Raw genomic sequence first — 72,089 nt, 5'->3', positions numbered from 1 at the left:
GCATTGATTTGTGCAGCCAGGATCTCTTCCCCCAAGGGAGAAGTCAAATTAGTACGTATGGTAGCTAAAATATGGTCAGGAGGTATAACAGGAGTAGGTACAGACTCCTCCTTGGACAGAGGCGAAAATTGTCGAGAGAGGGCATCAGCCCTAACATTCTTACTACCAGGCAGGTAGGAGACCACATAATTAAACCCAGACAAAAATAGCGCCCATCTGGCCTGTCGGGGCGTCAAACGTTTTGCTTCAGATAGCTAAGTTAAATTATTGTGGTCAGTAAGAATGAGCACTGGCACTCTAGTACCCTCGAGAAGATGCCTCCATTCCTTGAGTGCCAAAATTATGGCCAGTAATTCCCTGTCGCCAATTTCATAATTGCACTCTGCTGGAGACAATTTCTTAGAGAAGATACCACACGGATGCAAGGAATCGTCAGACGTAGGACGTTGAGACAAGAGGGCACCTACTCCAGTCTCAGATGCATTAACCTCAAGAACGAAAGGCAGGACAGGGTTAGGATGAGCCAGAACTGGATCGGCAGCAAAGGCAGTCTTAAGACTATCAAAGGCCTTAATGGCAGTAGGTGACCAATGGAGTGGATCATTCTCTTTACGGGTCATGTCTGTGATAGGTTTGACCAAGGAAGAAAAGTTTTTAATAAACGTTCTATAGTAATTGGCGAACCCCAAAAACCGTTGAATAAACCAAAGACCAACTGGGCGAGGCCACTGCAGAACTGCAGATAACTTGTCAGGATCCATGGAGGACCCTGTAACAGAGATAACATAACCTAGGAAGGTTACTTGAGTCTGATGGAACTCACATTTCTCGAGTTTACAAAACAGGCCGTTCTCACGTAGTCTCTGAAGAACATCAGAACGATGAGCCTCAAGTGTGGGTGAGTGTATGAGGATGTCGTCTAAGTACACCACAACACACTGTTGCAACATATCTCGTAGGACATCATTAATTAATTCCTGAAAAACAGCAGGAGCATTACATAGGCCAAAGGGCATTACAAGATACTCATAATGCCAGCTCCTGGTGTTAAATGCTGTTTTCCATTCGTGGCCCTCCTTAATCCTAAAGAGATTGTACCCTCCTCTCAAATCAAGTTTAGTAAAGACCGTAGCTCCCTTGAGGTGGTCAAAGAGTTCCGTAATGAGTGGAATAGGGTAAACATTCTTAATGGTAAGACGATTAAGACCCCTATAATCGATGCATGGTCTTAACTCGTCACCCTTTTTCTTTACAAAGAAGAAGCCAGTTCCCTGCAGGAGAGCAGGATTTGCAGATGATCCCCCACAACAGAGCATCGGCAACATACTCCTCCATAGCACAATTCTCTGCAGCAGACAGAGGGTACACCCGGCCCGAGGAGGCATGGCTCCGGTTTGCAGGTCTATGGCACAATCATAAGACCGGTGAGGAGGCAACGTACCGGCACGCACCTTGTCAAAAATGTCTAGGAACTCTCGGTACTCCTCTGGCAATTGAGATACCGAAGAAGTGCACAAGACTTTAACTGGTTTCCAAAGACAAGTGGAAATACATTGCGGGGACCACAACAAAATTTCGGACCTGCGCCAGTCAAGACTGGGATTGTGCTTTTGGAGCCAGGGATAACCCAGAACAACCAGAAAATGCGGAGAGTTTATCACCTGGAACTGGAGGGTTTCAAAATGGAGAGCCCCAACAGCCATGGACAACGGAGCAGTTTCGTGAGTAACGAGTGCGGGCTGAAGGGGCCTGCCATCAATGGCCTCAATAGCAAGCTGAATGGACCGAGGCAAAACAGGAATGGAGTGCTTTGATACAAAAGCACTGTCAATGAAATAGCCTGCAGCACCGGAGTCAACAAGAGCCTGAGTGACTATGGAGGAGTCCACCCAGAAAAGGACAACTGTGACCAAAAGTTTCTCCTTAAGCGGTTCCGGGGATGAGGATAAACCACCCAAGGTCTGCCCCTGACAGGACCTTAGGTGTGAGCATTTCCCGGCCGTGTAGGACAAGACTTCAAAAGGTGACCCTGTAACCCACAATAGAAGCAGAGCCCCTCCCTCCTCCTAAAGGCCCTCTCCGCCGCGGAGAGATGTGTGAATCCCAACTGCATTGGCTCAGCAGTACCTGGTGACTCGCGACCAGGAAGCATGGGAGGAAAGGGAGGCAAGGGTGGGAACGAACACATAGGAGACAATTGAAGAGGAGGCTTCTCTGCATCAGCCAGCAGTGGTTCCGATCGTTGGTGGGTGGGAGCAAATGCACGGAGCCGGGTGGGCGGCCCATCACTGGCGAACTTCCGTCCAGCTGTGTGGAAACACTCACCAGTGCACGCAGGAGCGCTTGCGGTTGGTGGGGGGTGTGCGCATGCACATATGTGCATAAAAATGTAATGGGAGAGCGTTATGGGAGAGGGGGGTGGGAGAGAGAGATGAAAAATTGGTGGTGAGAGAGAGAGATGAAAAATTTGAATTTAAACATAACATTCGTATTCAGCATCATTTAAAATCTGAAAATTTTGATGCTTCCCAATATTTAGTACAAAATTCACAATAATGACAATGTTTAAAGGTATTAATTGATTTGAATCAAGTCTAATTTAGAATCTTTTTTTAATGATTCTTGAAACTCTGTTTGCTCACCGGTATTTGTTATGGAACGTTTGATAAATATATTTAAAAGCATGTTTCAAAGTCAACATTATGTGCTATTCTTTATGATTTTACAATATCCCATTTCTCTTTTTTATAATATATATCAGTACACATGGATGCATTTGATATTGAAAAGACATAGAGGTCCATCTTGAGTGCATTATTACATGTGAACAACATACAGTTCTTTTAGACACATGCCTGTGGATTGACTTTGGAGAGTCCACCAATTGGATAATATGGGAGTGTGTAATATGAATGAATATAAATGGCCACTCCACATAGGCTATAAAAAAGGTAATCACTGATATCAAAATAGATTAAGAGGATTGCCTTTGTAATCTTAAATATAATTTTTAAAATCTTAATGGTTCAATTAATTACTATTACATTATACTACCTTTCACATTAACTATTAATAATAGAATGGTATCGGACATTACTTTTTAAGAGTATGTTTTATGAATCTATCTTTTACATTAGGATTAAATGTATGTCATCACAATATTAATAGACACATTCATAATTGAACTGTTTAGGTTAGAGGAATATTAATGTTTGTCTGAGTGAAATGGACAGTCTACACATAAATCATGTTAAAATTCCTTGACAGATCATACATCATGAAATTAAATCATAGAATTTCAGCATGATTATGTTCTATGTATACTTAGAAATGGCTGATAAGCTCAGAACAATGATGACATAACAAGATGATCTGCATCTAGGCACTCAGATGATTATTGTGTGATTGGATGTAATATGCATGTGATATCATGATGTCATTCATGACAATTTATACATGAATTTGCAAATATATTCTTAATTTCTATGTTCATGCTGCATGATATAGAAAGGGGGGCAGTAGTGTATTGGCAACAAAATGGGATAACATTTTTGAACAGGACCAAGCTGTAGACTTTCTTTGGATTCCAAAATATGATTGTGAACAAATACACGTTATATACATGTTAGATATATTTGACTTACCATCAAACTCCAAAGGAACATCCTTCTCCTCCATCACACATATAACATCCATATCTGTAAAACATGTAATACTGGTGCTCAAGGAAACACATCAATGTTGCATTAAAGAGATACTGAACCAAATTAATGCATTTCATAATTTATATGGAGCATGCAATTGAAATCAAATATATATTTCTTGATTATTAAGATTTAAATGTAATTGTATGAATTTTGTATATCATGAAAAAAAAGCATAGTACACAGAACATTTAATGCTAATTATGCATGTATTGCTTGATGATTGTTGTTGTCTACATTTATACAAAATATCACCATGTGCTATCCATATTCCCGAAGCTTTGAGATTTTAATATCAAAATAATCAAAAAAATATTTATAATTAGAGGAATACATTATAAGGTTTATTTAAATGGAATGCTCCATCATAATCATGATCTGAAAAATGTTTAATACACCTTTCATGACGTATCAATGAATAAATGGACTTACCATCAACCTGCAAAGGCAGGTCTGGATTGGTGCTGGATCCCTCCGGGTTTGTCAGATTAACTTCAACTATTAATAATATAAATAAAAACTTATGTAACACAATTTGTACATCTGCTTTAAAAAAAACTTATTTGGCATGAATAAAAATGTATTCTAAACTATTTAAAATAATATATTTCCAAATGTGAAGAGTAGACCACTAATATGAAAATTCTTTTCATTAGTTCATCAAGGTGAGTGGAAAGAAAATTTTGTCTTTCACAGATGTACTATTTCTTAAAAGATTAGACATCCAACTCTTATCATATTCATCTATTGCAAATCTAAAAATATCTCTTGGTCCCTGTTTCAAACTAAATCCAGACAGACAATTAATACTTTGAATAGCAACTAAAGCATAATACATGTGGCAAATATAGATATATGCAATGAATCGGATAGAGCATGCAATTTCAATCTAATATATAGTTTTCTCCTATCATAATGAATATTTATTTCTCCTTCTATCTTAATTATAAAAATAAAATATCTAAGCATATGAAATGTTTCTTTTGATATTCAGCACCTGTGTAAATATTTGTTATTGTTGTCTAAATGTAGCCACCAACTGTTGAGCACTACCCAGGTGCTGAATCCAAAATATACCAGACCATAAGTTTACATTCAACTATAGATTGCAAGATTCTGAGGAATATCCTCAAATAAAATTAAATTCAGATTTTGATTACAATGGAAATCGATCTCTGAATCATGAAATTTCTTTTTAAATAAACTTTGATTTTAATTAGAGGATCCATGTTAATATAGATCAATGGGAATGTATTTGGCAATGTTATGTCCAAATGTGTAAGCCAAAAGTGAAGTATAATGAGGCATACCAGACTGGGACAAACCCAAGCTTGAGGGTCCAGCACCAACATTAATACAAATCATAACTTTGACAAGAAAAATCATACATTGTTTTTTAATTTGACAAAGTAAAACATATTTTAATTCTGCACGTGAGTTCATTGGTTTCTTAAATGTATTTATAAATAAAGAGATCAAGTATGTTTATTTTAAAGCTTTTATGTTGTTGATTGTCCCTGTGAGTCATATTATGTATTCTTGCATTGTCATCAATTGTTATACATTGATCTTTCATTTAAAAATGTATATTGATAGTATAGATCACTTTATTTATAATATTGAAACTCATGATACTATATTCTTAACATTTATACAAAATTATGTACATATTTGACTAACATGTCTAAAGTAATACCACTGTAACAGCAAACCCATGTTCACGTTTCTGCGCAATTATATTTTCAATGAGCATTGTGCAATAATTAAATGCGTAATTGCGCATCCGTGATTATGATTTTATTTTGATCTAGTAGTGTGATGAGTATATTTTAGAAATCTTTCACATATATTTACATTTGTGTGTATCATGGAATTCAAATATGATAATTGTAAATATTTAATGTTAAAAATTAATATTTCAAATTTTTCTATGAATCGATATTCAATGTATAAAATGGCGGAGGATAGGGATTTCACTTCCATTTTAGCTCTGTGACGCATATTCGTCATTGCGCAGAAAATAGAATTATTCCTATTTGATGTCTGACGAATCTAAAATCAGATGTATACCATCCTAGGTAACGTCTGTTGTAAAATCTATATACTGTAAGTTGAAAATATGACTGTATACACTTTGCTTAAATATATAATCAAATATTAAAATATTATATGAAGTCTGATCTTTACCTGGTTCAGCCTCTGTCCCACTTCCTCCCAGGATACAGATTGGAGCTGCACTGGCCTCCGGGTTGGGAGTTTCATGGCCAGCAGCTGGGGGCTGGGAGGGGGCCAAGGACTGGGGGTCTGCAAATCTCCGGGGGACACAGAGATTGAGGAGGGCACATAAAGCCTCCTCATGAGGTTTGAGGATAAGTTTCCATGGGGGTGGGCCCGGATCAGCACTGCTCCAAAGGGCACGAGTCCACTCCCTCATGAGACAGACTTTATTGCGCAGCCGCAACCTCATATCCCTGAATCTCCGGAGCATTTGCTTGGGGCTTCTCTGGACGTCTGCCACCCCATTAACAGAGAGGGTGACAGATGCCCAGATAGGCTTTTTGACCAGCCCAGTCATTGATCTCCTCTCAGCCCCATAAAGCTGTGGATAAAACTCTTCGACCATGTACACCAGTGCAGCAAAACTGACAAAAATGGCTACGTGTAATGAACTTTTATATGGGGAAGTAAACATGAGATACACCATGGAACATGGTATCTGCACATCTGATTGGATAAAATACTGTAATATTGTTACCATGTCTGTGAGGCCATACTGACTCAAATCATGTTTGTGTGATGAACTCTGGCTGTTACTTAATGGTTCATGGATTCATATTTTTGGAACTTCCATACACATACCTCCTGGGGGTGCTGTTACTACATTTAGCATGTAGACTTTTATTTGGAATTGCTGGAAATGTAATGCGTATGTGACGCATACTGTATATAATATACGTTATCCGTAAAATATTAATCTATTTTGTTGACATTTGAAATATTTTTTTTTATTTCATCACGATAGTAAATATAATCCAGACACATTATTAAATGTTTATGAAAAAAATCAAAGTTTAATATTGATCAATAGATGTGTAACATTGTTCAAGTTTTTTCAAAATATGTTTATAATATTTTCGAAATCCAGAATGTTAATATTGTATGTATTCCTTGTTTCTTAAATGAATATCGTGACTCATAGTATTGACAGTGCTTCTTTTTTATATGTATTTACAATCCCAACAATGTACATAGATTGTGTACTAAGCGACTGTTTGAAATTATATTTGACTTTTCATAAATGCGAATCTCGTGTTGAAAGATACGTTTACCACGCTATATTTCAATAATGGTGAAATGCGTTCTTCGTATTTATAATGGACGTTACTTTGAGAAAATAAAAGAACATGTTTTTTTCTAGGTAAAATCAAATTGGGTTCCTTATTTTCAAAGGATAAATTAGAGCATGTATTTGTCTGAAATATTCACATTATAATATTTTTTTTAATTTCATTCTCATGTATTTATTGTTAAGGAGCAGGTATGCAATACTGTGAAGTATCTAAAGACATCTGGCTAACCATTGCAACTATGCATTGTTGCCCACCCACAAATAACAGATATCTCCCAGTAGTGCTTTGCTGCTCATAAGCCTATGTATATCTTTTTTTTAACTTAGGATAACAAGAGAATGAACCATATGTGATTATGTAAGTAAAATGGTATTTTCGAATAAAATATGCTCTGTCAGAATCATGGAAGATTAATTTTGGGTTGCATTTCCCTTTTCACTACAAAGTAAATAGCCATCACAAGCTATTAACAACAACTAAATAGTTGACATATTTACTTTTACAATATTGCTCTTATCATTGATGAATGCATGTAATACACTGTAACAGGAACACTTTTAACCACAGTCTTCTAGGGCACAAATGCAGCACAGGACAGTCCACTGTAGTTTAAAAAGCTTTATTTTTCACAGCAATAACAAACAGGCAGTTAATTTTCAAAAGAGGGAAATCCTTCCTCTGCAGCAAAGTTAAGTACTTTTAAATGTGTCCCAGTACTTCACAGCATTCCACAAGTGCTTTGTAAAAATAATGTCCTTTTACAGTTCACAGGAACAAAAGTCTTTTACACAGTGTAACAAACACACACACCAGCTTCTGTAGCTGTGTAACTCTCTCTCAAGGCCTAAGTGAGGCTGCTATTTAAACCCTCACAACTTCTAATTAGCCACACCTGTGATTAGCTGCTGGACAGCTTCACAGCTGTCTGGGATAATGGCCCACCCTCTCTCCAATTATCCCAAACCCCAGGGACCCAGAACACAGTTTATCAACTGCATAATCAAATACACACTCTTTCTCCCTGGGGTTTTAACTGAAAGGAGAAATAGCATGTACAATGCTTGGTCTTAAATATCTTCCATTTATAACCAGGCCTTGCTTTCTGTCACAACACACTATTCTAATAGTAAATATGCAATGATAATGTTTTTTAAAAAAACATTTAGATCTCTAAATATATTAATACATTTAAATAGATGAGTGTATACCTCGTGAAAAGTTATATACATTTAAAGGGACAGTCAACAAAATATAGATATTTACTTTAATACCCATTCCACATTTTGGCATACTCGACCCTATTATATGAATATACATTTGACCTGTGTGAGGACCTTGTATGTAAGCCGATGTAAAATGGCCACTTATCTCCATCCTTTGATGGAGCTTTTTAATGAATCAGTGCAGACTCTTAAGAGGACAGTATACTATAATATTTTGTTCACTTAATGTGTTTACAATTCCTTATTATTTAATTAGCAGCAGAGTATCTAATGTATTAAATTCTATTTTGACGGTTTTTATATGAATACTTATTTAGTGATTTTAAGCCACAAAAAAATAAAATGTTTTTAGCTTGTCGATATAATCCTATCTACTAACTTTTTTTACATTGTGTACATATACATCATGCTTCTTTATCTTATATCTGTCTGTAAACCAATCAACAAACAATTCATTTAAACATTGTATTACCTTATCTCTTGTATGCCCCACTAGGAGGGAAATTTGTTATGATGGCTATTTTAAATAAATAATGGTAACAGCTAGACTTGTAAACTATTTTTAACACTTCAGCAGGTAAAGTGTATAATCGTGAACAAATTGAATTTGAAAAAAAAATATAAGTTAACTGTCCCTTCAAATGACTCCACTCAAGTGTAAACTCATCAATATGGCATACAATAACTAGCTCTGTCTAAAAATGACAATAAACTTAGCTATCATGTTTTATTTTAAAATCATTTAATCTACCTATGTGATCTTGTAACTAATGATACCATAATAACTAAGCTATATTTGTTTTAAGAATATATTAAATTTTACTAAAAATGTGCATGATAGATATTAGAATGGAAATAGAACATTAAGCTAGACTGTCACTTTAATCTAGCAAGTTCACCCTACACATTTATTAAAAGTGACACAAGTTATTATGTAGTCAACATATAATAAATAATATGTACATATATTATTTAAAATTCTAAATTATACTGCCTAGACTCGTCATTAACCCTTAATTAACATTTTATGATTTTTACATCTCTAAATCACACAAAGCAAATTTATTATATGGCTGTATCTAACTCCACCCTCACTTTGTTAAAATACAAGACTTTAACACTCATTATCTCCTGTAGCTGTGTTGATATTGCAAAGTAAATTATATAATAGCAGGCATGTGCTTGAAAAATAGATCATTTAACAACCAGTCATAGGACTATTATTTTCTTTCCATGTCCTAACATTAGAAGTATGTATATATATAAAGAGTGGAAAAAGGTGCACTATTCAGTTAGAAGAATGATAGTTCCAATCAGAGAGAAATAGTCTTAGCCCCCAAAAAATCCTATTGGGATATATCAGTGTTACTATATATAAAAAAAGGTTTCCAATTAGTGAAAGGCGTGGTAACCGTGAATTACATCTCAGAAGAAGGGAAACTTTCTGGATACATATCTTACACTCATAAATACCATATGGTCTAAACAAAGACATAGAGACCTACTTATCAAACCATCAACTTACTTGCATTCGACGGCACCAATACGCTCGCCTGACATTGCCTAACATCGCGGCCACGGACCTGAATACGCTCTCCATATTTATAAAGAAAGCTGTCAAAAAGCCGCGCACCAAGTACGGGGTGATGAGCAGTGGACTGTTGTTAACTGACAGTTATTGATCTCGCTGCTATTCTGCTTTTTCCCAGCTTTATTTATATACTGTCACTAAACACCGCCACTATAACTTTAATAAAGGTATTAACCCCTATCCCGCCGCTCCCGGAGACCACTGCAGCTCTAATAAATGTATTAACCCCTATCCCGCCGCTCCCGGACCCCGCCACAACTAACTAAATGTATTAACCCCTATCCCACCGTTCCCGGAGCCCACCGCCACCTACATTATGTTATTAACCCCTAATCTTCCACCCCCTACACCGCCGCCACCTACATTATGTTATTATGTTTTAGATTAGGGTTTGGGCTTTTGAAAAAGAGCTAAATGCCCTTTTAAGGGCAATGTCCATACAAATGCCCTTTTCAGGGCAATGGGGAGCTTAGATTAGGTTTTTATTTGGGGGGTTGGTTGTGTGGGTGGTGGGTTTTACTGTTGGGGGGTTGTTTGTATTTTTTATTTACAGGTAAAATAGCTGATTTCTTTGGGGCAATGCCCCGCAAATGGACCTTTTAAGGGCTATTGGTAGTTTATTGTACGCTAGGGTTTTTTTTTTTTTATTTTGGGGGGCTTTTCTATTTTGATAGGGCTCTTAGATTAAGTGTAATTAGTTTAAATATTTTATAATTTATTTTTTATTTTGTGTAACTTAGTGTTTATTTTTTTTCGTAACTTAGTGTTTGTTATTTTTTGTAACTTAGTTGTTAGGTTTTTGTAACTTTGTAATTTGTTATTGTAGATTTAAATTATTTGAGTAGGGTTAGGTTTTTAAATATATAAGATATTTAATTTAATTTGTAGTTTAATGTAATTTTAGTATAACAGTTAAGGTAGGTTAATTATTAGTTTAATATAGTTTAATGTAATTTTAGTAAAACAGTTAAGGTAGGTTAATTATTAGTTTAATATAGTTTAGTGTAATTTTAGAATAACAGTTAGGGTAGGTTAATTATTAGTTTAATACAGTTAAATGTAATTTTAGTATAACAGTTAGGGTAGATTTATTAATAGTTTAATATAGTTTAATTTAAATCTAAGGGTAAGTTTAAATTTATTATAAAATAGGGATGAGGTAATATTTAATGTACAGTTAGCAGGTTGTTAGGTTTAGGGGTTAATAGGTTAATTTAGTTTATGGCGATGTGGGGGGCTGGCGGTTTAAGGGTTAATAGGTTTAGTAAGTAGTACTGATGTGGGAGGTCAGGGGTTTAGGGGCTAAAAACTTTATTTAGCTGTGGTGGGCCCCCGGGAGCGGCGGCATAGGGGTTAATACTTTTATGTACGTGGAGGCGGTGTAGGGGGTGGCAGATTAGGGGTTAATAAGTATAATGTAGGTGGTGGCAATGTAGGGGGCGGCAGATTAGGGGTGTTTAGACTCAGGGTACATGTTAGGGTGTTAGGTGTAAACTTAACTTTTATTCTCCCATAGGAATCAATGGGATATTGGGCAGCAGCGAACATAAGCTTTCGCTGCTTTCAGACTCCCATTGATTCCTATGGCATCCACCGCCTCCAGGGCGGCAGATTGAAAAGCAGGTACGCTGTGCCGGAATAGTGGCGAGCGTACCTGACTTAGCAGCTTTTCTAGTAGCTGGGTGAAGTAGGAAATTATTCACCAGTGATGTGGTATGAAAGACTTCCTTTTCGAATATGTTCAGTTCTTTGCTCTTATCTTGTCCATAGCCTTTTCTCTACCTGCATTTAGGTAAATTATGTAGCTGATCATCAACTATTCATCATTATATTTGAATATATTTATACATACTTAGAGCTCTGCCCAGGTGGTTATTTACATATAGATTTTTTCTGGTAGACTCCAATGTGAAAATCAATTATGTATCTCTCTATAAGAGAGATGTATCTATAAGTTATGTTTTATGTTTTCCTTTTTATTTTGGGATTCTTAATTTCAGTACCATCGATAGACACTAAGGATTATTTTTAAAACAATTTTAAAACAATTTTAAAATCATTTTAATTACTTTTTGATGTCTGTATAAATTTTTATAAAGAAATGTGAATGTATGAGTGTGGAACTTGTAAATACTTACAATTGATTCTTTATGGTGTTCACTGCATTAAATTGTTTATCTTTGGGATGACATTAGAGTGATGAACAATACCAAATTTACCTATTGCTCCTTTAGGCATAGGAGTTAGGATGTATTTGATAATATCACTAAGACCCTGTTCTCCTCAATATACAAAAATCTTTGGTTTTAACTTTTAACTTTTATTCGCATGTTTGTACATATGCCTATTTATTTATTTGTATCTGCTGTTTCCACAATAGCATTTTTTACGGTAATCAATTATTTGTAATTATTTGTCCAGATCTAATGAATTTTTTATTGGCACCCTTTTATAAGAAACGTATGTCAGTAGCATAGAAACAAATAAAACTTAGATCACGGGTACAGCCAGGAACTACTACATTTGTTATATTGGAAAACAGTGCATATTTATAACAAAATTCCCCCTCCCACCACCCCCTCCCCCCAGTTGTTTATTGAATCTATGCCAATCTATTAGATCGCCGTGTTTTCATAGATAAGGACTAGTTTTATCCTTTGTTATTGTGATAAATGGTGCTTACTCTCCACCCACCCCTTCTCATGCACGTCATACTCAGTACACACACCACCCATATTTGGCTCTTAGGGCTCCATTGATAATCCCCATTGATAACAGACATAAGAACTCGCCTGATTGGTGAATCATACACACCCCTCTAGTCACATGGGATCATTTCAACCAATGATATGCCGCTAGGAGGCGGAGCGTAGGAGCCGGAATAGTTTAAAGTCCCGTATATCGAGCAGTTCAGTTAAAAATATCCTTTAATGAAGAAGGTAATATATTATATTTGAGACATTTTAAACGCGTTAGGAAATATTTTGAAAAGAGACCTGTTATTGTTTGCTTCTTTGCCATTTTGACCTGGATGGTAGTTTTTACTACTATATTACAACTGTATCACTTCGGTTTTTATTGGATCGTGTTTTGCTGTAACCAATTGTGGAATTGATCAAGCCCGACTGATACCTCATAATGTATTGAGGTTGCACAATGTAAGCAGCTTTTACCTAAGTGTATAATAAATATTTGGTGTATTTTATATACAGTATTGCACTATTGTCTGGTATTTGTGTCTCCTCTTATATCCGGCCCCCTGTGACGTGGAGAGAGAAGGGTTGAAGAGAGAGAAGGAGTTGGTTGTAGACACAAAGAGAGGGAAGAATATCTCACCATACCCAGGCTTCATAGAAGCAAATATTTGAACTGACAGATATGGGATCTGCTATTTAAAGACGCACAACACTTACCTCATTTGATTGAGGTAACTTCTAGTAAGTGGGCATTTTATTACACACGTGTGGATACCATTGTAGGAATTTTGCATCAGATCTACAGTGACAATTTTATACGCCTGATTCAGTTTTGTGTCCTTTGGTGTTGTCTTGTTTTAATTAACTGGACTTGGGAGGATATTAACCAGTAATAAACACTTTTTTGTCCATGAAATTGTTTCAACTTTACTCGCTTGGATTGATTTAGAGTGAGATTTATTTTTATTTATATCTAATTATTTATTTGCTATAATCTATTCACTTGTTTCAATGATTTTATATGAGCTAGTTATTTATATGAGATATTTATGAGAGAGTTATCTTTTTTTTATATATAGTAAAACTGATATATCCCAATAGGAATTTTTTTTGGGTTAAGACTATTTCTCTCTGATTGGAACTATCATTCTTCTAACTGAATAATGCGTCTTTTTCCACTCTTTCTATACACATTTTTGTTTACAAAATTTGGACATTAGACACTCTTGGGTGGGGACCTAAGTTTTATTCTATGTCCAGGTATTAGGCAGCCTATTTATAGTTACATTTCATCAACTCTACTGTCCCAGGGTTCTTAACTTAGTGCTGATTTCACTTTCTCTTAATATTTATATATATACGCCCCTAACACCAGTCCTACACGGTTTTTCCTCCAGTCCTGTAATATAATATCCGAACTCACCAGAGGCACCCTGATTTTGGGGGGCGACTTTAACATTCCACTTAATCCCAGTCTAGATTGTTCATCTGGCTCTTCCTCCATACCCCAGAGAACCTTAAAGCTAATTAGGTCATCCTTGTCAAAATTAAATGTACATGATACTTGGAGAATCTACCACCCACAAGAAAAAGACTTCTCATTTTACTCATACCCCCCACCAAAGCTACTCCCGCATCGACTACTTAATGATAGATTTTACTAGCTTGGCCCTAGTTCAATCCACTGAAATATTCCCCATAACCTGGTCCGACCACGCTATGATTAGTTTCACAATGAGCTGACCCACATCTCAGAGACAAGACCACACATGGAAGCTAGATGAGTCCCTACTGTCTGATCCCATGACTAAACTACAAATACATGACAAGTTCAAAACATATTTTAGATTAAACTCCACCCCTGAGGTTTCACCTCTCAATATATGGGAAGCGCACAAGTGCGTTATTAGAGGAGACCTAATCGCAATCAAAGTGGACAGAGACAGACAAAACTCACTAATCCTTAAAAACTTACTAGAGGAATTAGAAAAACTACAAGATTCCCATAAAAGACACCCAAAGTTCCACTCCCTACTCGAGCATATTCAACACAAGCAGAAACAATTAGACCTCCTCTTGGGTAGGGAGGCCAAACGTTGGGCTCTCTTTCTTAGGAGGAGATTTTATGAGGGGGGAAACAAACAGGGCAGGCTGCTGGTGAGGCTCTTGCGTAATAAATCTTTGAAAAGCTATATTATGTCCATAAAAGATGCCAAGGGGAAAACCTGGTACTCCTCTTCTGACATAGCTAACAACTTTAGAACATACTACGAAGATCTATATAATCTACATAGAAACACCGCCCCACCAACCCATTCGGCTATCACAGAATACCTAGCATCTCTTGAGCTCCCTTCCATTTCCGCAGACCAAAAATCCGACCTAGACTCCCCCTACACCTTAAAAGAATTACAGACCGCCATTCGCTCCTTTCCCCCGGGTAAGGCACCGGCCCAGATGGTTTTAACCATTCATACTACTCCAAATTCATTGATGTATTGGCCCCCCTTTTGGCCCATTTCTCAGACATCGATAACAACGCCTCTTTCCCCCCTGTCCCTTCAAGCTCATATCTCCGTGATCCCAAAACCCAATAAACCCCCTGACATCATTCCTAATTACAAACCGATTTCCCTACTGAACGCAGACATAAAAATCTATGCTAAAATGTTATCGACCAGACTTAACCGCTATCTCCCATATTTGATTCATCAAGATCAGGTCGGCTTCATCCCCTTCAGAGAGGCAAGGGATAATACGGTCCGTAATCTTCATCTCCTCTGGCACTCTAAGAAACGGGGTCTCCCCACGATATTCCTATCCACCGACGCAGAGAAAGCCTTCGACCGCGTCGGTTGGCCCTTTCTTAAAGCTACCCTCCAAACCTTTGGTATCGGAGATTCTATGCTTCATAGAATCTTTGCATTGTACAATGGCCCGAGTGCTCGAATATCAATCAATGGTATACTCTCCACCCCTTTCTAGATATCAAATGGCACCAGACAGGGGTGCCCCCTGTCCCCCTTATTGTTCGTCTGTCTCTTAGAAACTTTTGCCGCCAAAATCTGACAAAACTCAGAGATTCAGGGTATCTCGATTGGGGATGAATCTTATAAACTGTCTCTGTTCGCAGACGAAGTGTTATTCACAATTACTAATCCCATTAAGTCCATTCCCGCCCTCCTGGAAGAACTTACACTCTTTAATAGTTTGACCAATTTCCTCATTAACCGTTCCAAGTCGGAATACCTAGGGTTTTCCTTGTCACCTGCCCTTAGTCAGCAACTTAGGACCTCCTGCCATTTTCGTCAATGCACCACCTCCTTAAAATATCTAGGCACATATCTTACCGACGAGTTAGACCTGGTTTACAACTTAAATTTTGCCCCTTTAAAACTCTCTTTGGAGCGTGAGTTATCCTCCTGGCACTCCAGACACCTCTCCTGGATGGGTAGAATCAATGCAATAAAAATGACAGCCTTCCCCAGAATTTTGTACTTGTTGCAAGCTCTTCTCATTCCCCTCCCTCCCCAATTTCTTACCAATCTCCAGCAACTATTTAACTCCTTTATATGGGGGGGGGGGAAATACTCAAGAATTAATAAAAAAACTATGATGAACCCCCGCATTCATGGCAGTTTGGGCGTCCCTGACTTAAGTATGTATAGCCAAGCTATTGGCTATTATTCTTGAAGAGCTTCTGAACGCCGGTTTAAACCTACAGTCTAGTTGCTGGGCCCCAGGTGGCGAGGATTGGCTGGGAGGTATAGATAATCCAATTACTAAAGAGACCCTGACCCAGTGGGAAAAAGTCAATAGAATTAACCCCTATCTCTCGTCCAGACCCTCCCCATTGACCTCCCTGATTCACAACCATGAGTTTTCTTTGACTGACCGTGGGATGCTTCCTAAATCTCACGAGCCCTCCTCGGACATTTCCATACACCATATTTCAGAAAATGAACACCTCCGATCTCAAACACAACTTCATAAAACAGGCTTTACTTGGGCCCAAAACTGGTTCACCTACAGGAAGATCCGCCACTACATTACAACCCACAAACTTCACCTCAATATGTTGAGACCCCTGACCAAATTAGAACAATTATTCTCTTCCACATCCGCACTTAACCACACCCTCTCTAAGATATATTTAATTCTAACCCACCCCCCCCCCCCCCCCAGCAGCCTGCCCCCCTCTGTGGAATCCTGGGAGAGGAAACTAGGGTTTATTATCCTCCCTCAGATGGCATCCTCCATGTTTATTAACACTAAATCCTCCTCCTCATCCGCCGGGTATTAGAAATGAACTACAAAATCCTTCATAATTGGTACCTCACACCACGTCGTATGCATAAACTATACCCCACAACTAATATCCACTGCTGGCGCTGTGGTCATGTAGGTAGTGGTATGGGCCATATGTGGTGGTGGTGTAATGTTATCAACTCCTTTTGGAGATCTCTCATTGGGGAAATAGAGAAGATTTTTCAGAAAGCAATACCCTGTGACCCTTTACTGTTTCTTTTGAATAAGAGCATCAAGCTCCCTTCCAAAACCCATAATATATTGTTTCGCATTTTCACAAATAGTGCCAAATCTCTCATTGCTAAAAACTGGAAGTCCCCAGAACCCCCTGATCTAATACAGTGGAAGGCTAAGGTTTCAGACCTTTTAGAATTAGAAGAATACAGTGCATTCAGACTAGATAATAGAGACCATTTTAAAATTGCACAAGATATGTGGGAGCAGTATCTTAAATCTAACTAGCCGCCCTCATGGGGTGATAGGTTCCTAGTTCCTCTCATCAATGCACCAATGGAGACCTAATTTCTGCTGTTTACTTTGTATAAGCTTTATTTTAAATCGGATCTTTTAGCAACTTTATGTAATTATTGCTGGACAGTTTTTGGCCAATACGGCTATATTTCATTTACATTTCCCCCACTCATTTTCCTTTTATTTTTTATTTTTCCACCTTCTCTTTATGTTTCCCTGTCTACCCTTGATTTCTTCTCACCCAATGCGAAAGCAGCTATTTGAATTTGACATTGTTAATCAAATTGGAATGTGTTTGGCAAGTTTGTATTTGTTGATACTATTATGTATACTTTCTTAAAATCCTCAATAAAAAGAACTTGGAATAAAAAATCTGTAAGTATGGGGGGCGGAGCTAACTACAGAAGAGATAGGACGTTTACATCTTGAGCTCCTGCAAAATCTTAAAGTTTTCGGCATATAGAACATTTAACTTTTGCTCTTTAACTTCACACTGGTGTCCCTTCATAGTGAAAGTGGAAGCAACCTTTTCACAACTATATTTAGTGCGTTCTCAAGCATCTATTCTGACTCCTGTGTGGCGAAAATCTAAATGATAGCTCTATCTTGCACCTGATACACAGCAATACCGTATTTTACTCTACACCCTAGGCTGCATTACCAAACATGGCAGACTTTGCTGCACTAATGAAAGAATCGCTAAAGAAATTGATGCAGCAGCTGGACTCCAACTTCCAAGATCTGACACTTGTACTTAGAGAGCAGCGTGACGCAGTGGCTAACTCTCTATCTAAAATGGCGGCTCCTATTGACCCTGACAAGAGAGACAAGACCTCACAGATCAATAACAGAACTCCAAGTCCTGGGCTAGAATTGCCGCAGACCTACATGGACTCTTCTGCGCAGGAGCCAGACCATGGCGCAAAGGGGAGCCTTGCAGACGAGAGGAGACCTTTCTCGTTCAAGCCGGTTGAAGAGGAGCTTCACGGAACATCACAAATAGCAACTAACACACCGCAAGCAGGCGGCTTATTCCTCTTACGGGAGGACTGGATCCCTGACCGCAACAAAGCTTTAAACAGCATACAGGTCGCTGATGTCTGGAGACTACTCACTGTAACAGACTCGCTCACATTAGATGTTAGGAGCGTCCCTAATCTCTCTGTGGAAATGTCACTCTTTACTTCGAGAGCCTTGATGTGTTATGTCAGACCGGGTAACACTACCAGCCCTGCAGACATTACAATATATATTCTCAGCAGAGTGCTGATTCTCACACCTTGGAACAAAATAGTGAGACATGGCGTGGGTTAGCTGAAGCCCCACTTGCTATATTCTTGAGGACAGCTTAATTATTTTCAGTTTTTATGCAATTTGGACAGTATGTGTTTATGCTATATTATATATCCCTGGTCGAATCACATGGTTTACATGTTAAACATTGATGCCTGTTGAATGCTAGTTTTTTTTTTTTTTTTTTTTTTATATAGCAGCTTTAGTTTTGGTGTTCATTACTGTCTTTCATATGCACAATGCTAGATTAACCCAATAAGTTTAGTGTTCGATTGGCCTCAGATTAATCCTATATTGCCTCAACACATTTTTATTTTTTTATTTTTTATTATTTCTATCCCATTATCTCACCCCTGTATACACTGCTAGCAAAGTTTTGTACTGCATATAGGCTTTGGCCATACACTCTAATACGCTTGCTACCCTTTGCCTCTGTGTATGTTACTGACTGCAGGTGTCTAACAAGTTTTGTATTTTTCCCTGCCCTGAACAGGTATATTGTATTGTGTTCCCTGCATGATTATAGTACTGATACTTTAACGGACTCCATAAGATCTCCTCTAGAATGCTTATGCATGATTTATTAGTTTTAGCTCTGGGAACTTCCTGTGATCACGGAGACATGAAACTGTCGCTCTGGTCTTAGTGGTTTCTTTAGGCTATACACACTACGAATGCATACCGTATTGTTACATGTGTTTGTGGGAACTCTGAAATAACTTTAGGTGCATTACATTTTATTAATCTACCTTACCTTATAAAACCTACTGTACCATGGGGCAAGTGGATTAAGTATAGAACAATAGGTTTACTTGTATTTATAGCTAAAGCAGCTAATACATCTCAGGCCTAACTTAGAGAAAACTTTACATACTCCTTTTTATGCTTTAATTAGCACTATTGTATACTAACATTATAGATGTTTAATAAGCTACTGTGCCTTATTGTAAGATATGATGGGTATAGCATGTATAATCTGTTATTCTATGTATGACACCTCACATACTTTATACCTATCCCAATGTTTTAACTTACTATTTATTCATGTTTGCCTTCCAAATAGTCGTCCCTAGAGATTTTTACCTATAGGCTAACGGGATATTCTTAAAATATTTCATCACTAGCTTCCTCCTTCTATTGCCCCCATAAGAGCCCCCTACAGGGTCATTATTCCCTATCTAGATGCTCATATTTACTGAGCCTGATAATATACCAAGGGTTCATGATTAGTATTTGACATGCAAAAGACGTATAACCTAGACCTTATGGTAAACTTCACTATTTCCTTATGTGGCTATCTATAGTTGCCCCATGCTCATTGCGACAAAACTCCTGGCTTATCCTTAAGTTTTATATTACACTAAGACCTAATAGACATTAGGGATAGCCACTTATTATCAGAACCATCAAGCTGCCAGTATCTTCAAGCCATGACATATTCCTCATCTTGGATCCAGTACGACTTGTTAATAGATACAAGTCAGTATTATTCTAGCATATACCCTGAGATTACCCTATATGTTCAAACATATCCTCGATGTTAGGTTTGCTCGTCCTCAGGTGAAAAATGTGCCACTTCGATATCGCCAAACTCTACGTTTAATCTCAAGGGCATGTTCTCTTTTGTTTTTCTTTTAACTACTGCAGTTTCTCCATACATGTATTAATAATTGATGCTGGCCTGTGTCAACTGGGAAAACACGGGTCAGCACATAAAAATGTTTTCTTTTTTTTTATATATACATGTAGGCTTTAATTACAAAGTACTGGACATATGTTGTGTTTTATGCAATACGATAAATTGACTATCTTGGTTTTGGATTGTTAGTCCAGCTTTACCATACCCACAGTGTGAGGTTTTTCTCCCCTCCCATATACTAGTCTATCTCAAAATCATATACAATGGGACACCGTTTCCCAGATTATTGCATTGACTATGGTTATACCCACTCGTCTATTATCTCCATTTGACCCCTCTCCTCCCTTTCCCGCCGGCACTTATTACCCTCGGGTCATACCCCTGATCCTTTCACCCACATCGCCTATAGTTGGCATCTCCCAGGGATAGGGGTTCATATAGCAGTCCTCTGCTCTTTATATATATATATATATATGTAGACATATCCCCCTGTCCGTATCCTTCATAGGAAGCTACCCTTACTCTTACACTCCCTAGCCTAAATATATTCATGGCGCAAATAGAGGATAATCCCGCTAGAAGTATACTCAGCGCATTTGCAAACTAGACATGTTCACTGGCTCCGACCTCCAGTTCCCCACCCTACTTTATTATCTAGTCCTTAAGATCTCCATATTCTTCCTATACTCACTATGGCCCGCCCCCCCCTAAATTCCTCCCCCAAACTAAAAGTGGCTCTGGCCCGCTGATCTTCCCCCCCCCTTAAACCACACCACTACCTGTATATAATGTTGAGTATTTTAGTTGTATGAGCTTAACCCATAGGCTCCCTCTATTAAGGGATGTTTAACTCTTCATAATCCTCAAAACCCTCGCATAATCTCTGCCTTACCATCAAGATCCCTAAAGACGTATACTTATTTTATAATGTACATTGTTATATTTAGTAGTGGTTGGTCCGTGAAAAAAAAAAACAGAGGTCATTCCTACCCCTGCACAGGTTGGTTACTATTGTTCTCATTACCTTCTTGTCAACTTTTACCATAAGCACTTGAACTACACAATATTTGCCTTCTGTACTAAGCTTTAAAACTGCTTTATGTTTTGTATTTAACCTGTGTTGTTGGTTCACTGTATGTTACCTTCTCACTTTAACCTCAATAAAAAAAATATTAAAAAAAAATCAAAAAAAAAAATCTGTAAGTATGACAATTCTAAAGTCATCTTCTGTCTATGCTCTAAGCTTTACGGTTTGTTCTGATATTATATAGGCTGGTTAAGACTGGATATCTATATATGCATAGATTGAAACTAATCACATTAAATTGTGTAATCAAAGTTAACTTACATATTAACATTTATAATTAGACAAATACCTAATATCCTATTTTTTAAAAATATATTACTAAATATTCAATTGTATGAGGGACATAATTAAATGTACTATTGCATGTCCCTGCAAAAACTAAAATACCTAAATGTGTCCTATGAAATTATTTCATATGAAATGTAACCCTTTATCTGTGTGATCAGTCACAATCTGAGTCCTCTCTAGCACAAAGTAGTGTGAATGTATATGAAATACATTATATAAAAATAGGATATTGGGCAGACTAATTGTTAGACACATTCTATATATTAACCAATAATTGCACCAGTATTCCTCCTATGATTCTTAATAGCATGCATTGTGCAAACTAACCTGATGTATGATCTTTAAAAGTCGAGTCTATTCCAAATATAATTTTTTCTGCATTATGTGTCACATTCATCACTTTCAAAATAGAGGATTGTGAAATACAATATAAGAGAAATGAGAGGAAACATAAGTGTTTCCCATAGAATGTATCCTGTATCCCCCCAGTCTTGTTCCAGACATTGTGAACACTTACAATGTGAAGGTATCTTTATATGTTGTAGAAGTCAGCACAGTTGAAAGACAATGCCACAGACATGATCACATTGGTATTCTTCACTTTCAGTCTGGTATTCTTCACTTTTAGTCTGTAGATGAAGTCAATCTCCCTAATCGAAAATAAAGTGTAAATCAAATATCTAATAAAATGGTACATAATTCTGCATCCCTCCCCCTAAAACTAACTACTTCCTAAAATGTTTATAGCAATAACTTACTAAGCGTATGCAGCCTCTTTTGTGCTATGTTCTAACAATAAAGTGTGAAGCTGAGTCACATACATTGTGCATACTTAACCTCTGATGTATGACTGTCAATTCTATGTGCTTCAGAGTATCCCTTTATCTGCTATCTGTCACATTAATCCATTTCAGATTATCTAAAATCTAATAATGTCTAAACTGAGTAAGACGTGTAATCTAATTGTGTGCCATATGATGGATCAGGGACCAACCCCCCCCGGTCTGGTTCCATACAATGTGTATACTTAAAATGTGAAGGCGTCTTTATATGCTGTAGAGGTCAGAACAGTTGAAAGATAATGCCACAGACATGATCACATTGGTATTCTTCACTTTCAGTCTGGTATTCTTCACTTTCAGTCTGTAGATTGTCAATCTCCCTAATCGAAAATAAAGTGTAAATCAAATATCTAATAAAATGGTACATAGTTCTGCATCCCTCCCCCTAACACCAACTATTTCCTAAAATGTTTATAGCAATAGCTTACTAATGTATGTAGCCTCTTTTGTGTTATGTTCTAACAATCAAGTGTGAAGCTGAGTCACATACATTGTGCATACTTAACCTATCATGTATGACTTTGGCAATACTATGTGCTTCAGAGTATCCCTTTATCTGCTATCTGTGGCATTCATCCCTTTCAGAATATCAAAGATCTTATTATGTCTAAACTAAATACTACATGTAAAATAATTTCTTACCCCCCCCCCACATTCTTGGTCCATACATTGTGCATACTTACTATCTAATGTTGTCTTTAAAAATCAGGTGGCAAAGTTATCACAGGAGCCAATGCCAGAGTCATAAGATGTATAAATTATTTATCATAATAAAATATATTTTAGATTTTGATATAATAATTTCTTAAAAAATCCTAACATGTTCGCAAAATTCTACTTTAATTTCAATAAAAGTCTAACATGTTTGCAATGCTCCTATATAACATAGTATTTACCGTCTGAAGTGACGGTTGATGATGTTTGCTCTGACATTGACTCCCTCATCCTGGAATGGCCCCTCAAACACTTCATCGTCCTCCTCATCTTGTTGGAGGTCTCTGGGCACCTGGACGTCCTGCAGCATCCCAGCCTGCTGAGCTATGTTATGAAGGACGCTGCAGGCTATAATGATCTTCGCCACCTTACTAGGGCTGAATTGGAAGGCTCCTCCAGACCTGTCCAGGAATCTAAAGTGCATTTTGAGGAGCCCAAACATGCATTCCACTACAGCCCTAGTCCACTTGTGCGCCCAATTATAGCGCACCTGTGCCTCGTCAGCCGGATTACGCAATGGCATAATGAGCCACCTATAAATAATGAACATTACAAAATGTCAATATTACAAATATCTGATAAATGAGATAATACATTTAAAAAAAGAAGAATGAAACAATGCTTTTGTGAAAACGAAAATCAAATAAACTCCATGCAATTAAAATAAGGGTTAAACATTTACATAACCTAGATAAAATGTCTATGTAATAAACTTTAATTGCTCTGCTAGTGACTTTGAGAGACTCTAAAATCAGCTAACTGCTAAACAGTTGTCTACGTCAGTTATGTTTAAAGATCTACACCGCACCTTTAAAAGTATTGTCAAGGCTATGACCTGCTACATATCTGTTTGTTTCTAAACCTAGAGTTTGCTGAAATACAAAAAATGGTTAAAGCGCATCCTATATCTGGACATTTAAGCTATGACCTGTTACATATCTGTTTGGAGCTAAAACTAGACATTTGCTGAAAGACAAAAAATAGTTAAAGCGCATCATATATCTGCACATTTAAGCTATGACCTGCTACATATCTGTTTGTAGCCAAACCCAGACATTTGATGAAAAACACAAAATGGTTAAAGCACATCCTATGGCCTCTATTTATCAAGCCGTCAACTTTCTTGCATTCAACAGCACCAATACGCTCGCCTAAGTTCGCCTAACATCGCCGCCGCGGACCTGAATACCTTCTCCAAAATTATCAAAAAAACTGTCAAAAAGCCGCGCACCAAGTACGGAGCAATGAGTAGCGGACTGTTGTTAACTAACAGTCATCGATATCGCTGTTCTTCGGCTTTTTCACAGCTTTCTTGCTACCCTGTCATTAAGCACCCACACTATACTACACTATACCCACAACTAAATACAGTTATTAACCCCTAAACCGGACCCCGCCGCAACTCTAATAAATGTATTAACCCCTAAACCGCCACTTAGGGTTTATTTTATAGGTAAGTATTTAGTTTTAAATAGGAATAATTTATTTAATGATAGGAATATTTATTTAGATTTATTTAAATTATATTTAAGGGGTGTTAGGGTTAGAGTTAGACTTAGATTTAGGGGTTAATAAATTTAATATAGTGGCGGAGGTATAGGGGGGCAGATTAGGGGTTAATAAATATAATGTAGGTGGCGGTGGGCTCCAGGAGCGGCGGTTTAGGGGTTAAACAATTTATTTGGTTGCGGCGGGGTCCGGGAGCGGCGGTTTAGGGGTTAATAAGTATAATGTAGGTGGCGGCGGCGGTGGCGGGCGGCAGATTAGGGGTTAATAAGTATAATGTAGGTGGTGGCGGTGTAGGGGGGGCAGATTAGGGGTGTTTAGACTCGGGATACATGTTAGGGTGTTAGGTGTAGACATTTACCATAGGAATCAATGGGATATCGGGCAGCAGCGAACATGAGCTTTCGCTGCTGTTAGACTCCCATTGATTCCTATGGCACCCTCCGCCTCCAGGGTGGCGGACTGAAAACTAGGTACGCTGGGCCGGAATAGTGGCGAGCGTACCTGCTAGTTCTTTGATAACTAGCAAAAGTAGTCAGATTGTGCCGAACTTGCGTTCGGAACATCTGTAGTGATGTAACCATCAATCTGTGTCAGACTGAGTCCGGCGGATCGTATGTTACGTCACTAAATTCTACTTTTGCCGGTCTGTAGGGTTAGATAACTACGGCGAATCAGGCTCGCCACAAATACGCTGTGGAATTCCAGCGTATTTGCGGTTGACAGCTTGATAAATAGAGGCCTATATCTGCACATTTAAGCTATGGCCTGCTACATTTCTGTTTGGAGCTAAAACTAGACATTTGCTGAAAGAGACAAATAAATGGTTAAGGTGCATTCTATATCTGCACATTTAAGCTATGGCCTGCTACATATCTGTTTGGAGCTAAAACTAGACATTTGCTGAAAGAGACAAATAAATGGTTAAAGAGCATCCTATATCTGCACATTTTGCACATTACACAAACACAACTGTTAGCAAACATTACAGTGGCAATTGTCTAACTTCTGAACCATGCTGTGCATAAGTACTCACCAACGAGCCACCCATAGGGAAACTGTCTGTCCTCAAACTGCTGATACAGGATACAGGCATCATGACAGACCCCCCGAAATTCCCAAACACATTTATAATTCTCATACGTGCATTGCACACAAACTGCATGTTCAAACTATGAATGTGTTTGCGATTTCGGAAGAGCCGCTCATCTGCTGGAGCCCTCAGAGCAATATGGGTGCAACCTATTGCTCCCAAAACATTGGGAATTTCAGCTATTACATAGAATTCCCTCTTGAGTTGCCTCCAATCGTCCTCAATTTAAAGGAATCCTATGTAAAGCCTACTAATTCTTATCATGGCATTCAGAAAACCTTTAAAAAACCACAGAGAAAGACATGCAAGGGATTGCAGTGCGCATACATCTGCATGGCTCCAGATGAGGCTTCAGTACATCATACAGGCTCAAGAACTGCTGTCTATTGATCCTATATTTGTCAAAAACATTGAAGTCGCTCATGTTATCCAAGGTGAGCCTCACCCTGTGAACACTAGGACCCCTAATCAGACGTTCCCCACGCCTCTCTTGGAGACGTCAAGCCCGCCTGATTCTGTTGTAAAAACGTGTCCAACAGCACCTACACAATCTAACTGAGAGTTATCCATATTTGCAAAGCCAAGCAGCACAAAGCCAAACAGCAGAGCAAACACACAAGGAGTATCAAGGTATGCAAACACACAAAAGCAATTTGATACAATGTCTATCACAAGGGACGCTTTGGCCATGGTGTTTGGGTGATTTATAGTGCAAAATGTCCAATGGTAGCGTGTTCGTAATGATTGCTGATTGTATACACTTGATTGTATCTGAGCGGCGCAAATGCTTTCAAAGTGGGCTTTTTTTTTTTTGTGTTTGTTCAAATTTTGTTTTTCCCCAATAAATTGTAATGTGAAAGTTTTAAAGGGTAAAATATAGCATATACAGTGCATCTTCGTAATGTAACAAATACTTAGTAAACGCAATGTTATATTATAAAACACACGTCCCTGCTAACATGATTGAAAGTGCATACTTGTGTATAATGTGTGCATAGACATGGCATAGAATCTGATTGATCAATGTTGCTGCAATATTGTTGCAAAACGATAATGTAATGGCTGACATCTATAATATTATATATATAAGTGATTGGCGACAATTGCTATTATGTAACAGACTCCACAAGCTCTAGGTATTTCTCAGCTTCAAATATTACCTTAATATTAAAAAAGGATAAGAATGCAGAAGATCCGGCATCATATAGGCCTATATAGCTTCTCAATTTTGACTATAAATTACTCACCTCTATAATTGCTAAGAGATTAGTCCCATATTTATCTGATATAATTCATGTAATCCACTGCAATCCCCTGAACCCCCTTAGAATGTAAGCCTAAAAGTCCAGCTGTTTGTAGATCACCTTCTTAAGAGCTGACTACAACAGTGCAACTCTTGGCAGGGCCCTCTACCCTATAATTGTTTTGTTGTACTCCCCCTTTGTTTATAGCGCTGCGGAATCTGTTGGCGCTCTACAAATAACCGATAATAATAATGTAGATCAATCAGGCTTTATGCCTGGGCGGAATAAAGCTATGATTGTAATGGACTATTACTGGAATAGGTATAAAGCAGATCAACAAAAAATCACAAAGGCCGCAATATTAACATTAGATGCAGAAAAAGCTTGGGACCATCTTTTCAATACATTACATAAATTTGGATTATCAGGTAACATTAATCATTTTATTCAGTTAATTTACAATAACCCCCACTCGGCCATTATTGTTAATGGGGAGGTTTCTGAAACTTTGGTATTGCATAGAGGAACTAGGCAAGGATGCCCACTATCCCCACTCCTTTTCATTATGGTACTAGAACCACTGGCAATTATGTTGCAACATCACTTGGAGGGCATACGTATAGGTAATCAGCATATTACCCTTTCATTATATGCAGATGATCTGCTTCTGTTTCTCTTGTTAAGTGTATCCAGTCCACGGATCATCCATTACTTGTGGGATATTCTCCTTCCCAACAGGAAGATGCAAGAGGATCACCAACAGCAGAGCTGCTATATAGCTCCTCCCCTCACTGCCATATCCAGTCATTCTCTTGCAACTCTCAACTAAGATGGAGGTCGTAAGAGGACTGTGGTGTTTTATACTTAGTTTATTTCTTCAATCAAAAGTTTGTTATTTTTAAATGGTACCGGAGTGTACTGTTTATCTCAGGCAGTATTTAGAAGAAGAATCTGCCTGCGTTTTCTATGATCTTAGCAGAAGTAACTAAGATCCTTTGCTGTTCTCACATATTCTGAGGAGTGAGGTAACTTCAGTGGGGGAATAGCGTGCAGGTTTTCCTGTAATAAGGTATGTGCAGTTAAAATATTTTTCTAGGGATGGAATTTGCTAGAAAATGCTGCTGATACCGAAGTAATGTAAGTAAAGCCTTAAATGCAGTGATAGCGACTGGTATCAGGCTTATTAACAGAGATACATACTCTTATAAAAGTGTATTTTAAAACGTTTGCTGGCATGTTTAATCGTTTTTTATATATGTTTGGTGATAAAACTTATTGGGGCCTAGTTTTTTCCACATGGCTGGCTTGAATTTTGCCTAGAAACAGTTCCCTGAGGCTTCCCACTGTTGTAATATGAGTGGGAGGGGCCTATTTTGGCATTTTTTTGCACAGCAAAAATTACAGACACAGACATCCAGCTTCTTCCTGCATGTTCCAGGTCTTCTCTGAAGGGCTCAAAAGGCTTCAAAAGTCGTATTGAGGGAGGTCAAAAGCCACGTTTTTGTCATTTGTTATTCCGTTTTTGGTATTAAGGGGTTAATCATCCATTTGCAAGTGGGTGCAATGCTCTGCAGACTTATTACATACACTGTAAAAATTTTGTTAGTGTAACTGCATTTTTTCACTGTTAATTCAAAATTTGGGAAAATTTGTGTTTCTTAAAGGCGCAGTAACGTTTTTTATATTGCTTGTACACTTGTTTTAAAGTGTTTTACAAGCTTGCTAGTCTCATTGCTAGTCTGTTTAAACCTGTCTGACACAGAGGAACCTACTTGTTCATTATGTTTGAAAGCCATGGTGGGGCCCCATAGGAGAATGTGTACTAAATGTATTGATTTCACCTTAAACAGTAAAGATCAGTCTTTATCTATAAAAGAATTATCACCAGAGGGTTCTGTCGAGGGGGAAGTTATGCTGACTAACTCTCCCCACGTGTCAGACCCTTCGCCTCCCGCTCAGGGGACGCACGCTAATATGGCGCCAATTACATCAGGGACGCCCATAGCGATTACCTTGCAGGACATGGCTGCAATCATGAATAATACCCTGTCAGAGGTATTATCTAGATTGCCTGAATTAAGAGGCAAGCGCAATAGCTCTGGGGTTAGGAGAGATACAGAGCGCGCAAATGCTGTTAGAGCCATGTCTGATACTGCGTCACAGTATGCAGAACATGAGGACGGAGAGCTTCAGTCTGTGGGTGACATCTCTGACTCGGGGAAACCTGATTCAGAGACTTCTAATTTTAAATTTAAGCTTGAGAACCTCCGTGTATTGCTTGGGGAGGTATTAGCTGCTCTGAATGACTGTAACACAGTTGCAATTCCAGAGAAATTGTGTAGGCTGGATAGATACTATGCGGTGCCGGTGTGTACTGACGTTTTTCCTATACCTAAAAGGCTTACAGAAATTATTAGCAAGGAGTGGGATAGACCCGGTGTGCCCTTTTCCCTACCTCCTATATTTAGAAAAATGTTTCCAATAGACGCCACTACACAGGACTTATGGCAGACGGTCCCTAAGGTGGAGGGAGCAGTTTCTACTTTAGCAAAGCGTACCACTATCCCGGTTGAGGACAGTTGTGCTTTTTCAGATCCAATGGATAAAAAATTGGAGGGTTACCTTAAGAAAATGTTTATTCAACAAGGTTTTATTTTACAGCCCCTTGCATGCATTGCGCCTGTCACTGCTGCGGCGGCATTCTGGTTTGAGGCCCTGGAAGAGGCCATCCAGACAGCTCCATTGAATGAAATTATTGACAAGCTTAGAACGCTTAAGCTAGCTAACTCATTTGTTTCTGATGCCATTGTTCATTTGACTAAACTAACGGCTAAGAATTCCGGATTCGCCATCCAGGCGTGTAGGGCGCTTTGGCTTAAATCCTGGTCAGCTGACGTGACTTCAAAGTCTAAATTACTCAACATTCCTTTCAAGGGGCAGACCTTATTCGGGCCTGGCTTGAAGGAAATTATTGCTGACATTACTGGAGGCAAGGGTCATACCCTTCCTCAGGACAGGGCCAAATCAAAGGTCAAACAGTCTAATTTTCGTGCCTTTTGAAATTTCAAGGCAGGAGCAGCATCAACTTCCTCCGCTTCAAAACAAGAGGGAACTGTTGCTCATTCCAGGCAGGCCTGGAAACCTAACCAGTCCTGGAACAAGGGCAAGCAGGCCAGAAAGCCTGCTGCTGCCCCCAAGACAGCATGAAGGAACGGCCCCCTATCCGGAAATGGATCTAGTGGGGGGCAGACTTTCTCTCTTCGCCCAGGCGTGGGCAAGAGATATTCAGGATCCCTGGGCGTTGGAGATCATATCTCAGGGATATCTTCTGGACTTCAAAGCTTCTCCTCCACAAGGGAGATTTCATCTTTCAAGGTTATCAGCAAACCAGATAAAGAAAGAGGTATTCCTAAGCTGTGTGCAAGACCTCCTAGTAATGGGAGTGATCCATCCAGTTCCGCGGACGGAACAAGGACAGGGATTTTATTCAAATCTGTTTGTGGTTCCCAAGAAAGAGGGAACCTTCAGACCAATCTTGGATCTAAAGATCTTAAACAAATTCCTCAGAGTTCCATCATTCAAAATGGAAACTATTCGGACCATCCTACCCATGATCCAAGAGGGTCAGTACATGACCACAGTGGACTTAAAGGATGCCTACCTTCACATACCGATTCACAAAGATCATCATCGGTTCCTTAGGTTTGCCTTTCTAGACAGGCATTACCAATTTGTAGATCTTCCCTTCGGGTTGGCCACTGCCCCGAGAATTTTTACAAAGGTTCTGGGCTCACTTCTGGTGGTTCTAAGACCGCGAGGCATAGCGGTGGCTCCTTATCTAGACGACATCCTGATACAGGCGTCAAGCTTTCAAATTGGCAAGTCTCATACAGAGATAGTTCTGGCATTTCTGAGGTTGCATGGGTGGAAAGTGAACGTGGAAAAAAGTTCTCTATCACCACTCACAAGAGTCTCCTTCCTAGGGACTCTTATAGATTCTGTAGAGATGAAAATTTACCTGACGGAGTCCAGGTTATCACAACTTCTAAATGCTTGCTGTGTCCTTCATTCCATTCCACTCCCGTCAGTGGCTCAGTGCATGGAAGTAATCAGCTTAATGGTAGTGGCAATGGACATAGTGCCATTTGCGCGCCTGCATCTCAGACCGCTGCAATTATGCATGCTAAGTCAGTGGAATGGGGATTACTCAGATTTGTCCCCTCTACTAAATCTGGATCAAGAGACCAGAGATTCTCTTCTCTGGTGGCTTTCTCGGGTCCATCTGTGCAAGGGTATGACCTTTCGCAGGCCAGATTGGACGATTGTAACAACAGATGCCAGCCTTCTAGGTTGGGGCGCAGTCTGGAACTCCCTGAAGGCTCAGGGATCATGGACTCAGGAGGAGAAACTCCTCCCAATAAATATTCTGGAGTTAAGAGCAATATTCAATGCTCTTCTAGCTTGGCCTCAGTTAGCAACACTGAGGTTCATCAGATTTCAGTCGGACAACATCACGACTGTGGCTTACATCAACCATCAAGGGGGAACCAGGAGTTCCCTAGCGATGTTAGAAGTCTCAAAGATAATTCACTGGGCAGAGTCTCACTGTTGCCACCTGTCAGCGATCCACATCCCAGGCGTAGAGAACTGGGAGGCGGATTTTCTAAGTCGTCAGACTTTTCATCCGGGGGAGTGGGAACTCCATCCGGAGGTGTTTGCTCAACTGGTCCATCGTTGGGGCAAACCAGAACTGGATCTCATGGCTTCTCGCCAGAATGCCAAGCTTCCTTGTTACGGATCCAGGTCCAGGGACCCGGGAGCAACGCTGATAGATGCTCTAGCAGCTCCTTGGTTCTTCAACCTGGCCTATGTGTTTCCACCGTTTCCTCTGCTCCCTCGGCTGATTGCCAAAATCAAACAGGAGAGAGCATCGGTGATTCTGATAGCGCCTGCATGGCCACGCAGGACCTGGTATGCAGACCTAGTGGACATGTCATCTCTTCCACCATGGACTCTGCCTCTGAGGCAGGACCTTCTAATACAAGGTCCTTTCAATCATCCAAATCTAATTTCTCTGAGACTGACTGCATGGAGATTGAACGCTTGATTCTATCAAGGCGTGGCTTCTCCGAGTCAGTCATTGATACCTTAATACAGGCTCGGAAGCCTGTCACCAGGAAAATCTACCATAAGATATGGCGTAAATATCTTTATTGGTGTGAATCCAAGAGTTACTCATGGAGTAAGGTTAGGATTCCTAGGATATTGTCCTTTCTCCAAGAAGGTTTGGACAAAGGCTTATCAGCTAGTTCTTTAAAAGGACAGATCTCTGCTCTGTCTATTCTTTTGCACAAGCGTCTGGCAGAAGTTCCAGACGTCCAGGCATTTTGTCAGGCTTTGGTTAGGATTAAGCCTGTGTTTAAAACTGTTGCTCCCCCGTGGATCTTTAACTTGGTTCTTAAAGTTCTTCAGGGAGTTCCGTTTGAACCCCTTCATTCCATTGATATTAAACTTTTATCTTGGAAAATTCTGTTTTTGATGGCTATTTCCTCGGCTTGAAGAGTCTCTGAGTTATCTGCCTTACATTGTGATTCTCCTTATCTGATTTTTCATTCAGACAAGGTAGTTCTGCGTACCAAACCTGGGTTTTTACCTAAGGTGGTTTCTAACAGGAATATCAATCAAGAGATTGTTGTTCCATCATTGTGTCCTAATCCTTCTTCAAAGAAGGAACGTCTTTTGCATAATCTGGACGTAGTCCGTGCCTTGAAGTTTTTCTTACAGGCTACTAAAGATTTTCGTCAAACATCTGCCCTGTTTGTCGTTTACTCTGGACAGAGGAGAGGTCAAAAAGCTTCGACAACCTCTCTCTCCTTTTGGCTTCGGAGCATAATACGCTTAGCCTATGAGACTGCTGGACAGCAGCCCCCTGAAAGGATTACAGCTCATTCTACTAGAGCTGTGGCTTCCACCTGGGCCTTTAAGAATGAGGCCTCTGTTGAACAGATTTGCAAGGCTGCGACTTGGTCTTCGCTTCACACCTTTTCAAAATTTTACAAATTTGACACTTTTGCTTCTTCGGAGGCTGTTTTTGGTAGAAAGGTTCTACAGGCAGTGGTTCCTTCCGTTTAAGTTCCTGCCTTGTCCCTCCCATCATCCGTGTACTTTAGCTTTGGTATTGGTATCCCACAAGTAATGGATGATCCGTGGACTGGATACACTTAACAAGAGAAAACATAATTTATGCTTACCTGATACATTTATTTCTCTTGTAGTGTATCCAGTCCACGGCCCGCCCTGTCCTTTTAAGGTAGGTCTAAATTTTAATTAAACTACAGTCACCACTGCACCCTATGGTTTCTCCTTTCTCGTCTTGTTTTGGTCGAATGACTGGATATGGCAGTGAGGGGAGGAGCTATATAGCAGCTCTGCTGTGGGTGATCCTCTTGCAACTTCCTGTTGGGAAGGAGAATATCCCACAAGTAATGGATGATCCGTGGACTGGATACACTACAAGAGAAATAAATTTATCAGGTAAGCATAAATTATGTTTTTTAGGTAATGTAGAATTAGACCTAGATAAATTGCTCTGTGATATACGAGTGTTTGGATCATTTACTGGATGTAAAATTAATTTAGGAAAATCAGAACTCCTCCGGCTAGGTAAGTCACCTAGTTGCTCCACTAAGCATCCGTTTAAGGAAGTTAATTTAAATACTTAGATATAATACTGTCAAGGAATTCTAATGAATAGTATATGCTAAATTTCCCAAGCTTTTTTACACAATGTAAAAAGAAATTATCTGACTGGAGAAATTTACCAATTTCTCTATAGTAGCCCAAAGTAACCTAATTAAAACAATCTTATTTCCTAAATTACTTCATCTCCTTAAGAGTTTACAATTTTTTTACGGAGGGCAGACATAAAGGATTTCAATCGGATGTGCGCCAATTTTATATTGCAGGATAAAAGGCCACGTATTGCTTGGGACAAACTGACTCGTCGCAAAGAGGTCGCTGAGCTCGCATTCCCAAATATTAAGTATTATAACTTAGTGACAATTTTGAAGTTTGCAGTTGATTGGATAACAGAAAAGGAATGTGTGACGATACTAGCATGCGAAACAGAGTTAGTTGCACCATTTGACCTAAAAGCTATATTACACTGCCCTTTATCAAAAATACCCATAAATGTCTTGCTTATGATAACCCTGAATAATGTAATTAGCGCGTGGCAAAAATATTGTAATGAGATCAATGTGAATCCATACTGTACAGAATTTCTCCCAATTGTAGGCAATTCAGAATTTATTTCAGGTCTATATTACCCTATTTTCAAAGAATGGAAGAATAAAAGCCTAATACAGGTCAAACAACTTATTTCAGATGAAAATATCATTTGTACTTATCATAATATCCGGAATCGTTTTCAATTGCCACAAAGGGATTTTTTTGCCTTTTTACAATTGAGACATTACATAGTTGAACTGAGAAACAAATATGATCCTGACTGGTCGTTGGGCTTGTTACATAATGGAATCAAGTTATATCAAGATGGAATATATTCCATCTCCTATTTCTATAATATAGTAAATACTCATACAGACTTAATGCAATGGGCAGATATTCTAGCAAAATGGAGAAAGGTTTTACCTGAAATTGAGCTGCAAAATATCCAAAATAGCTTTAAACTAATATACAAATCTTGGGTCCCAACCTCATGGCAAGAATCGCACCTAAAATTAATTAATCAAACCTTTATCACTGCAGCTAAATTGACCAAATGGTATAAACAACAGGCTTATTGCCCTAAGTGTAACTATGGATATGCACATATTGTACACTATTTCTGTACATGCCCCAAGATTGTCCAGTTGTGAAAACAGATTAACTATTGGATAAACAATATACTGGATGTAGATTTGGTTATCTTGCCACGGCATGTTTTTTTTCTAGCCTCCTCCGAAATAGGTTACAACCCCGACCTGATTAATACAATGATTTTATTAATACGGAATCTCTTGTTAAAAAATTGGAAGGCGTGTCAGGTGCCAAATTCAGTTATTTCAAAAAAGAATAAATTAGGCAAATTATATTAGAACAATATTATATCCAGAAACCAGAAAATAAGAGTTTGAAGTACTTTTTCTCTAAATGGCTTAAAGTGATCTAATCCCTCCCAAGGGACTCCCAAATACAATTAGTTCGGCCTTTTAATAAGACAGAATATGTTATTTTGAATATCTATGCAGGTTATTTCCCTATAGCATGGGCCTAAAAACAACTATAATAATAGAGCCTCCGTAAGGAAAATAAGAAAATATGAAATTTTATAGATAGGGACTTAATTTCAGGAGGATGGGGGTGGCACGGGGAGTGTTTGAGCTGGTTTTTTTTTATTTCTCCTTGATTGCTTGGAAGTTGGTCTGTTTCTGTTTTTGTGTCATCATTAGTTGTTTTCATGCCATTATTAGTATGGCTCCTGCAGAGCAAATTAAAATAATTATGTTTATTTCTCTCTTTTGGACAGAGCATATCTGCTAGAAATACTATAGGGTATGTTTAGTAAATTGTCATGTGTATCATTACACCAACCCAAGTAGGTAATTTATTTTTCTTTTTTTACTGTTTCTTTTTATTTTGTATGTTTATATGTTGTTACGTATTTAGGTTTAAGATTATCTAAAAGTCAAAATGGAAAATCCCAACAAAATGAATGTAAGGGACAAAGATTTACGTTCATAATTAAGATGATGTATTTACATAATGTATTTAAATGTCTTTTTTTTGCCCTGTGTGACAATCAATTTTTGTTGATATTGTAATCATTTTGCTGGGGATAAATAAATAATTAAAAAAAAAACATTGTTGCAAAACATCTATAATATTATATATATAAGTGATTGGCGAGATTTCCATATTTTACGTGTCCCATTGAAATCGCAATAATAATGAAGATCTTCCAAACTTCTCGTCTACGTATATGTAATATTGAGTGAGAAACTGATAAAAGGGGCAGTAAAGTCCTAATGCTCGAATCTGTATGGTTAAAGCTTAGAATTATGTCATCATATTAGCAACATGCCTGTCTAGTTTCCAAATCTTCGTTCTCTTGTTCTAGTTTGCAACATTCTTATTGTGTGATGATTAAAAAGATAAATGTGTGTTATGTTGTTGTGTGATGTGTGTTATGTACATATATGTATGTATTGTGATTCTCTCCCACATATGTTCATTTATATAAAGCAGTATAGCATTGTTGTTCCAAAATAGCGACAACTATAATATTTTCTAAGGATATATTATAATGATACGGAATTTCTAATGGTATTATTTTTAAATCCTGATATTAAAGGGACTCTAAAGCCATAATTTATCTTTCATGATTCAGACAGAGAATCCAATTTTAAACAACCTTCCAATGTACTTCTATGATGTAAATCTGTTCATTGTTTATATATGGTTTGTTGAATAAATAGCAATGCCAGGCCAGGCACGTGCACAAGCACGTATTCCCCATTGAAGTCAATGTAGGCTAGAAATTGAAAGAAAAAAACTTCCAACACTCCTGTTGAGCGCAAAGTGAGTGACATCATGTCATTCTGTGAAAAAGTACCTGAAATCGTGATAATTTCAAAAAATGTTTTCTGTACGTAATGTGCTGTAAATATTGTTTGTATGTATCCAATTCTGTATGTATGTGATGATATTTGTACGTAGATGTAGCTAAATGAGAGTATGTTCATATATGTCTATGTAAGTCAATGTAAAATGGGTTTGTGTGCATTTGTTTTCTAACACCCGAGATTTCGTATCTTTGATCCATTATATTTTTGTGTTAAAAAACAAAACAAAAAAAAATGATTTATTGTACAGTGTTTGTATGAGGGTAAGTGTACTTTGTATAATATTTTTGAAGTGATTTTTGAATGTTTTTGATTGTGATATATCAATAACTACTGGTCTTGGATAGCGTTATGGATTTGTGCGTACATGGCAATTTTTGTTGCGCTACGGAGATTTTTTTAAAACTTGTAATGGCTGCGTTAGGGAAAATGATGCGTTATGGGCCATAACGCTACAATTTGAGTCATAACGCACAACTCGTAATCTAGCTGTGTGTTAATAAGTCCAAAATAAATTGCTTGTAGATTCCAGGGATTGTGCCTCCAAAAGAAAAGAAACTGCAAATGGTGAAGTCCTGTGATGGCATGAAATAGGAACATATAATGTACTCACTTGCTCCAGAGCTTAACATCAAGCTCTAGATTTAAAGGCTCTTTGAGACTCCTAACTGAGACACCGAAGTGGAACTTGGGCTGTGTGGTATCAAAACATTTATTAAAACAAATATGAAATCGCCAGGCTTTTACAAGAGCTCAAACCACAGCAAGAACCCCCGCTAACATGGACCGTTATTGAAACAATGTCTCTAAGTTGCAGTGTTTGCGGCTCAGAAGGTAATTCTCCACCCTTACAGTGACATCACAAAGTTTACTCTAACGTATGTTTCATCAATAAACGCTTGGCTTTGACAAGCTATGTCTGAGGAAGGGGAGTTGTATACCCAAAACGTCACAAAGATAAAAGCACTTGTAAAATCCAGTGAGTGCAAGCCGGGTGTGTGGGTATGTGGGTGTGGGGGTGTGGGTGTGGAGGTGTGGGTGTGTGTGGGTGTGGGTGTGGTAAGTATATATATATATATATATATATATATATATATATATATATAAATTCATTAAAATTATGGTGGAGATAAAAATCTGAGATTAAAATCCATGTCTCAAAAGTAAATCAATACAAATTTTTGCATAGGAAATAAGCACATCTAGGCAAGTTCCCCACTTGCATTTTCCCCAGTAAAACTCCACATACATTGTTACCAATGCACAATAAGAAACTGGGTAAGATATGCCAATTAGATATGCAAAATCTCAGTTTTTTTGCTTCAAATACTGTTTTAACACATCGATCCCTTAACAGGATTATTGCAGCAATACAGAAACCACTCACTAGACAGCCTGTTTCATTCTTTTTAGTTCTTTTTATTCTTTTATATTCCTGTTAAGGGATCGCTGTGTTAAAACAGTATTTGAAGCAAAAAAACTAAATTGTTGCATATCTAATTTGCCTATCTTACCCAGAATCCTCTTGTGCATTGGTAACAATGTATGTGGAGTTTTACTGGGGAAACGCAAGTGGGGAACTTGCCTTGATGTGCTAATTTCCTATGCAAAAATTTGTATTGATATATATATATATATATATATATATATATATATATATATAAATGTGTGTGCATATGTATAGTATATATATATATATATATATATATATATATATATATATATATATATATAATAAATGTGTGTATATATATGTGTGTGTGTGTATGTACAGTATATATATATATATATATATATATATGAATAATACTTATGTGTACAGTATATTTATATATATATACAGTATATATATATATGTATATATATATATGTGTGTGTGTGAGAGAGATTTGTCTGTATATATATGTGTGTGTGTGATATATATATTCACTTAAACACAATTAAAATAAAATAACATTTTGCATGATTTTACACAGCAGGAACTTCCAGGCACTACAGGAAAGAGGATTGTTTTGTTTTTTTTTAAAAAAAAAGAAGTTATTTTTACAATTTTATCTTTTGTTGTTTTTACACCAAAACAAAACACAAAACTTCTGCATCATAATTGAGTGATCTGTCTCTCTGTTCCCTTTACCAAGCGACGATAAGTTATTTAGAGACAGCTGGGGAACTAACCTGGAACTTGTCTGTGATTTAAAGAGACATCAGCACAAATCAGATACTTCCCTAGTTACCTGAATGACAGTGTGAGCTCTGATTGGCTGAGACCCCCTATATTAGAGCAGCTGACTAGAGTGGGGCTATCACCTGTTAGATACATCCTGCAGGTGGTCCCTAGCTGGTTTGGTGTGGAGAGGTTTGTGTTGTCGCAGGAGTTTTATAAATAAATGTAGGTTTGGTGCTTAGTGTGTAATGATGTGTTTGAGAACTGGTTAAATGAGGCCCTGGGCTGATGCTGGTTATTCACTGTATGTTGACCTGTTATCCCTTTGCTAATATGTAATCTGCCAGATTTCCTGTGATTTCTGGGGAGATGCACTTTAGTTTTATGCCAACAAATGTAACCTCATCTAACAAACTGTGCAAAGCTGATTGTCTGACTGGTATTACACAGTGACTGTCCAACTTCTTATTGCAGTCTGCGCTAGTTAGACTGTATCTGTTGGTGCAAACAGTAACTGTGTCTGCGCTAGTTAGACTGTATCTGTTGGTGCAAACCGTAACTGTGTCTGCGCTAGTTAGACTGTATCTGTTGGTGCAAACAGTAACTGTGTCTGCGCTAGTTAGACTGTATCTGTTGGTGCAAACCGTAACTGTGTCTGCGCTAGTTAGACTGTATCTGTTGGTGCAAACCGTAACTGTGTCTGCGCTAGTTAGACTGTATCTGTTGGTGCAAACAGTAACTGTGTCTGCGCTAGTTAGACTGTATCTGTTGGTGCAAACCGTAACTGTGTCTGTGCTAGTTTGACTGTATCTGTTGGTGCAAACCGTAACTGTGTCTGCGCTAGTTAGACTGTATCTGTTGGTGCAAACAGTAACTGTGTCTGCGCTAGTTAGACTGTATCTGTTGGTGCAAACCGTAACTGTGTCTGTGCTAGTTTGACTGTATCTGTTGGTGCAAACCGTAACTGTGTCTGTGCTAGTTAGACTGTATCTGTTGGTGCAAACCGTAACTGTGTCTGCGCTAGTTAGACTGTATCTGTTGGTGCAAACCGTAACTGTGTCTGCGCTAGACTGTGTATAAGGGAAGCCGTCTGTAATATAAATGAATTGGTAGTATAATGGGTGCTGGCTCTCAAGCTGTAAATTTACCCTTAAAGGGACATAAAACCACTTTTTTTTTTTTTTTTTTCATGATTCAGAGCACACAACATTCCAATGTACTTCTGTTATCAATTTTTCTTGCTTATACTTTATTGAAAAGCAAGGATGTAAGCTCAGAAGCGTGCACGTGTTTGCAGCAGTTTTGCAACAATGATGCACATTAGCAGGAGCACTAGATGGCAGCATTATTTCCTGTCATGTAGTGCTTCAGGCATGTGCACACTACCTACCTACCTAGGTATCTCTTCAATAAAGAATGGTGAGAAGGAAGCAATTTTTTTTTTTTTTTAGAGAAATATTTGGGTTTTATGTCTGTTTTAATGTTCCTTGCTCTTGTAACAAAGGGGGGGGGGGGGGGGGGGGGATTGTCTTTCTCCATAGAGGCCAAAAAGCACATTCTGTATCCTGAGAAATGTTGCAGCTCCAATGTCTCATTTTAGACCTTTTGCAGCAATATAAAAACCCAAGTTGCTGACATAACCTTTTACTTCTAGTAAAGGACGTGAAACTCAGATGTATTTATATTTTTCCCTTCTTTGGATGGAGCATGCAATTTTAGACCACTTTCCAATTTGTTTCTAATTTGTTTTAATTCTCCTTGTATCCTTTGTTGAAAAGTATACCTAGGTAGGCTCAGAAGCTGCTGATTGGTGGTAGCACTTAAATGCTTCCTGTTGGCTTTTAGTGAGCTCCCAGTAATGCATTACTGCCCCTTTTGACAATGGATACCAAGAATGAAGCAAATTGGAAATTAGAAACTCATTTAAAATATGTACTCTTTATATGAATCAAAAAAAATATATTTTAGAGTTTCATGTCTGTTTAACCCTTTATATAGGGACGCTGTTCAGCTTTGCTGTCACACTTGTGAGATTATGCTGTTCCTAAGGGTACAAGTTCCACACAGATTTGTGTTATTTCCTACTTATTGCTCAGCCCGTGACATACCTGTGCTCAGTACAGGCTTTACATCTCTAATGGGATTCTACGATCCAGCCCCTGACTTCATCAGCTGCTGAAATGAAATAAAATACCAAGCTGCAGGTTCACTAAATAGGCAGAGAGCTGCTTATTTGTAGTGGACACAAACATAAAATGCGCGTTGGTTTTTTTAGGGAAGATCTGTTTTGGGCTTAACTTTCTTTTTGTTTGTCTCCCTAGAACAATGGGCAGCTTCACCCTTATCAAAGTGATGATGATTATAATCAGCACCCTCATATTTGTAAGTATCATGGTATTCAATGGTCTCCCCCCCCCCCCATACACAATCTATAATAATCATCTGCTTCTTTAGCAGTGGGGCATATAACTGAGCACACAGCTGCCTTGCATATGAAGCCGCACCATGCAGAGGTTAAATTGCATGAAAATTGGACAGGAACAATCAAGTCAAAATTAAACTTTCATGATTCAAATAGGGCATACAATGTTTAACAACTTTTCAATTTACTTTTATCATCAAATTTGCTTTGTTCTGTTTGTATTCTTAGTTGAAAGCTAAAACTAGGTAGGCAAATTTCTAAGCCCTTGAAGGCCGCCTTAGAGCTTTTTTTTACAGCTAGACAGGGATAGCTCATGTATGCCAATGCCATATAGATAAGTGTGATAACTCCTTTGAAGTTATTTATGAGTCAGCACCGATTGGCTAAAATGCAAGTCTGTAAAAATAACTCAAATAAGTTATGCAAAATTTTGGAATGGGTAATAAATGTGACAAACAAGCTGGTATGGAGAGTCCCCAGGATTGGTGGATAATGACACACCCTGAGAGCAATTTTTCTGTACTGTGTACATTAAAGGATTGTTAAATGCAGTAGCATTGCATAATAAAGTCAAAAGAATCACTGCCTGAACTTCAAGTAGAAGACTTTTTTTTTTTTTTTTTTTTTTTTTGTGTGGATACATTTCAGTTACTTCCATTGTCCCTACACCAGCCAATCAAAAGGCATAAAAGTAATGTGAACCTTTTAACATGCTCAGTGGGAGCTGATGCCAAAGTGCATGGAAGAAAAATAGTGTTTGTTTTTTTTTGTTTTTTTTTTATGTTGTGTAAATAGTTTCTTAGTTGGCTGTCTCCTGAGCATAACATGTCCCCAGTATGTCACATGACACCGTGACACTAATGCTATTTACTACTTGCCTGCTCCCATAAATAGCGCTGCAGAACCTGTAGGCGCTCTACAAATAACTGGATAATTTGTCTAAATGTGCGTCTATTGGCTGTTCTATAAAATGCTATTTATTTTTCATAATCCACTGGTGAAATGGTGTTTTGGAAGCCATTAATTCTTAAAGGTACAGGCTACACCTTAGTCATAAAGTCTTAATTTAGATTAAGCTGCAAATAGCCTCCTGCACCCGTAACAGTAAAAATGTTATTTTAACACGAACATTGTTTCTGGTCACTTTGAAATGGCTGCCAAGCTCTGCCCACTGATTACATCACAATCTGGGCTGAATTAAAGGCTTCACTAGTTAGGACTCACTAATTGGATTTAACAGACTGTCAATGGTATTCGGCACAGTGCATAGATGCAGACCAGATTGTGATGTCATTAGTGGGCGGAGCTTGGCAGCCATTTCAAATTGACCAGAAGCAATAGTCATTTTAAAATAACTTTTTACTGTTTCTCCTGCATGATATAGAAATGGGTGCAGGAGACTATTTGCAGCTTAATCTAAAGTAAGACTTTAAGATGACTAAGGTGTAGAGTGTCCCTTTAACTAAGTCCACACAAGGGATAGTAATAAATCCATTTTGCCATTTGTATGGTTAGCTAGAGTTCTTATAGCATTTAAACTTCATGATTTAGAGAGAACTGTTTTAAACATAGCAATTCACTTTTGTTTTAATTTATTTTTAAAAGTTTGTTCTCTTGGTATTGTGAAGCGTAAACCTAGGTAGGCTAATGGGTGCTTAGGAGGGTGCTTGTAACTATGTATAACGTGCATGCTCCTGAGCTCACCTATAGTTAATCTATCAAGATACCAAGAGAACTAAGCAGAATTTATAAAACCTAAATTAAATCGGGAAAGTCTAAATGTCCTGCTCTAGTGTTGATAATATTGTCCCTTTAAAGTCTAGTCAAAATTAAACTTTCATGATTCAGGTAGAGCAGAAATTTTAAGCAACTTTCTAACTTACACTTTTTTTTTTTTGTTCTCTTGGAATCTATTTGAAAAAGCAAGAATGTAAGCTTTTGGTTCAGCACCTGGGTAGCGCTTTCTGATTGGTGTCTAAATGTAGCCACCAATCAAGCGCTACCCAGGTGCTGAACCAAAAATGGGCCGGCTCCAAAGCTTACATTTAAATAAAGATTTATTTATTTATTTATTTATAAAATATTTTACCAGGAAGGATACATTGAGATTTCTCTCGTTTTCAAGTATGTCCTGGGATCACAAAACATTGCATTGATACAATAGGGTACAATAAAATACAAAAACAATAATAAAAATACACATTATATGCAAACATTTAACATAGAGCAGGTATGAAATATTTAACCATGACAGGAGCATTCTGTTTTGAGATATGTATAGAGGGATCTCTTAAAGGATTTTAGGCCTGGGGAAGTTTTTAAAGTGTGAGGGAGGTCATTCCATAATTGTGGCGCTCTGTAGGAAAAGGAGGATCGAGCTGCTTTTTTTTTGTATTGAGGCAAGCTAAATAATGTGCTGTTATTGGATCGGAGGTTATAGGAGGTGGGAATAGCAGGGGAGAGCATTCTGCTCAGGTAGGGTGGGAGCTTCCCAGAAAGGCTCTTAAAGACAAGGCAGGAAAGATGGAGGGTGCGTCTGGATTCTAGCGACAGCCAGTTTAGTTCTTTTAGCATGTCACAATGGTGGGTCCTGTAGTTACATTGTAGCACAAAGCGGCAGAGCGAGTTATATAACGTATTTAGTTTATTAAGGTGAGTTTGCGGAGCAGGTGCATATACTATGTCCCCATAATCCAAGATAGGCATCAGCATTTGCTGTACAATCTTTTCCTTTACTGTAGGGCTGAGGCAAGATTTGTTTCTGTACAGGGCACCTAGTTTTGGATAAAGTTTAGAGGCAATTTTTTCTATGTGGAGTCCAAAAGATAGATTGGGGTCTAACAACATACCTAAGTATTTAAAAGAGTGGACTGCGGTCAGCGTGCAATTGGATTTTGTTTTGATGCGAAGATGGGAATTTTGTAATTTATGTATTTTAGGTCCCATTCCAAAGATCATTGTGACCGTTTTGTCAGTGTTTAGGAAGAGTTTGTTTTTCGAGATCCACTTTTCTACCTCTGTGAACTGGTCTTGGAGCACTGTTTCAAGCTGCAGCAGATCAGATTTGTTTGCATAGATTACTGTGTCGTCTGCGTACATGTGTACAGTTGAGGATTTGCAGACATTAGGCAAATCATTTATAAATAATGTGAATAGTAGGGGGCCGAGAATGGAACCTTGGGGAACACCACACGTGACTGGGAGAGGGAGGGAGTCAATGTTAGAGACAGAGACATATTGTGATCGATCCGATACATATGATTTAAACCAGGTTAACGGGTGATCAGCAATACCAGAGTTTTTTAGTTTGAGAAGTAGTAGGTCATGGTCCACTGTGTCAAAAGCCTTTGCAAAATCAAGGAAAATAGCTCCAGTTAGGTCTCCTTGTTCCATGGCAGTTTGGATGTCGTTGCAAACTTTTAGGAGGGCAGTTGTAGTGGAGTGATTTGGTCTGAAACCTGATTGATCAGGGGTCAGATAGTTAGAAAGTTGGTAATACTCGCATAATTGCGTATGGACGCATTTTTCTAGGATTTTTGACAATACAGGGAGCAGTGATATAGGACGATAGTTAGAAACCAAGGTTAACTCCCCACTTTTATGAATAGGCACTACTCTTGCAGTTTTCCAGAGTTTGGGTATGTATCCAGACACCAAGGATTCGTTAATTAGGGTTGCAACAGGCTTAGCAATTGCCGGCGCACTGAGCTTCAACAGCATTGCTGGGATTTGATCAGGTCCTGACTGGTTTTTCATTTTTAGATTATCAAGGTGTTTCTTAATGACATTGAAGGGTACAGGTCTAAAATTGAACTTTTCTATATTGGGTCTTTGCTGTTTTAGTGGGGCCTGATCCACATTTGTAGCTTCAGGATGCGTGCCATTTATTAGTTTGTCAATCAGGGTGGTGGAGCATCCTACAAAATAATTGTTAAAGGCATTTGCTACTTCTAAGGGGAGTTGCAGGTTTTGGTTATCCACATTGACAGTAGAGGGTTGGGAGTGGATTGGTGGATTTTGTAAGTTATTTATGAGTTTCCAAAACTTTCTAGGGTTACATATATTATTGTTCAGATTTTCACAGAAATATTGCGCCTTAGCCAATTTTGTTTGTTTAGTACATATATTTCGCCATTTTCTATATACACAGTGATCATTCATAGAGCCAGTATGCTTGAACTTTGACCACAATGAATCCCGAAATTGGTACATTTGAATGAGGTCAGCAGTGATCCAATTCAAGTGTGCTCCTTTTACTCTCACCTTACGCAGCGGTGCATGTAAATTCCAAACTTGTAGGAGTTCAGACTGAAAGAATTCAACTGCAGAGTCTAGATCTGGGATTAGGTTTAATCTGTGCCAGGGGAGGTTCTTGATGTCATTTAGAAATGATTGAAGATTAAATTTTTTGAAGGACCTGGTGATTGTAACCTTGGGAGAGGATTTAGTTGCCTTTATTTTGCGCACGCAGCACACTAAGCAGTGGTCACTGAAATTGTTAGGGAGAACACCTGCCTCCTGGATTCGGTCGGGAGAAGTGGAGAGAATCCAGTCGAGCAGGGTATGATTATGGCTTTTGATGTTTATGCGAGTTGGGGAGGAGATTAATTGCGTTAGATGCAAAGATTTAAACAGCGAGCGACAACTGTTATTTTTTGGATTCAGCCAATCGATGTTAAAATCTCCAAAAACCAAAATTTCACTTTTTGGGTTTTGAGTTATGGATTCACTAAGGAGCTGTGCTATGTCCGAAATGGAATGCACAGGGGAGCTTGGTGGGCGGTAGATTCCTGCAACAATGATTGATTTACTGCACGGGATCTCAATTTTGCCAGAAAGGAAATCAAAGGTGGCAGGAGAGCTAGATTTTTGTAAGGGGGTGAACTTTGTGGAATTGTCAACATAAATTACAATGCCACCTCCTCTCTTTGCTCTATCATTTCTATGGCATGAATATCCATGTATTGCAATGGCAGAGTCAGGTATTTTGCGGGTTAGCCACGATTCAGAGATCACAATGATTTTGGGTTTGTATTGTAAACACCAAGCTTGCAGTGCATCAATTTTCGGTAGTAAGCTGCGGATATTACAGTGCACAAAGGAGAGGCCTTTCTTAGCTGGAAGGCTAGGAATGGAATTTGTTAGGGGACCAGGGTTAGACTCTACGTCATTTGCAAGGGCAAGTAACATAAGGAATAGGAATTTGGAAATCATTTTTGATTGGCCATATAGTGAATGTGATACTTTATAATATTGTGAGGTGGGGGTAGGAGGGTTATTTTTTATAACCCTCCACCAGCACTCAGCAGATAAGTTACAGCAACAGAGCAGGCCATGATGTATGATAATTTGTTTTCCAGTTTGAGGTGTGTGCTTATGGCGGTTATTATGTGAACCAAATTGGAGTGAGAAAAGGGTTATCATGAATAACAGTAAGGATATATTTGGATTCATGTTAGTGGTATGAGGTGTGTAGATAAAAAATAAAAATGAAAAGTATATACACTATTGATGTGTGATATATAGCTATATGTAGGAAGAGAGGGTATTTATTCTATAGGGTTAAGTAGAAGGAAGGATGTGCTGATCAGTGGTTGCAGCTGTCATTTAAGTAGAATGAAATAAGTAAAGATACCAAGAAAAAAAAAGAGAAATTGATGATGGGAGTGAATTCGAAAGTAGCTTAAAATTGCTGCTCTATCTGAATCATGAAAGTTTCATTTTGGCTAGACCATATTCTTTTAAGGTATTTGTTGGGGACAACTTACAGCAGCTATTCAGCCCCTGTATGCCAGACCTCCTGCCCTTTGTACCCTGTAATTGTCTTTCAGTCATCTTATAGAGAACCTACCAGTTTTAGTGGCAATGTAAACTGACCTTAATGCGTGGGTTTTTGTGTTTTGTGTTTATTTTGCACATATTTCTGTTACCATAAGCACCACTCCCTGCTACATGAGATGGTGTAAGACTCCTAGACTAGATCATGTGATTATGGTCTCTGACCCAGTGTGTGTGTTACATCTAACTATTGTATATTCACAGATCTGTTTTTTTTGTATGCTCAGTAACATTCCCTCCCCTACAAACGTTCTTGCTAAACTAAATATGAGAATTTGATACTGAGTTTAGACAGATGAAAGATATAACTAATATGCAGAACTATTTCCAGAAGTGTATATTAGGGGCACTTTATCTTCTCCTTTCTATTGGAGGGGGGGGGGGGGGGCTAAATCCCAATGCCAAACACCTAATGCAATATAATCTGTATGATAAAATAAGCTAGCTGGGCATTATGTGGGGGTCTAGTGAGTTTATAAAGAACTACTGATGTGCGCCTACAAAGGCCTTGTATCTAAATTGTTAACAGTACTCTTTGGATTAAACTGAGGGAGGGAGAATCTGAATGTTTTAGGTTTGATCTTCATTCACTAAATTACACTAGAGACCTAACAATCTTCTTTAATTTTCTTTTCTCTCCATAGCTGGGAGGCGCTAAATTGCTGGGCATTGGTGTTTGGGTGACTGTGGATGGCAAATCCTTTTTAAATATCTTTGGTGCAGTTTCAGCTGGTGCTGTCTTTCATATTGTAAATGTCGGGTATCTAATGATTGCCCTTGGGGCTCTCCTGGTCATCTTGGGCTACCTTGGCTGGTGCGCAGCTCAGAAGGAGAGCAAGTGTCTCCTGCTTATAGTAAGTGCTCTGTACTGTTCTTTCTATCAAACACAGAACAAAAATGTCCCGTATCCACTGGAGGAGATTGTGATGGGACTGGATGGGGTAAAGGTGATGTCTTCTGAAGGAATAATTTTATAAACCTTTAGTCTTAGCTCCCCAGGTCTACATCTAACAAGGGATTTGTATAAATAGTTTTGTTTTTCCCTCTAGTTCTTCTTGGCCATCATGACTATCTTCATTGTACAAATACCTGGGGCTGTTGTTGCTTTGGTTTACAGTTGCACTGATCTGGTAAGTATTTCTGTAAATGTCTTATTCTAGAGGATATATTTGCACCTATATAAACTGCTTTGCACCTAATGTGCTTAGTAGCACTATGATCTGTTGAGTTGTGCAAATTGCCTTTTCCTACTCATACTCTTGTCTTGTGGTCTTAAGGCGGAAAACATCCTGCAGCCTCTCCTTGCTCCAGTCTTGAGAGAGAAATATGGAAATAATCAAGATGTGACAAAAACGTGGAATGTGACCATGAAGGATGTAAGTATTTCCCAGTCTTGTGTAATTTGTCTCTTGTACATGCCACTGTAGTCCTCCACTCTCCTTTTCTCTTCCAGCACCAATGCTGTGGCATCTCAGGGTACAGTGACTTTGACAACTCCTTTTACAAGATCAGCACCCATGGGTACCCACCATTCTGCTGCAAATCAAACTCTACAACACCTTGTACTCAAGCAGCCGCACAACATGCTGGGGTTCAGGTAGTGTTCATACATTTCTAACAAACATGAGCTCTGCGTTAGAATCTGATGTTCTAAACGTTAAGCATACCTAAGGCTTTGTGTGCACCAGATGGTGGTCTGACATGGCTCCTGTGTAAAGAAATAAGCTGTTAGTCAACTAGATGGTTTATATTTTGCACTAACTTTCTTCACTTGTTACTACAACTACCTGGGAGACATTGTACAAGTGACACTATCTTGAGTGTTACTGCCACTAGCAATGACCAACATTCTTCTGTTTCAGGGCTGTTTCTGGGAGCTGGTGTTCTGCATCAAGCAGTATGCAGCTGCCTTAGGTGGCTTAGCAGCTGGAGTGTGCACACTGGAGGTAAGTAGCTAACTCTGCCATTCTCCTGAACCCCTAACACTTATGAAATGTGCAAAAAGTAAATCCAGCAAGTCCAGCCATTCTCTAGCTTCAGGGTGATCCGCATAATACTATATTTAGCCCATAATCAGGTCATTTTTATGTCAGATTTGCCAGTATGTAGCCCTTGTCATGGCACAATGTTAATCTCTGTACTCTGAAATGGCCAGTCTTGGTCCCACCACAATTTAAAGCTAAACACTAATTATAATTTGTTACTAAATTACAATTTATTTAGTAAGGCTATCTTCATCTAAAACAGTGCTTTCCAAACTGTGTGTCGGGACACACTAGTGTGTCGGCAGCAGTGTGTAGGTGTGTCCCTGCTTCAGCACAAATTTTTTTAAATTTAATATTTTTATTTTTTTTTATTGTTTTTTTGGTTTCTGACTTTCCACCTGCCTGCTACGCATATCACGTGGTTGACACGTGATTGATACTAGTGGGTCACAGATCATCTTAACCAATTGACACAGCTCAGTGGGAACTGAAACTATTACCATTGGCGGATTTGGCGGGACATTGGCTCCTGACTGCACGTGTAGTCTCCTTAATTGGCTCGTGACTGCAAGTGTAGCCAGTGAGTGGGACAGCAGTGTGTTTGCAGTGCGGGCAGTAGTCAGTCGGACTCGCAGAGCTCTGAGGGTGGCAGCTTAAACGCTGAGCTGAAGTCAGAAGTCAGTGGGATTTTTTTGCAGCTAGATCCCAGTAGTGCATTGCTGCTCCTGCTCTTGATATATGGATAGGAAGTGGAAGCTTAAAAATGCTTGATGATGAAATGTGAGTTTCTTTATCTAATATAATACACTAAATATTCCGAAACTGTGTTCATCCCATCAACCTCATACATCCTTTTTGCTAGTACAACTGAATTACTGTGTCGCGAAATGATGTAGGTCTACAAAGTGTCACCAACATGAAAAGTTTGGAAAGCTCTGATCTAAAAGGACAGTAAAGTGAAAATTAAAATTAACAATTCAGAGCATAACGCTTTACAATTTGTGTAGTTATGTTGGTAACCTTTTGTTGAAGGGTAGGATCGGTTTCAGCAACTCTACAGGGAAGAAACTGATTGGAGGCTGCACTTGTATGTGTCTTGTCAATGACTTACTAGATATATCCAACGACAAGAGGCATATGTGCAGATAGCTCCCAGTAGAGCTTTGCTGATACTAGGCTTACATACGTATGCTTTTCAACAAAAGATAAGAGAACAACAAATTAGGTAAAAGTACATTAAAAAGTTTGTTTGAAATACAAATTTTAATCTTGACTCTGCTGTTCAAGTCAGTGTGCCATGGGCAGCTAAGACTCCTTTTCTTAAAGGGGAAACTGAACCCAAATTTTCTTTCATGATTCAGATAGAGCATGCCTTTTTTTTTAGCAACTTTCTAATTTACTCCTATTAATTTTTCTTCGTTCTCTTGCTATCTTTATTTGTAAAAGAAGGCATCTAAGCAATTTGTTTGGTTCAGTATGGAAAGCACTTGTTCATTGGTGGATACATTTATTCACCAAAAATGGGCCAGCATCTAAACATACATTTTTGCATTTCAAATAAAGATACCAAAAGATTGAAGAAAATTTGATAATAGGAGTAAATTAGAAAGTTGCTTAAAATTGCATGCTCTATCTGAATCATGAAAGAAAAAAAAAATGGGTTCAGTGTCCCTTTAATGGAGATGTGTGCAAGCTTTTGTTAGGCGGTTGTATCTAATCAGTAAATCGCCTAATTCTGTGAGATACCTACATGTCAGTTGTGACATTACTGGCGTCCCAGAGTGAGAATTTCTCTAGGATGTGTAGCCACCTGATGTGTCCCCTGCAGACTGTATTTTTCTTGTCTAATTCAGTTTTGTTTTATTTCCCTTCTAGCTGTCTGCCATGATTGTGTCTCTGTACCTCTACTGCCTACTAGAGAGGGGAAAAGCAAGTCCCTAAGACAGAAGCCCTCATCCAGTAGTTTGCTAAATGTACCTTGACCGAGCATTTAGATCTGTTGGGTTTTTATTCTGATTGGACATGTGCCGGCCACTTGTCCTTCATTTTTAACTTTTTTGCATCTCAATATTTGTTAAACTGACTTTACTCTACTAAATATTATCTGACAATCTGTCTTCATTGCTGTGCATAAGCCATTTTAGAGCTAGAGATTTTTATGTGGTATTAGACTGTTCTTTTGGGGTGTTGGGTTTTTACTTTTACTTTAAACCTGGGCTCTCTTTGCTCATGGACAGATTTCCCTGAAAATTCTCTGACCTTTTATGTCGCTAATTTACGGCTCCTAACACAAATATTACAATGACATACTCTTAAATAAAATTACCCATAAATAAGACCACAGACTTAGCATTGGTATAAATTGGCCGCAGCTCCTTTATTAATAAATAACCATATAAAACTTTAATAACTCAATAAATAACAGTGCAAATAAATTGTAAACACATTACACATAACAGCGGTGCTAGACCTAAATATATATTTATCTGGCCGTCACTCCATCCACTGGACCCAACCGTGCAACTTGATTGAGCCCGTTATCAATAATCAACATAAGTCTCTAAAGAACCCCTTGCCCTTAGAGACCCCATCTTGAATAACCCCCAAAGGGATGCAAATACCACATGAACAATTTGGCCATAAATTACTGTAAATGTAAGGGCTAGCACCCCCGCCTACCAACTGCGACAATCACACAAGAAAAAACAATCCCAGCAAACATAAAAAACAGGGACGGGCGGGAGGGAGATGCTTCACCAACGTTTACTAACAACAACTGCTGGCTTTCCCGCTCAACCGCAAGGCTTTATCACCTTGCAGCTCCTCCCCCACTTCCTCTCAACCTCAGCCTACATTGTGCTCCGCGGTCAAAGCTCCCTCCAGCTAAGCTTTGCACCGCTTACAGGAGCCACTTGACCTTTTATGTCGCTAATTTACGGCTCCTAACACAAATATTACAATGACATACTCTTAAATAAAATTACCCATAAATAAGACCACAGACTTAGCATTGGTATAAATTGGCCGCAGCTCCTTTATTAATAAATAACCATATAAAACTTTAATAACTCAATAAATAACAGTGCAAATAAATTGTAAACACATTACACATAACAGCGGTGCTAGACCTAAATATATATTTATCTGGCCGTCACTCCATCCACTGGACCCAACCGTGCAACTTGATTGAGCCCGTTATCAATAATCAACATAAGTCTCTAAAGAACCCCTTGCCCTTAGAGACCCCATCTTGAATAACCCCCAAAGGGATGCAAATACCACATGAACAATTTGGCCATAAATTACTGTAAATGTAAGGGCTAGCACCCCCGCCACCGACTGGCCTGACACCTTCAGTCCAGTCCCGCCAACCCCACCAAAGAACCAACCGCCTCTTTAAAATCGAGCAAGAACAACTGCAGCCCAAAATCATTAAGATGCACTCCATCAGGTAAATAAAATTCGCCCTGACCAACCTCAGCTAAGTCTGGATGATGAACCACCGAGCCCCCAAGTCTCCTGACAAATGACCCCATCAACTTATTAACTTTGCGCCTGCTTTTATCAAGGCGCACTGGGTCCCAAGCCGCCCTCCAAACCATCCTAGGTAAAATGTCCGACCATACAATTCTCATCTTAGGGAATAACTCCACAAGCCTTCCAATGTCCCTCTTCATGCTTCTCACCAATTCCCTCTGAGGCAGAAAACCAAGATCATTGCCCCCCGCGTGGATCAACAACACCGTTGGATGCTGGTAGCGTCTGCAATAATCCACCACTAGCGGCAACAACCTGTCCCAACGTAGCCCCCTGACACCAAACCATTTGACCTCACATCTCGACTTAGGGATACCCAACTGCAATCCATCCACTTTGGCTGCAGCCGCTCTTCGAGCCCAATAAATGAAAGAATGGCCAACAAGCCACAAACGATCGACACCTAAAACACAAAGAAGAGAATAACAACACCACCAGCCTAAACTCCTAAATCAGGGCGAACATACCGGCGATAGCGGGCGGAACACCACCGGCCAATGCCTTTAACCACTGAATCAGATAAACCCCTCACCGAAGCCTCAGTTGCCGCCCCTATGCGGAAGGAATGTGACCCAAAATCCCTGCTATTAAAACCCAACCTGCACAATGATTTGTTAAGAACCGCCCGAAATTGGAATTGCGACAACGGCCTACCATCAACATGAACCAACAACGAACCCCCCATAACCGGACGTACCTGAAAATACTCAAACAAACATCGCCAAGGACACACTTCCAGACCACTCGGAAAAAGGACCACCGTTCTGCCCTTACCCAGCTGGTCAGTCTTACTCCTCCTCAAAAATATCTCCACCTTGTAATCAAACAACGCCACATCCGAAAAAGCCAAACCCCCCATAGAAACCAAATTCTTACTAACCAACTCCGAAATACGAAAGGCTCCAAAGAAAGCCAGAACAAACGCCACCCTAAACAAACACACCTCAAAATCAGACAAACACACCAAAGGTAACACCATATACACCTGCTGCAACAGCGAAAAAGTAATAGGTCGCCTATGGTCAGGGAAGGGACCACCCAACCCTTTCTTCAAGCCCTTCAGCACCTGACGAACACAAAAACCTTTGGTAATATCTCCCAGACCCAAGAGTTTGAAGCGGAAAGCCAATGCCGCCAAACGCCTGTCCATAGCGGAATGTGACAACTGAGAAACACCCCATTCCCACATCCAGTCAAGCAACGCACCAGTACCATCAACCTCCCCTTCACGTAAACCCTGGGACAACAACCTATTCTCCCACTCCAACCACACTCTTGAATAAGCTGCCCAAGTACCTGGTGCCAATGAGTTCTTCACCAGTCCAGCCAGTCCTCCACCCCAAGTCGCCACAAGAAACTCGGACACGGGCATCCCTCCTCGTCTGCATGTGGTACCAATTCCCGGAAACGCTGCCACTGAAACCGAGAGAGGGAGTCTGCTATTGAATTACAGACACCAGGAATATGTTTGGCCTTCAGGCAAACATTCATTCGCAAACATTTCAGGACAAGCAAACGCAACAATCTCAACACAGGCAGAGACGTAGCCGTCAGTGTATTCAATGCATACACAACTCCCATATTGTCGGAAGAAAAAACAACGGCCCGATTCCTCAACTCTCCCTCCCAGACAAACAGGGCAACCACAATAGGGAACAACTCCAGAAACACCAAATTCTTCACCAGACCCAAGGAAAACCATTCCTCGGGCCACCGAGCTGCACACCATCTGCCCAGGAAATAAGCACCGAAACCACAACCACCGGCCGAATCTGTCACCAAACCCAGCTCCTCATTAGAGACCCTCACTGCCTGAATTAACGCTGAGCCATTAAAACCTAACAGAAATTGTCTCCAAACCCTCAAATCATCCTTAAGCTCCCTGGAAAGCCGAACAAAATGATGCGGCTTATTCACACCAGCCGTAGCTAAAGATAATCTCCTACAGAAAACCCTCCCCATAGGAATAATTCGACACGCGAAATTCAGCTTTCCCACCAGGGATTGCACCTCTCGAAGCGTAACCTTCTTCAATAACAACGAACGGTCAATGACCTCCACCAAATCAGAAACCTTATCCCTAGGCAATCTACATTCCTTGGCCACAGAGTCAATGGTAATGCCCAAAAACTCAAGGGATGTCACCGGCCCCTCAGACTTTTCAAACGCAATGGGCACACCGAAATCGGCCGCAACCTGATAACAGACATCCCGTAAGAGTATACAATCCTCTGAACCCGCCGGACCCACAAACAAAAAATCGTCAAGATAATGCACCAATGACGAAAGGCCCGCCCGTTCAGAAACAACCCACTCCAGAAAAGTGCTAAACTGCTCAAACAGCGAGCAGGATATGGAACACCCCATGGGCAAACACAAATCCACATAGTAGGCACCATCCACGCAACAACCCAACAGATGCTGCGAAGTCGGGTGCACAGGTAGCAGTCTGAAAGCTGCCTCAATGTCTACTTTAGCCAGTAAAGCAGCGGCACCAGCTTCCCTGACTAGGTTAACCGCTTGGTCAAACGACGCGTACTTAACAGACGACAACTCCTGAGGAATGCCATCATTAACAGATCCCCCTTTTGGAAATGATAAATGATGAATGAGCCTGAATTTACCAGGCTCCTTCTTAGGAACCACCCCAAGAGGTGATATCCGCAAATCAACCAAAGGAGGGCGATCAAACGGGCCCGCCATTCTACCTAACTCAACCTCCTTCATTAGTTTTTTAACGACTACCCCAGGCCACAAACGAGCCGACTTTAAGTTACCCCTAAAAACCCCACAACCCCCTTGTGATGGAATCACAAAGCCAAATTGAAAACCGTGAAAAAGCAACGCCGCCTTATCAAAACAACCCTTCCGCCTAGCGTACAGGGCGAGCCAAGGCTCCATCGCGGCGAGTCTCACCGGGGTCGCCCCCTTTGTCAGACGCGTCCCCAACCCCGCTTGGTTTACCCTTACGGAAACACTTCGCATAGGAATGTGCACCCCCACACCCTGAACACTCGTGTTTAAACTTGCACGCAGCTCCCCACTTGCAAAACTTTTCATTATAGGCAAAGCAACAACCTTTTCTGACCGTGGCAGGGGATCCCCCGATGGAGGCGCCACCGGCTCCTGATCGAAAGGACTGGGAAGATCTTAGAGGCGTCATGATTTTTAGCCACAACCCCATGTCACGGTCGTCCCACCGCATTTCCGGCTTAACTGACAAGCGCTGCCTGAACTGCTCGTCGTATGACCACCAAGCCATACCCCCATACGTCCGCTGAGCAGAAGACACCTCATCAAGATAACAAAAAAGCGCTGCACCCTGGTCAGGAAATTTACTCGCAAACACATTAGCATATATCAAAAATGCCTGAGACCAGTTAGAAAATGTTTTCGGCAACTTCCGATATCTCTTTTTCCTCTCCTCCTCCTCTTTCTTGGCCACGTCTTTCTTAGAGTCCTCCGGGATCTCGAAAGACTGCTCAAGCGGGAGAAGAGAGAAAAATTCAATAAATTCCCTCTTATATATCTTTTCCTTCACCTCAGAGGTCAAGTGCATCCCCAACGGCCCGATTGAGCAGAGACACGACCGAGACATTGCTGTATCAGCCACCCTCAACTCAGCTCCCTCACCCTGCCTCGAGACCAGCCCGGAAGACCCCACTATAGGCCCGGAAGTCTGCGCCACCACCGCGCCACCACCCCCTGAGACACCAGGGACCGCCACACTGCAGTCCTCCACCCTCTCCACAACTGATACACCCGCCGACCTGTCAACAGGGACCCACGCCCTCTCTACTCCAGCCCTTTGCGCAGGGCCAACTCCTTCCAATTTAGCTAACAACACTTTCAATCCCTCCACTACACTCCCTGTCACTGAGTCACAATCCACACTCCTAACACCACACAATGTAACATCACTCCCCCCCACATTCAACAACCCTTTCTCACCTGCTGAAGTGCTCTCCGTAGTCCTGATGCCTGAAGGACCGCTGAAAGTTGCCTGGAGCCCGCTGCTGCGTTGCCCCGTAATCTCTCGACCACCTCCAGTAGAAGTGACAGCTGGCCGTCCCTGTTGTGCCAACTGCCGTGGTTGATCCTGAAAAACAGTAGAACGTGAATACATATCCAGGGGAGGAAAAGGTCTGCTACCCCTTCCCCCTCTTTGCCAGCTGTTACTCCGAGCCGTACCAACTCCCCTACCCCTCTTGGGAGCTCCCCCACCCTCACTACCAGGCCAATCAACGTCCACCACAGGCCGTCTTCTTGACCCCTCCCTATGTACAACTCCCCGTCCTCCTGGCCTATGTGGCCGACCCCTGGCACCTATACCCCCTTGAGTGGCCGCCGTATACACCCGGGCCCCACTCTGTTCCCTTGCCAGCTCTGAAACCCCGCCCGAGACACCACACCTCACCTCCTTATGCCCAACAGGCCGCACATCCTGCTGTGGACCGTCATCAGGCTCCAAACGAATAGAATCCGTCCAGGAGCCGTGCAAGCCAGAGAAATCCTCCTCAAGGCCGTCGAAGACATCCTCCCTCAAAGATGGGCCAGGTTGAGGCCCTGGCCGTCGTTCAGATGGGCTATGCTCTGGAAGAGAAAAGCTAACATGTGAGCCACACACCCCAACCTCCTCCCTGAACCTGGCCGTACCCCCTCCCCCCACAGCATGGTGAACAGACACAGGCCTAGGACCCACAGAAACCCTCTCAGCTGACCCCCCAAAACGGCTAACATTCCTACTGGAGGACCCAGGGGAGGTAGGAACACACTCCTCATCAGAGGAGTTTAAAAATAAGTCCATCTCCCCAGGGCCCAGCTCCAACTCCTCACATTCCTCCCCAGACCCATACTCCAGATCAACAAGCCCCCCCCCTTGTGGCCTCACTGCCCAACTCACATCACCCCCACTAAACTGGCTAGGACACCTAGGACTAAGCTGGAGAGAACCCAGGCCTAACTCACTCTGCCTGACCTTGGGACCACCAACCACCAATGCTGTCGTGGCCTGTCCCTCCTCTCCCTCACTACCACTGCTCACTGCTACCCCACTACCAGGAACCAGGGAGCCACCCTGTCCGTCACGGCACCTCCCAGAAGGCCCCTCTCCCCCCAGATCAGGCCCTGCCAGGCCGTGAGCCACCTTACCCCTACCTCCAGATTTAGTGGCCAGGCCAGCAACGGACCTCCGCTCCGGATCACTGCCGCTCACACCGGGTGATGACGTCATCGGCACTGGACCCACACCCGCCGGACCCGCCAATACCGCTGCCTCCGCACTCCTCCTAACCGGAACCGGACCGGATCTCCTTGTCGACGACGCCCTCCTGCTGACCTCAGGGCTGAGACGCGATGGAGGCCTGGATTGCCTGGTGGACCTCTTCCTGGGAACCGACCGCTCCTGCACCGCCACAGCCTCTACCGGAGCCCCCAGCAATGCTTGGACCTGCTCAGATAGCCAGGTAGGTCCCTTCGATTCTGCAGCCTCCTTCAGCCGCCGGAACAAGTCTTCCATATCAGCCATAACGCAGGCTGAGCGAGAAAGCCAACAGCTGCAGATGCTTCACCAACGTTTACTAACAACAACTGCTGGCTTTCCCGCTCAACCGCAAGGCTTTATCACCTTGCAGCTCCTCCCCCACTTCCTCTCAACCTCAGCCTACATTGTGCTCCGCGGTCAAAGCTCCCTCCAGCTAAGCTTTGCACCGCTTACAGGAGCCACTTTCTGATTTGTACTGTACTTATTTGAGTTTCTGTATAAGAATGTTAATTTTTTTTTTTTTTTTTTTTTTGGTGAGGTTTTCAATTGCAGAGATAAATCTGGAAACATTAATAAAACCTTCACTTGTTATGCTGCTGTTTGACTGTACTGTGAGTGTCTGGCTTTATGTAACAATTTAATTTCTCACTCTTCTATTTAAACAGAATTGTCTCCCCTGTAGTGAGTCTAGCACAGCATATGTGACTGCTCACATGGTCAGGGGGTGGTGGGACCCTCATCTGCTGCCACCCAAATTTTTCCTCTAATGATTAGAGCATGCAATTTTACACTTCAATTTATTTATGTTTAATTTTGTTTCTTTCTTTTGGTATGCTTTGTTGAATAGCATACATAGGTAGGCTCAGGAGCTGCTGATTGGTGGCTGCACATATATGCCTCATGATGTTGGTTTGGTTTATCCCTGTGCATTGTTTGCTCAACAGAGGATACCAAGAGAATGAATTAAAATTAGGTTGGTTCTCTGAATCATGAGAGAAATTTTATGTTTAATGTCCCTTTAAGATAGCCTTAAAGGGACAGTATACTGTAAAATAGTTTTTCCCTTAATGTGTTTACAATTGCTTTTTTTTTCTCCAACTGCAATGTAAAGAATGTATGCATATTAGCTTTTTAAGGCTTATTTATGTATATTAAAGCTCTGATTTTGTGTTTTGAAGCCACAACCTAATAAAATGGGTTGAGCTTGTAAGTATAATCTGATCTTATTACTGTATCACATTGTGTACATATATCTGCTTCTTTATCTTATATCTGTCCATAAAACAATCACCAGTACTTGGAGAGAACAATAGAAAATCAACATTTTATTACCTTATCTCTGCTATATCCTACTGGGATTGTAAATTTCTTCTGCTGGCTGTGTTTCCACAGTTTATCTATAGCTTGGACCTGCGGCCACAAACTTTCACAATAGGTGGGGATACCACATGCTAAAGCATCTATTTCAAATGCCAATATAAGGGTAAAGGAAATACTTGTAAACAATTTAATACACTCCAGCAGGTAAAGTGGGTCATTGGGAACAAATTAAAGGGGAGAAATTTTTTGAGTAAACTGTCCCTTTAACACTTGAGAGTTCTTAGTGGCTGACAAGCCAATCTCCCACTGATTGGACAAAGGCATATCACATGACTAAGTGCACTACAGGTGTAAGAAGAAAAAAATATATATCCCCATACTGACACCATTTTGTCTCTACTCTCCATTTTAAGATTAGTTCATAATATTTAATTAGAATGTGGTTTATTATGCTGTGAGAAATATGCTGAGATTAGAATTTTGGCTTTCGTAAGCAAACATTGTATCAAGTGGCCTTGCTGCTATGTCTTTGACAATGCGCCTGGATACAGTTTTATCTAAAACAATTTCTTAGTAAACTCCTTATTACTATATTTTTACTATAGTTCTAAATTATCCTGTGAAAAATGGTCTGCCTATGATAGGTCATTGTTTAACCCCCATATACTGTAACCAATCAGACCTTTTTTCACAGGATAATTTAGAACAAAGAACTATAGAAAAAATATAGGAATAGGGAGTTTACTAAGAAACAGTGTTAGCTAACAGTGTATCCAGGTACAAAATTCTAATCTCAGCATAATAAACCACATTATAATGAACATATTTTAAAATGGAGTAGAGACAAGATGTGTTTTTTTTTTTTTTTTTTTTAACTACCTAACTTGCCTCCTTCTCTTGGTATCTTTTGAAGGAGCAGCAATGTAATAGTGAGTTATCTGAGCATATTGACTGGGTGAGCTAATGACAAGAGGCATGTGTGGCACCAGTCTACTACTATCTTCCGGTAGTACATTGCTGAGCCTTAATATACAGATATGCACTCACAGGGATGAACTAACTGCTCAATAACATTGTTTGCCTGGGTGCCACTTCTTTTGGGCATTTCTCTATGCCTATTATGTCTCCTAAGGGGAAAAAAGTAATCGGACATGGACTCAGTGCTCTTATAAGAATATGGCTACACCTCACTGATGAGGCCCAATGAAGGCTGAAGTGATCATCCGGGGTTTCTGTGCTCCTTGTTCAGAGAGAAATTGCCTATTTCAGCGCTGGGCTAACCATATACTACAGGAAAGTTCTCCTCTGTTAAAAGCATTACTGGGCAAAGTGACTGCACCGAGGTGGTAAATTGCTATGGAACAGGTTATTAATGTTACTGAGCTGGTTGTTCGTTCCTGAGAGTGCGCTTCTCTTTATGCATATCATTGCTGAGCCTACCTTATTTAACAAATGATATCTAAAGAATTAAGCAAATTAGTGTATATGAAATTGAAGTGTCCCTTTTTAATGTAATGCTTTATGCATCTGGATATCCTGATTACTGTAGTAGTGTGCACAGTGCTAACACTTGCACAATAAACTGCTGACTTGTCAGCACTACAACAATGCATTATTACCGGTGAGAAATCTAATGCTTGAGATTTTCTGATCCTTTCCTGATACTACAAAGGGTCAATAAGGAACTATATGTACATGGGATACAGCAGCAGTTAAGTGCAGCATTGTATAAGCCATGTACAAAACACATGCATTAAATCAGTAATGGCAGATCAGGGAACTCAAGACATTGTTTGGTTCCTTATCTTTCTGCAGTCTAAAAACAGTCAGTTGTCTCTGAGCTTAAACTTCAGAAGAAGAAAAGCATCAGCATATTCTCATGTTAATTTCTCTAATAATACTTATCCAGCATATGCTCTCCCTATATGCTGCCTGGGTCCTGTGGTCCAACCTGATCTAATTATAGAGCCTGCCTGTGATACATACGTGTGTGTGTATATATATATATATGTGTGTGTATATATATCTCTATATCCCCTCTGCACTAAACAAGCAGTTGGAGTAGAATGTTGCAGGGTCACAGCTCTGACATACAGGCTGCTTTCCTGCTGGGTATGTTATTTTTTTTAGAGTGAAAATAAGTAAATGCAGGTGAAATAATCTTTCTTATGGAAAGAAGCACTCAATAGTACATTTACAAAGTGTAAGGTGTGCATTCTCGGCACTGATACTGGGCCCATGATAACATTACTGAATATGTTTGACTAAGATATGATTCATGTGCTGCAGTTATAAGCAAGTAGATGGTAAACAGAGGTTAGGACGGGGTATTTAAGTAAGTCACGTGTAAATAATGACTATAAAACAATAGTGGCCTTACAAGTAGCTTTTGTGTGATGTTGCCATAAAGCACAACCATTTTAGGGTGGGGACAGATGATGTTCGAGTGCCGCAGATTACAGACTGAACGCGGTTTTATGGAAGCTAAATGCCGTTTGTCCTGAGAGCAGCGATATCTGCACACTGCATACAGAGGTCACAAACTAGTGCATGTGCTAAATAAAATAAGGGAGAGCTCAAAGTATGGATGGCTAAAGTGTTGACACCAACATAAAATTAAAATCTTAAATTTATTAGTATAACATAAAGAAATAGATAAATTATAAGATATATCTCACATAAAATATGGACTAGTAACATAGAAATTCATGTGCATAAAAATTATACCATTACTTTTTTACCACATTTGGGATATAGACTTTTTTTTTGGGGGGACTAACGGTCCTAAGAACTTTTTTTTTTTTTAAAAATAATGATCCAAAGGATGATAGTGATTCCAAAAATATGAATGTGTGGATCCTTGTTTGTGCAAAGATTCTTAATTGTAAAAAGTGCATCCTACTTGCGTGAAGTACTGTATGTATATCAGTTACCTATAAGAAAAAGTGTATAGTGCAAAACTAAATGCTATAGTAAAATCCCAAATCATAAATAGGCTTATTGGATTGTAAGAGGTAATAAGGCCTACTGTATGGATTGGACCGTGCCAATGCGTTTCAGACCATGAAAAAAATGCCCTTCTTACTTTTACAATGAAGAACCTGCACAAACAAGGATCCACACGCTGCGGAATCTGTTGGCGCTCTACAAATAACCGATAATTTTGTAATAACTATTATTCTTTGGATCATTATTTGTTTGGGTTTTTTTATTAACTTTTTTGGGAATATTATACCATTACTTTTTACTACATTTGGGATATAGACTTTATTTGAAATATACAACAACTTTCTATGGTACTGGTCCATATATTATGTGAGATATCTTATTTATCTTTTTCTTTGTTATATTTAATTTTTTTAATCCTTTATATCAGTGTCAACACTTTTTAGCCATACTTCGAGCGCTCCCTTATTTTACTTTACAGTATATGTGGTCTTAGATTATGTTTTTTTTTGTTTGAATCAGCGACGCTGTAGTACCTATTTAGTGCATGTGCTAAACCAATATGTCTTAATATAAATAAATATAAACTTCATGTTTCATGTGTATTTAATGCTGTCATTTTATTAACCAGTATGTTTGTTTATCTCCTCTTCTGTTGCCAGTTAGGGGCAGAAATAAATGTACTCTTGTGCTAATCAAGCAGTCACTGTGTAGCATGTTTCAGAGTAAGGTAAAATATGGAGAAAAAAAACGTATACAGTGACTTGTAAAGTAACACAAACAATAATGGGCTGTTAAGTAAGTTTAAGCCTTTAAACACTCATTTCTACATGTAGTCCTCTTTACTAATTTAATGTCATTCATTAATATTTAATATCCCTTTTAAGTTTCAATGTTTCACTTAGTAAGAGTTTAAATATTTATCAGTTATTACAAATGTGTCTGTGACACCTATTTTAGTTATCAGATTAGCACAGTTCTTTAATAATACAATTCCAATGTTTGATTTGCAGTTCAATTAATTAAAACAACATAACTGGGTTCTTTAGTGCTTGTTTCTTGGAAATACCTATTATAAAAATGAACATATAACGCTATAATCCAAATATGTTGTCGGCATTTATCATTGCATCCGCAGTTCTTGTGAACTGCTGGTGCAATGCTGCCCCCTGTAGATTTGCGGCTAATCAGCCGCTAGCAGGGGGTTTCAATCAACCCGATCGTATTCGATCAGGTTGATTTCTGTCTGCCGGCTCAGAGCAGGAGGACAGGTTATGGGGCAGCGGTCTTTAGACCGCTGCTTCATAACTCCTTGATTACGTCTGTTTCCGGCGAGCCTGGAGGCTTCATATGGAGCTTGATAAATATGCTCCTATAACATGTCTGGCCAGGGGTGGAACTACCATTGCTGCAGCGGCACCGGGGTCCAAGGGTCAGTCTATAAATAGGCTTGTGCGGAATGTTTACAATCCTAATACAGGTGAGCCTAATATCAGTGCAGGTTGCTGGTGTAGCTGCCTATTTTTCCTCAAAATCATTATACAGAGTTTCCTTTTAGGGGGTCCCAAAAAAATGTTGCACCAGGACCCTCTGTTAAGTAGGTCCCCTACTGTGTCTGGCTGCTCTGCACATTAACAGCAGATCAGAACAACCTGATCAAACCTGCCAGAAAGAATAAACAAACTGTATTGAGCCTGGGCTGCAGCAAGAGGTCTCACGTTAATGTGTGATTAGGTACTGAAACTGTATGTAAGAGTCTACCTGCTAGTTATTTAGTGATACTTTATTTTCTCCAATTTGTCCTAAGATTTAGGTGCAGGCGTCTTGTGCTACCCAGTGAGAACAGGGCTGTGTCTTACAACTGGTACGTTTCAGCAGAAGCACAACTGCTATTAGGAAAGATTTGGGAATAAGGTGCCACCGACATAGGAGATTGGGGACTTAGGCTGGCTTTGAGTCTGTCAGTAGATTTTATTGAAGATACACAGGAGAGCCAGGCAGTGCCTTATCTGCTTTTATAGTCACCAGCACAGAGGCCATTCAGTTGGTAGCACTTCTGCAGGTAGGAAACTTATTGCAGACACTTATGGGCTGTGTGGCAAAATGTCAGTGAATAAAGATTTGTCAATCAAACCATTATTTGCATACAGTCACCTGTTTATGGGCTCCATCCCTCTGGTAACATAGTCTATAACAAATCTCCATGTGATGTCACTTAACCCTTGAGCTTCTTGTGTTTTATTCTCTGTCTCTATGAATACAGCACAGTAGCTGATACTGCACTGTCACTCCTATAAGCTTTTCCTAAAGAGATTTTCTTTATCAACCAATGCAAAAATGTTTCCAAAAATAACTGAATCAGGAGGTTGGTTTTTGTGTGTTTAGTGACGCTAATGTCACAAGACCTTGTTAACTCTTTCAGCACTAACAGAGGTGTTTAACGTATTATTAGACTTGATTGTGAACTAATATCTTGTGGGAAACAACTTAAAAACTGTGAAATTAATTAAAAGTTGCACCTGTCACCCCCTCTTCATATCCACAAGTTGTAAGTCACTCTCCATTCTAACGAATAGAGCATCATTTATCTCAGTGCTCACCTCTCACCTGCTGCACTGTTCTGTAAGGAGGTTTTATGATGCTGTATCTTACAAACTTCCTCTATAAACCAGACTAACATATACACAAAAGAAAGCTCAAACAGTTCATGGGACAGTAAACACCTTCAAATTTGTGTATTAAATGCTTAGTTATTTATAATGAAACAACTTTGCAATATCATAGTTCATTTTGCCTCATTTTCATGTAATTTAGCTATTAAAATTAAACAATTTCTAATTCTAAGAACTTGAAATGTACCCTATGACATCTCAAGGCTAACTCCGCTACATATGTGTCCCTAATTGGCTTTATCATAATACTGCTGCAAAACAATACACTTTATACTAACATTATGACCTATCCTTGTGTCTACAGATTCAAGCACAGATTTTTGCCTTTCCTGAATGGTACCAGTAAAAATGATTTTTTGGTTTTGCTAGCGGTTCTTGTTTGCTGTGTAAGATGTCACATATTCGGCACCTAATGCAACTGCAGATCTTAATAGCTGGAACACAGACTAACAAATAGCAGGAAAATACAGGTGATGCTCACTGAATTTCAGACATAATGCAGCCTTTACAGTGTGGCCCCTCAGCAAACTCACGTGTGTCTATGAATCTAACCAAGTGTTTAGGAATGTCACCTTACTGACGTACATGTCACCTTCACTGCGATACAATAATTTTATGCTGCCTGTGACGGTGACTCATCGTTGCTAAGTTTTGGAGAGTACCTAATGTTATTGTTTATAGGTGATCAGGGAGATCAGCTAGTTTATGGCTGGATAATTCTGTCCAGTGCTGTCTCGTTATACTTCCTGCACCCCATAGTGACATTTATATAACTAGCATTTTCATTTTGTTATTTATACTACAGGCTTCCCAGTGCAATTATTTTAGTTTTCAAAGTCACTAATTTGTTGGATAAAAAGATTTTAGCGGTAGATTTATTATGCTGCGGATGCAGCTGTTTCTGCGCGAGCCTTGACGGAAACAAAAAGTTAAGAAGCAGCGGCCGTAAGAGGTGGCGGACAGCAGTTATCCCGTTCGGATATGATCGTGTTTATGGACACCCCCTGCTAGTGTCCACGAATGTGCAGGGGGCAGCATTGCCCAAGCATGTCACCAGAAATGCTTGTGCAATGATAAATGCTGAAAGTGTATGCTGTTGACATTCAGCGATGTCGGGCGGACATGTTCGCCACAGCGAATCATGTCCGTCCGACATTTCATAAATCTACCCTTTAATCTCAGAATGTGGTTTGGCTAATATGAAACGGTTTTGAAAATGTTTTTTTTTTTTTAAAGTGAAGACCAAGCTGAGTTAAAGAGACATGAAACCCAAAAATTTTCTTTCATGATTTAGGTAGGACATACAATTTTAAACAACTTTCCAATTTACTTCTATTATCAAATTTGTTTCATTCTCTTGGTATCATTTGTTGAAGGAGCAGCAACGCACTGGTTTCTAACTGAACACATGGGCAAGCCAATGACAATCGATGTATATATGCAGCCACCAATCAGCAGCTAGAACCTAGGTTCTTTGCTACTCCTGAGCTTACCTAGATAAACCATTCAGCAAAGGACAAGAGAAAGAAGTAAATTGGAAAGTTGTTTAAATTTGTACGCTCTGCCTTAATCATGAATGTCTAATTATGAATTTACTGTTCCTTTAATGAGCCTTTAACCAGACAAACTTATTATTGCAATCAAGAGTTTTAAGTAGTTAAAAAAAAATGGTTTATACTGGAGCATTCTCCCACATAACTAAGGCTGCCCCTTTTGCAGAACAATAGGGGGGGGGGGGCAGCAGCTACAAACACGTCAGGGCCTGCAACAGACAGGGCACACATTACCCTCAGCCCTACTAATATCCTGCTGTCCCTCTCTGTGGAATCTTATACAAAGGTACCAACTGCAAAAGAGCAATTCAATCAAATAACTAAACAAAACAGGTAGCTAAAGAAAACAAATAAATTCCAAAAGATGTTTTAAGTACATAAATGCTAAAAAGTGTAAGAATAAAAATGTTGGTCGATTAAAATGTGAAAGTGGGAGTTTAGTTAGTGAGAATCAGAAGACAGAAGCTTTAAACTCCTTTTTTTTCCCTTCAGCATAAAGTAAGGAAGAATTAAAAGCTGTAGATTTGCAGATCAATGTTTCAAAAGCCGTGCACAAAACATGTCATGGCCGGCACAGAATAAACTGCTTAAGCAATTAAATAATGATAAGGTAGATAAGGCCGCAGGGCGGTAGATAAGGCCGCAGGGCGCAATGGCATACGCCCACGCATATCCAGGTAATTTAGTCCAGAAATAGCCAAACGACTGTTTTTATTCTTTCATGATTCTTTCTTTTCTGGGGTTGCACCAAATAATTGTGTAAAGCAGATGTTGTGCCCATATTTCAAAATGGATCAAAAAATCATCTGAAAATTACAGACCTGTGAACTTAACATCTGTAATGAGGAAATTGTTTGAAAAAAATATTAAGGGATAATATTCAGGAACTCATTTAGAACAGCAATATCATTAGTAGGTGTCTACGTGGTTTTATAGAGTGCAGATCATGTCAGACTAAACTAATTGTGCTCTGTCAGGAAGTCAGTGAAAGTAAAGATCAGGGTGTGGCAGTGGATGTGATCTATTTAGATTTGGCTAAAACATTTGATACAGTTCTAGTACATAGATTATAATTGAGAGAGATTGATTTGCAGGGAAATTATTGCACTTGGGATAAAATCTCACTTCTTGTAAAGTTTTATCTTTTTTTTTTAAAGACCTGTAATCAACCAGTATTCAGGAGGCTGGATATATAGTAATAATTATATAGTACAGTAATTAACCCTTATAGCTGTACAGCATTTTATCTGATTTCCCTTGGGTCTACTTTTTTCATCACATCCTTTTAATGCAGAACTTCCTCTGGTACATACCTCTGTGTAACGTGTTATTACACTAGGGCAGTGGTACCAGCTATTTTTTTTCTTTCAGGAACCATTTATGTTGGCTGATATTTGTCATAAGGGTCTCAATAATGTAAAAAATAAATTCACAGGGATATTATAAACGTTGCAGAGAAGGTTTAGAAATCAACAGCGGTTTGAGCCACTAATCTAAAACTTGTCATTTGTGCTAAATACAAAGTCAAATACTATACAATACACTAATCTGTATTTGTTTGTTCACCTGAAATATCTCTCTTGCATCTCTGTCTCTCTCTTTCTCTCTCTGTCTCTGTCTCTCTGCCTCTTTCATCTGCCTGTCTCTGTCTCTCTGTCTCTGCCTCTTTCATCTGCCTCTTTCATCTGCCTGTCTCTGTCTCTCTGCCTCTGCCTCTTTCATCTGCCTGTCTCTGTCTCTCCCTCTTTCATCTGCCTGTCTCTGTCTCTCCCTCTTTCATCTGCCTGTCTCTGTCTCTCCCTCTTTCATCTGCCTGTCTCTGTCTCTCCCTCTTTCATCTGCCTGTCTCTGTCTCTCCCTCTTTCATCTGCCTGTCTCTGTCTCTCTGCCTCTTTCATCTGCCTGTCTCTGTCTCTGCCTCTTTCATCTGCCTGTCTCTGTCTCTCTGTCTCTTCCTCTTTCTTCTGCCTGTCTCTGTCTCTCTGTCTCTTTCATCTGCCTGTCTATGTCTCTGCCTCTTTCATCTGCCTGTCTCTGTCTCTGTCTCTATCATCTTCCTGTCTCTGTTCTCCGTCTCTGTCTCTTTCATCTGCCTGTCTCTGTCTCTGCCTCTTTCATCTGCCTGTCTCTGTCTCTCTGTCTCTTCCTCTTTCATCTGCCTGTCTCTGTCTCTCTGTCTCTGCCTCTTTCATCTGCCTGTCTCTGTCTCTGTCTCTCTGCCTCTTTCATCTGCCTGTATGTCTCTGCCTCTTTCATCTGCCTGTCTCTGCCTCTCTCTCTCTGTTTCTGCCTCTTTCATCTGCCTGTCTCTGTTTCTCTCTCTCTGTCTCTGCCTCTTTCATCTGCCTCTCTCTGTCTCTGCCTCTTTCATCTGCCTGTCTCTGTCTCTTTCATCTGCCTGTCTCTGTCTCTCTCTCTCTCTCTCTCTCTCTCTCTCTCTCTCTGTCTCTCTGTCTCTCTCTCTCATCTGCCTCTCTCTCTCTCCCCCCCCCCTCTCTCATCTGCCTCTCTCAATCAAATCAAAATCAACTTTATTGGCATGACAGATTATATAAATCAGTGTTCCCAAAGCATTTTATTTAGGAAAAAGGGATTCTGTGAAACGGTGGGGATATTGCAGTCTCTATAATAAGATAACAGTTACTTTTTAGTCTCTCTCAGTTTGTGTCATGTTTTGATATAGTCAGCTCATCATAGTGCTGTTTTTTCATCTTCTTCAAGGAGGATTTTAAATTATCTTTGCTCATCAATGAAGTTGAAAGTGGGTATCGCAGCTGATAGTAATCTTCCCTTACATTGGTGTATTTAGGGCATTGCAGCAAGAAGTGTGTCTTCTATCGCTCCCTGGTCAGATTGTTGGCACTCAGTTTTCTTTTGGTTGACATCTTTTTCTGATGATTGACTAACATCACACCATAGTGTTAGGATTGTGGGTTACTGTTATTTAGATGTGTCCAGTATCTTAGTTATCTCTTACATATAGAAATATATAGGGATAGCCCTCCTAGTTCTGCTCTACATGTAATGTTGGATCCACTCCTATGTTCCTAAAGGGTTTATTTACAGAAGCCTGTCTGTTTATCCATCCATCTGTCTAGCTACATATAAAAATGCACTGTAGGGCTTAGTATAAGCCTGGAGCAGTCTAAGGGTTAAGGCTGTAGGAGAGTGGGTTAGAAGAGAGAGGGATGGTGCTGGGGTGCAACATTGTTGCAATTCAGGGTAGGCCCCTCCTTACCTGTAGAAAAGCTGAGTCCCCCCTTGCAACTTCCTCTTCTTCTCTGGATCCTGGCAGAAGCAGTTTTGTTAGCAGTCCTGTTACCATCAGTGCAGCTATGCATCGTTCCAGACGCTCTACTTTGCCTCCTAGACGTTACCAGTCGGAGCAGGAAACTCCTGGACCTGCAAATGAAAAAATAAAGATAAGTGTTCCATCTGTTTCTAATGTTCCATCTGTTGCTGAGGATGATTTAGATATCATTCCCCCAACTCAATATACTACTGTTGTTTCAGCTTAGGTTCATAATGTGGAAGAGCAGGGGCCTATTAATATTGAGCTAGCTCAGGAAACCCCAAGATCTCAAGCATTGCAGTCCCAGCAAGTTAATTTGTCCCTTGATAGTGTTCAGGCCTCATTTATTAGTTCTGTCCCCCCTGCTGCTATGTCAGCAGTTTCAGACCTGTTAAAAAACATTATTTCTGCTATGTCTGCATCCTCCCCAGGGACGCGGTCCCCTGCCCGGCCGGGACATGGCATATGTAGCCGCCGCTCAACCCGCCACACCAAATCAACCTGCCCCAATGCGCACTATTACTGAGGCCCTTAGTAATCCAGGGCCTACGCTTGAGTCTCCAGGGCCTAGCGGTCTCCTACGCCAGCCGCGTGGTCCGGGGCCGACTTCCGGTGAAAACGCCATGTCAGTGACGTCACCGGAAGAGCCAGCGGCACTTCCGGCTTGGCAGACTCCCGCACGGTCACAAGGACATCGGCTCCCGGTGCAACTCTACATGCAGGTGAGCACCGAGAGTCGTCCTTGGCCGTTGGCGGGTTATCAGTGGGGGGTCGGAGGGGCGTTAGCAGCGCAAGTAATAAGCGCAAGCGGTCAGGCACATCTGAACGTTAATCCTCAGGGGCCTCAAAGGGGTCGCTCCATCATAAGAGGTAGTACAAGGCAGATAGCCAGTAATAGGGGTAGGGGGGCATGCACTGTTAACCCTTCCAGGGTAAAGAGGCCATTACAGTTTTTGCAAGGGGGAGATAATACAAATGCTATAACGGGTCAATCGGCCATTCAGCAGGCCGCGCCCAATATTGTTAACCCACACAGGGCTGACAGTGGTTTAATCCAAGCGGCCGCTCAGCCGCAGGATATTTTCATTAACACACAAATGTCTGATCATAGTCTGCATGTGAATCAGGGCACAGATCACAGTATGCATGTGAATCAGGGCATTGAATATCATTTACCATCCTCCATTGGTGTGAATGCGGTTTTGCATGGTGTGAACGTACAAGCAGCAGCTCAGGGACGCAATACACCCCTTGTTGGCATGCATACTGCAAATGTTCAAGCTTTAGGCCAGGGACAGCAGCCCATTATTACAGGCATGCATGGTGTACAAGCACTAGGTCAGGGACTCCACTCCCCCATGGCAGTCACGCAGGGCGCTCATGCACAATCAATAAGTCAGGGTATCCATACCCCTATTGTAGGCCAGCAGGGTGTGAATGTACAAGCATCTGCAAATGGGCAGTCAGCGAGTCAGGGATTTCATACCCCTATGGTGATGGCTGCGAATAATACTCAGGTTTGCAAACACTCTTCACACAGGTCATCCACCCCTTAATACTGATAATCCAGACACATCCATTGGGCAAAGTGCTCGCCAAATTTTATCTCTTTTGCAGGGAGCAATTGGATCGCAAAGTGCAGCAAAAGCACGAAGCACCACTGCCGCAGTCATGAACGATGCTGATGCAGGAGTAGCAGGCATTCCAGCTGGAGCAGCAGCTACCACTTCCACTGTACAGCAAGGGTCATCCGGAGTCGCCCTACAAAACCAACAAGCAGGCCAGCCCGTTACCACCATGGATCAGGGACCTCCTGCCATTAGTCACGTTGAGAATGCTTTATTTACACACGATGACCATTCTTCTTCTGACTCATCCTCTTCTGACTCAGGGTCTGAGACTGACTCTTCCTTGGGTTTACAGGGGTCAGGTCAGAAGAAAATGTTCAGAATGATTAAGAAAATTTTAAAGAGGGGGGCCGCGCCAGATAAGAAGCAGGATAGCGCAAGTAACACCGCCCCGCAACTCCCAGCTACCTCTACTGAGGTGTCAGCTGAACCCCTTCCCACCAGGGCCATCTCAGAAAGGCGAGCAGCCCTTTATGGGGATGCAAGCCCAGGCAAAATCTACTCATTGCACAGACACCTACACAAAAAAGTGGTCAGTAGGATCCACCGCGGAAAATATGTTAATATATTTGACCTTTCGGTGGAGGCGTATAGGCAGAGGGAGAGGAGCGCTGAGGGAACAGGGCCTAAAAAATTTAAACGTCCCGACACTTTTGATGAGTGGCTCCAGTGCTTTAGGGTTTTCTCCTCCTGTTATATAGAGAAGTACCCCTCCCAGAGTTTGGCTATCCTAAAATACACTGACACTATTCACTGGATTCAGCGTAATCACAGCGAAGGTGTCTGGAGGAAAT

The 72,089-nt window shown here is 40.0% G+C and overlaps 1 protein-coding gene across 1 annotated transcript; it reads left to right on the top strand.

The window, feature by feature from the left end:
• Window positions 1-41,164: 41,164 nt before the first annotated feature.
• On the top strand, window positions 41,165-51,025 carry LOC128640770 (tetraspanin-1-like). The gene is made up of 7 exons (XM_053693193.1): window positions 41,165-41,221; window positions 47,744-47,953; window positions 48,149-48,229; window positions 48,377-48,475; window positions 48,553-48,696; window positions 48,962-49,045; window positions 50,960-51,025. The coding sequence occupies exons 1-7, from the start codon at window positions 41,165-41,167 to the stop codon at window positions 51,023-51,025; spliced, it is 741 nt and encodes a 246-aa protein (XP_053549168.1).
• Window positions 51,026-72,089: the final 21,064 nt, after the last annotated feature.

The sequence above is a fragment of the Bombina bombina genome, chromosome 10 (genome assembly GCF_027579735.1).
Source record: "Bombina bombina isolate aBomBom1 chromosome 10, aBomBom1.pri, whole genome shotgun sequence".
NCBI classification, from domain to species: domain Eukaryota; kingdom Metazoa; phylum Chordata; class Amphibia; order Anura; family Bombinatoridae; genus Bombina; species Bombina bombina.
The sequence above is the reverse complement of the archived record's forward strand: the minus strand, read 5'-3'. Positions and strand labels throughout refer to the sequence as shown.

Excerpts from the sequence above, each read along its gene's own strand:
- LOC128640770 (XM_053693193.1), top strand. The coding sequence starts at position 41,165 with ATGGGCAGCTTCACCCTTATCAAAGTGATGATGATTATAATCAGCACC. Across the intron at positions 48,476-48,552 it reads GGAATGTGACCATGAAGGAT|CACCAATGCTGTGGCATCTC; the intron begins GTAAGTATTTCC and ends TTTCTCTTCCAG. Across the intron at positions 49,046-50,959 it reads CTGGAGTGTGCACACTGGAG|CTGTCTGCCATGATTGTGTC; the intron begins GTAAGTAGCTAA and ends TTTCCCTTCTAG.